Raw genomic sequence first — 72,089 nt, 5'->3', positions numbered from 1 at the left:
AGGATCAAAAACAACAGAAAACCAACGAAGGAGTGACAACACGGGACAGCAGGTAAGTGATTGGTTGGTGAGTATTACCGTTTTTTTTCTCTTTAAATGAGGGCATTGGTTTAAATTAAGAGCTGGGAAACTAAAAACTCAAGCTCCGGGTTTCAGAGCTCGAGCAGCAGCTGGCGTCACTGCAGTGCATCCGCGAGGCTGAGAGTTTCAGGAGGTGGTCACCCAACAGCTTAAGAGAGTGCAGGCAGAGAGGGACTGGGTGACCGCCAGACAGACAAGGAGGACCAGGGAGGTAGTGCAGGAGGCTCCTGAGGGCATCTCACTCTCTAACCAGTATTCAGTTCTGAATACTGGTGAGGTAGAGGGTTCCTCTGGGGAGTGCAGCCAGAGCCAAGACCACAGCACCATGGGTGGCTCAGCTGCACAGGGGCGGGGAGAAAGGTCAGGAGAGCAATAGCGATAGGGGATTCTATAGTTAGGGGAGCAGACAGGTGTTTCTGCGGCCTCAGATGTGATTCCAGGATGGTATGTTGCCTCCCTGGTGCCAGGGTCAAGGATGTCAGTGAGCAGCTGCAGAGCATTCTGGAGGTGGAAGGTGAATAGCCCGAGATCATGGTCCATATCGGTATCAACGATATAGGTAGAAAGAGGGATGAGATCCTGCAAGCAGATTTTAAGGAGTTAGGAAAGAGATTAACAAGCAGGACCTCAATGGAAGTAATCTCCAAATTACTCCTGGTGCCACACTACAGCGAGTATAGAAATAGGAGGATGAATGTTTGGCTGGAGAGATGGTGCAGGAGGGAGGGCTTTAGATTCCTGGGGCATTGGGACCAGTTCTGGGGAAGGTGGGACCTGTACAAGACAGACGGGTTGCACCTTAACGGAGCAGGAACCAATGTCCTCGCGGGGAGGTTCGTTCTACTGTTGGGGGGGGGTTAAACTAATTTGGCAGGGGGATGGGCACCAGGATGTAGCATTGGAAAGGAGAAATAAGGGGCACAAAGGATCGGGAGAGAAAGATAGCACGAGAGTAAGAAATAGTACAGTATTAAGTGAGAGCAGACTAAGAGAGAGTACAAGAAAGTCTAAGACTGGTTTGCAGTGCATGTGTGTAAATGCACGAAGCGTGGTAAACAAGGTTGGTGAGTTGCAGGTGCAAATAAACACATGGGAACATGATGTCGTGGCGATAACGGAGACCTGGCTCAAAAAAGGGCAGGATTGGGTATTAAATATTCCTGGGTACAAGGTGTGCAGGAAGGATATGGAAGGAAAGAAAAGAGGGAGGGGTTGGCAGTATTGATTAAGGAGAATATTGCAGTGCTGGAGAGAGAGGATGTTCTGGAGGGATCAAGGACAGAATCTATTTGGTTAGAGTTAAGAAACAATAGAGGTGCCGTTACACTACTGGGTCTGTTCTATAGGCCATCAACTAGTGGGAAGGATATAGAGGAGCAAATTTGCAGGGAAATTACAGAGAGGTGCAAGAACTATAGAGTAGTGATAATGGGGGACTTCAACTATCCTAATATAGACTGGGATAGTAATAGGGTAAAGGGCAAAGAGGGGGAGGAATTTTTGAAATGTGTTGAGGATAACTTTCTTGACCACTATGTTTTTGGCACAACGAGGAAGGAGGCATTGCTGGACTTGGTTCTAGGGAATGAGGTGGGCCAAGTGGAGCAAGTGTCAGTGGGGGAGCATTTAGGGAGCAGTGCTCATAGTATCATAAGGTTTAGAATAGCTATGGAAAAGGACACAGACCACTCTAAACTAAAAACTCAATTGGAGGAGGGCCAATTTCAGTGGGATGAGAACAGATCTGGCCCGGGTAAATTGGAATCAAAGATTGGCAGGCAAAACTGTACTTGGACAAGTGTGGATTGATTAGGGAAAGCCAGCACTGATTTGTTAAAGTCAAATCGTGTTTAACTAACTTGATAGAGTTTTTTGAAGAAATAACAGAGAGGGTAGATGAGGGCAATGCAGTTGATGGAGTGTATATGGACTTTCAAAAGGAGTTTAATAAAGTGCCGCATGGTAGGCTTATCAAGATTGCGGCCCATGGAATAAAGGGGGCAGTAGCAACATGGACACAGAACTGGTTAAGTAACAGGAAACAGAGAGTAGTGATGAACGGTTATTTTTCGGACTAGAGGGAGGTGTACAGTGGTGTTCCCCTGGAGTCAGTGCTGGGACCGCTGCTTTTCTTGATATATGTTAATGATTTGGACTTGGGTGTACAGGGCACAATTTCAAAATCTGCAGATGCATAAAACTTGGAAAGGTAGTAAACAGTGAGGAGGATAGTGATAGACTTCAAGAGGATGTAGACACTCTGGTGGTATGGGCGGACACGTGGCAGATTAAATTTAATGCAGAAAAATGTGAAGTGATACATTTCAGTAGGAAGAACGAGGAGAGGCAATATAAACTAGAGGGCACAACTCTAAAAGGGGTACAGGAACAGAGAGCTCTGGGAGTATATGTGCATAAATTGTTGAAGGTGGCAGGGCAGGTTGAGAAAGCGGTTAAAAAGCATACAGGATCCTGGGCTTTATAAATAGAGGCATAGAGTACAAAACAATGGCAGTCATGATGAACCTTTATAAAACACTGGAGTATTGTGTCCAGTTCTGGGCACCACAATTTAGGAAAGATGTGAAAGCCTTAGAGAGGGTGCAGAAAAGATTTACTAGAATGATTCGAGGGATGAGGAACTTTGGATAGACTGGAGAAGCTGGGGTTGTTCTCCTTGGAATGGAGAAGGTTGCGAGGAAATTTGATCGAGGTATTCAAAATCAAGAAGGGTCCAGACAGAGTAGATAGAGAGAAACGATTCCCATTGACGGAACCAGAGGGCATAGATTTAAGGTGATTGGCAAAAGAACCAAAGGTGACACGAGGAAAAACATTTTTTACACAGCGAGTGGTTAGGATCTGGAATGTACTGCCCGGGGGGGTGGTGGAGGCAGATTCAATCATGGCCTTCAAAAGGGAACTGGATAAATACTTTAAAGTAAAAAATTTGCAGGGCTATGGGGAAAGGGCGGGGAGTGGGACTAGCTGGACTGCACTTGCATAAAGCCAGCACCGACTCGATGGGCCGAATTGCCTCCTTTCTCTGATTCTATGAAAGTCGAGTGGTTGCACCGGGCACAGGCCCCGGGACCAACATCCTCCCCCCCCAGCGGGAAGGAGCTGAGCGGCCCGCCGACCTCGATCAGCTCTCTCGGCTCCTACCTGGACTCCCAGATCCACAGCTCACTCCCGGCGGGACCCGGCTCAGGCACCGCAGGAGAAGCGCCATCGCGGTGTCACAGCTCAAAACATCCCCGGGAAACAGGCGCACCGCCCATTACAGCACCACGGCATGGAGACCGGAAAAGGAAATGAGATGGGGAGGGGAGGGGGGGGAGGGGGAGGAGGGGGAGGGGGGAATGAGGGGGAGGGGGAGGGGGAATGAGGGGGAGGGGGGGGGGAATGAGGGGGAGGGGGGAATGAGGGGGAGGGGGGGAATGAGGGGGAGGGGGGGAATGAGGGGGAGGGGGGGAATGAGGGGGAGGGGGGGAATGAGGGGGAGGGGGAGGGGGAGGGGGGGAATGAGGGGGAGGGGGGGAATGAGGGGGAGGGGGGGAATGAGGGGGAGGGGGGAGGGGGGGAATGAGGGGGAGGGGGAGGGGGAGGGGGAGGGGGGGGAATGAGGGGGAGGGGGAGGGGGGGGAATGAGGGGGAGGGGGAGGGGGGGGAATGAGGGGGAGGGGGAGGGGGGGGAATGAGGGGGAGGGGGAGGGGGAGGGGGGGAATGAGGGGGAGGGGGAGGGGGAGGGGGGGGGGGGAGGGGGAGGGGGGGAATGAGGGGGAGGGGGGGAATGAGGGGGAGGGGGAGGGGGAGGGGGAGGGGGGGAATGAGGGGGAGGGGGGGAATGAGGGGGAGGGGGGGAATGAGGGGGAGGGGGGGAATGAGGGGGAGGGGGAGGGGGGGGAATGAGGGGGAGGGGGAGGGGGGGGAATGAGGGGGAGGGGGAGGGGGAGGGGGGGGGGGAGGGGGAGGGGGGGAATGAGGGGGAGGGGGGAATGAGGGGGAGGGGGGGAATGAGGGGGAGGGGGGGGAGCGGGGAGGGGGTAATGAGGGGGAGGGGATGAGGGGGGGAATGAGGGGGAGGGGGAGGGGGGGAATGAGGGGGAGGGGGGGAATGAGGGGGAGGGGGGGAATGAGGGGGAGGGGGAGGGGGGAATGAGGGGGAGGGGATGAGGGGGGGAATGAGGGAATGGGGGGGGGAGGGGGGGAATGAGGGGGGAGGGGGGGAATGAGGGGGGAGGGAGGGGGAGGGGATGAGGAGGGGGAGGGGGGAGGGAGGGGATGAGGAGGGGGGAGGGGGGAGGGGGGGAATGAGGGAATGGGGGGGGAGGGGGGGAATGAGGTGGGAGGGGGGGGAATGAGGTGGGAGGGGGGGGGGAATGAGGAGGAGGGGGAGGGGGGGGAATGAGGTGGGAGGGGGAGGGGGAGGGGGGAATGAGGTGGGGGGGGGGAATGAGGTGGGAGGGGGGAATGAGGTGGGAGGGGGAGGGGGGGGAATGAGGGGGGAGGGGGAGGAATGAGGTGGGAGGGGGAGGGGGGGAATGAGGTGGGAGGGGGGAATGAGGTGGGAGGGGGAGGGGGGGGAATGAGGTGGGAGGGGGAGGGGGGGGAATGAGGTGGGAGGGGGAGGGGGGGAATGAGGTGGGAGGGGGAGGGGGGAATGAGGAGGGGGAGGGGGAGGGGGGAATGAGGAGGAGGGGGAGGGGGGGGAATGAGGTGGGAGGGGGGGAATGAGGTGGGAGGGGGAGGGGGGGAATGAGGAGGAGGAGGGGGAGGGGGAGGGGGGAATGAGGAGGAGGGGGAGGGGGGGAATGAGGTGGGAGGGGGGGGGGAATGAGGTGGGAGGGGGAGGGGGAGGGGGGGAATGAGGTGGGAGGGGGAGGGGGGGAATGAGGGGGGAGGGGGTGGGGGGAATGAGGTGGGAGGGGGAGGGGGGGAATGAGGGGGGAGGGGGTGGGGGGAATGAGGTGGGGGGGAGGGGGGGGGAATGAGGTGGGAGGGGGAGGGGGGAGGGGGAATGAGGTGGGAGGGGGAGGAATGAGGTGGGAGGGGGGGGAATGAGGTGGGAGGGGGAGGGGGGGGAATGAGGTGGGGAGGGGGAGGGGGGGAATGAGGTGGGAGGGGGAGGGGGGGGAATGAGGTGGGAGGGGGGGGGGAATGAGGTGGGAGGGGGGGGTATGAGGTGGGAGGGGGAGGGGGGAATGAGGTGGGTGGGGGAGGGGGGGAATGAGGTGGGAGGAGGAGGGGGGGTGATGAGGTGGGAGGAGGAATGAGGTGGGAGGAGGAGGGGGGAATGAGGTGGGAGGAGGGGGGGGGAATGAGAAGGGGGGAGGAGGTGGGGGGGAGGAGGGGGGGGATGAGGTGGGAGGAGGTGGGGGGGGGAATGAGGTGGGAGGAGGGGGGAATGAGGTGGGAGGGGGGTGGGAGGAGGAGGGGGAGGGGGGTGGGTGGAGGAGGGGGGAGGGGGTGGGAGGGGGAATGAGGTGGGAGGTGGTGGGGGGGAGGTGGTGGGGGGGAATGAGAGGGGAGGGGAGGGGGGGAATGAGAGGGGAGGGGTGGGGGGGATGTGAGGGGGGGGGAATGAGGTGGGAGGGGGGGGAATGAGGTGGGAGGGGGTGCGGGAGGAGGTGGGGGGGGGAGGGTGGGAGGAGGAGGTGGGGGGGGAGGGGGTGGTGGGGGGGGGAGGGGGTGGGGGGGAATGGGGTGGGAGGAGGAGGGGGGGAATGAGGTCGGGGGGGAATGAGGTGGGAGGGGAGGAATGAGGTGGGAGGGGAGGGGGGGAATGAGGAGGGGGGGAATGTGGTGGGAGGGGAGGGGGGGAATGAGGTGGGAGGGGAGGGGGGGGAATGAGGTGGGAGGGGAGGGGGGGGGGAATTAGGTGGGAGGGGAGGGGGGAATGAGGTGGGAGGGGAGGGGAGGGGGGGAATGAGGCGGGAGGGGAGGGGGGAATGAGGTGGGAGGGGAGGGGGACGAGGGGGGGGGAATGAGGTGGGAGGGGGGGAAATGAGGTCGGAGGGGAGGGGAGGGGGGAATGAGGTGGGAGGGGAGGGGGGGGAATGAGGTGGGATGGGAGGGGGGGAATGAGGTGGGAGGGGAGGGGGGGGAATGAGGTGGGAGGGGGGGAATGAGGTGGGAGGGGAGGGGGGAATGAGGTGGGAGGGGAGGGGGGGGGAATGAGATGGGCGGGGAGGAGGGGGAAGGAGATGGGAGGGGAGGAGGGGGAATGAGGTGGGAGGGGAGGGTGGGAATGAGGTGGGAGGGAAGGGTGGGAATGAGGTGGGAGGTGGGGATGAGGTGGGAGGGGGGGGATGAGGTGGGGGGGATGAGGTGGGGGGGATGAGGTGGGGGGGGAATGAGGTGGGAGGGGAGGGGGGCGGGAATGAGATGGGAGGGGAGTGGGGGGGAATGAGGTGGGAGGGGAGTGGGGGGGGAATGAGAACATAAGAACATAAGAAATTGGAGCAGGAGTAGGCCAATCGGCCCCTCGAGCCTGCTCCGCCATTCAATAAGATCATGGCTGATCTGATCCCAACCACAAATCTAAAGAACACAAGACGTAGGAGCAGGACCCGGCCACTCAGCCCCTGGGCCCTCTCCGCCACCCACAGGGCATTGACCGATCCGAACTCAGCTTCATGTCCAATTTCCTGCCCGCTCCACATAACCCCTAATTCCCTTTACTTCTAGGAAACTGTCTATTTCTGTTTTAAATTTATTTAATGATGTAGCTTCCACAGCTTCCTGGGGCAGCAAATTCCACAGACCTACTACCCTCTGAGTGAAGAAGTTTCTCCTCATCTCTGTTTTGAAAGAGCAGCCCCTTATTCTAAGATTATGCCCCCTAGTTCTAGTTTCACCCATCCTTGGGAACATCCTTACCGCATCCACCCGATCAAGCCCCTTCACAATCTTATATGTTTCAATAAGATCGCCTCTCATTCTTCTGAACTCCAATGAGTAGAGTCCCAATCTACTCAACCTCTCCTCATATGTCCGCCCCCTCATCCCCGGGATTAACCGAGTGAACCTTCTTTGTACTGCCTCGAGAGCAAGTATGTCTTTTCTTAAGTATGGAGACCAAAACTGTATGCAGTATTCCAGGTGCGGTCTCACCAATACCTTATATAACTGCAGCAATACCTCCCTGTTTTTATATTCTATCCCCCTAGTAATAAAAGCCAACATTCCGTTGGCTTTCTTGATCACCTGCTGCACCTGCATACTAACTTTTTGATTTTCTTGCACTAGGACCCCCAGATCCCTTTGTACTGCAGTACTTTCCAGTTTCTCGCTATTAAGATAATAACTTGCTCTCTGATTTTTCCTGCCAAAGTGCATAACCTCATATTTTCCAATATTATATTGCATCTGCCAAATCTCCGCCCACTCACCCAGCCTGTCTATATCCCCTTGCAGGTTTTTTATGTCCTCCTCACTCTCTACTTTCCCTCCCATCTTTGTATCATCTGCAAATTTTGATATGTTACACTCGGTCCCCTCCTCCAAATCGTTAATATAGATTGTAAAGAGTTGGGGACCCAGCACCGACCCCTGCGGAACACCACTGGTTACTGGTTGCCAGTCCGAGAATTAACCATTTATCCCAACTCTCTGCTTCCTGTTAGATAACCAATCCTCCACCCATGCCAGAATATTACCCCCAATCCAATGATTCTTTATCTTGAGCAATAATCTTTTATGTGGCACCTTGTCGAATGCCTTCTGGAAGTCTAAATACACTATGTCCACTGGTTCCCCTTTATCCACCCTGTACGTTATATCCTCAAAGAACTCAAGCAAATTTGTCAGACATGACTTCCCCTTCATAAAGCCATGCTGACTTTGTCCTATTAAATTATGCTTATCTAAATGTTCCGTTACTGTCTCCTTAATAATAGACTCCAAAATTTTACCCACCACAGATGTTAGGCTAACAGGTCTATAATTTCCAGCCTTCTGCCTACTACCCTTTTTAAATAAGGGTGTTACATTAGCAGTTTTCCAATCTGCCGGGACCTTTGCCGAGTCCAGAGAATTTTAGAAAATTATTACCAAAGCATCCACAATCCCTACTGCCACTTCCCTCAAGACCCTAGGATGGAAGCCATCAGGTCCAGGGGATTTATCCGCCTTGAGTCCCATTATTTTACTGAGTACCATCTCCTGAGTGATTTTAATCGTATTTAGCTCCTCCTCCCCCTAGAGCCCCCTGTTTGTCCAGTGTTGGGATATTCTTAGTGTCCTCTACTGTAAAGACTGAAACAAAATATTTGTTTAGCATTTTTGCCATCTCCATGTTTCCCACCATTAATTTCCCGGTCTCATCCTCTAAGGGACCTACATTTGCCTTAGCCACCCTTTTTCTTTTTATATAACTATAGAATCTCTTGCTATCTGTTTTTATATTTTTTGCTAATTTCTTTTCATAATCAATCTTCCCTTTCTTAATCAATCCTTTAGTTACTTTTTGCTGTCTTTTGAAGAATTCCCAATCTTCTATCCTCCCACTAAGTCTGGCTACCTTATATGTCCTTGTTTTTAGTCGGATACTATCCTTAATTTCTTTACTTAGCCACGGATGGCTGTCATTTCTTTTACACCCTTTTTTCCTCAGTGGAATATATATTTTTTGAAAGTTGTAAAATAACTCCCTAAATGAACACCACTGCTCATGTACCGTCTTACCCTTTAATCTATTTTCCCAGTCCACTTTAATCAATTCCGCTCTCATACCATCATAGTCTCCTTTATTCAAGCTCAGTACGCTTGTTTGAGAATCAACCTTCTCACCCCAGGACGGGGGGGGAATGAGGTGGGAGGGGAGAGGGGGGAATGAGGTGGGAGGGGAGAGGGGGGAATGAGGGGGGAGGGGAGGTGGGAGGGGAGGGGGGGGAATGAGGTGGGAGGGGGGAATGAGGTGGGATGGGAGGGGAGGGGGGGAATGAAGTGGGAGGGGAGGGGAGGGGGTGTTGGGAGGGGAGGGGAGGATGATGGGAGGGGAGGGGGGATGGGATGGGGTGGGAGGGGGGAATGAGGTGTGTCGAGGGGAGGGGGATGGGGTGTGTCGGGGGGGGTGGGGTGTGTCGAGCGGGGGCGGGGATGGGGTGTGTCGAGGGGAATGGGGTGTGTCAAGGGGGGGGCGGATGGGGTGTGTTGGGGGGAAGGGGAGGGGGAGGAGGGGGTGTCGAGTGGAGGGAGGGTGGGTGGATGAGGTGTGTCGAGGGGAGGATGAGGTAAGTCGAGGGGGGATGGGGTTTGTCGAGAGGAAGATGTGAGGTATGTCGAGGGGAGGCCGGGGGGGGGATGGGGTGTGTTGGGGTGGGGTGTGTCGAGGGGCGAGGGGGCGGGGGTTGTTTGAGGGGGGTCGGGGGGACTGTGTCGAGGGGAGGGTGGGGGGTAGTGGGGTGTGTCGGGGGGGAGGATGAGGTGTGTCGGGGGGGGGGGTGAGGTGTGTCAGGGGGGAGTGGGGTGTGTCGGGGGGGGGATGAGGTGTGTCGGGGGGGGTATAGTGTGTCAGGGGGGAGTGGGGTGTGTCGGGGTGGGGGGGATGAGGTTTGTCGGGGTGGGGGGGATGAGGTTTGTCGGGGGGGTGATGAGGTGTGTCGGGGGGGTGGGTGAGGTGTGTCGGGGGGGTGGGTGAGGTGTGTCGGGGGGGGTGATGAGGTGTGTCGGGGGGGAGTGGGGTGTGTCGGGGGGGAGTGGGGTGTGTCGGGTGGGGTGATGAGGTGTGTCGGGGGGGAGTGGGGTGTGTCGGGGGGGAGTGGGGTGTGTCGGGGGGGTGAGGTGTGTCGGGGGGGAGTGGGGTGTGCCGGGGGGGAGTGGGGTGTGCCGGGGGGGAGTGGGGTGTGTCGGGGGGGGTGATGAGGTGTGTCGGGGGGGAGTGGGGTGGGATTGGGGGGAGGTGAATGAGGTGTGAAGTGGGGGATGAGGGGAGGGTCAGTCGAGTTGAGGGAGTTGGGGCGGGCGTGGGTGAGAGGAGGGTTGAAGGGACAGGGTGGGTGAGGGGTAGATGGGAAGGGTAGGTCGGTGAGGTTGTAGAAGTGGATGCGTAAATTAGATTGGGTGGGTGGGAGTGGAAAAGGAGGGAGGATGAGCAAGGGGCGGGAGAAAGGTAGAGAGGGAGGGGGTGGGAGGATAGAGATGAGGCAGGAGAGAGTGTGAAGGAATGGTGAAAGGAGCAAGAGAAAGGAGGTAGAGTCTGGGAGGAAGAGAGGGGAGAAGGGAGAGAGGGTTGAGAGGAAGATTGTGTAGGGTGGAAGGGAGGGGGTGAAAGGGTGTGGAAGAGGGAGTGAGAGAGAACAGGGACAGAGATAGGGTTTGGGATAGGTATGAGGAGAGAAGGGGATGGCGAAGGCGATGGAGGGGATGGGGAGAGAAGGGGAGGGCGAAGGGGAGGGGAGGGGATGGGGAGAGAAGGCGAGGGCGAAGGGGAGGGGAGGGGATGGGGAGGGGAGGGGATGGGGAGAGAAGGGGAGGGCGAGGGCGAAGGGGAGGGGAGGGGATGGGGAGGGGAGGGGATGGGGAGAGAAGGGGAGGGCGAGGGCGAAGGGGAGGGGATGGGGAGCGGATGGGGAGCAAAGGGGAGGGGATAGGGAGAGAAGGGGAGGGCGAAGGGGAGGGGATGGGGAGAGAAGGGGAGGGCGAAGGGGAGGGGATGGGGAGGGCGAAGGGGAGGGGATGGGGAGAGAAGGGGAAGGGGAGGGGATGGGGAGAGAAGGGGAAGGGGAGGGGATGGGGAGAGAAGGGGAGGGCGAAGGGGAAGGGATGGGGAGAGAAGGGGAGGGTGAGGGCGAAGGGGAGGGGATGGGGAGAGAAGGGGAGGGGATGGGGAGAGAAGGGGAGGGCGAGGGCGAAGGAGGGGATGGGGAGAGAAGGGGAGGGCGAGCCTGGTGGTGGGAGGGGGCAGTGGAAGGGCAGGGTAGAAGGGATATAGAGAAAAAGGGGATAGGGGAGGGAGAGAAGGGGAAGTGGATGGGTAAATTAGATTGGGTGGGTGGGAGTGGAAAAGGAGGGAGGGGGGATGAGCAGGGGGCAGGAAGCCAAAGGGAGGGAGGAGGGGAAGTGGGTGAGGGGAGGAGGGAAAAGTAGGTGAGGGGAGGGATAGGGAAAGTGGGAAGGGAGTGAAAGTGGGGGAGCAGGGGGATTGGGGAAGGTGAAAAGAGAGTGAATGGGTAGGGGAGTGCGAAAGGAGGAGGGGTTGATGGAGGGGAAATGGAGAAAGTGAAACAAGGGAGAGAGGTGGAGGGTGCGTGGGATGTGTGAGGGTGAGGGGGCCAGAAGGGAGCAGCACGGGGAGGAGAAGTGGAGGGGAAGACTGAGTGTCCTAAATTCATTAACTTCACCGATTACTACTGTCGTCACTCAGATTGCAGTGAAGTGTCCTGGTTTGAAATTTCTAGACGATTTCCCTTTAACTGTGAACAGCACCCAACAGCGTATTTATAGATTTTGTTGTTCCAAATTTGGGCTTTGTCTGTAGAGACCATTTTGAGCTGTATAGTATCATAGTAGGTACAGCACAGGCCTCTTTGAAAGAGCAATCTAATTAGTCCCCCTCCCTAGCTCTTTCCCCGTAGCCTTTCAAATTTTTCCCCTTCAAGTATTTATCCAATTCCCTTTTGACATTTATTATTGAATCTGCTTCCATTACCCTTTCAGACAGTGCATTCCAGATCATAACTCGCTGTGCAAAAAAATTCTCATCTCGCCTTATTACTTAAATCTGTGTCCTCTGGTTACCGACCCTTCTGATACTGGAAAGTTTCTCTTTATTTACTCTATCAAAACCATTCATGATTTAAACACCTCAATCAAATCTCCCCTTAACCTTCTCTGCTCTAAGGAGAACAACCCCAGCTTCTCCAGTCTCTCCACATAACTGAAGTCCTCATTCCTGGCATCATCCTAGAAAATCTCCTCTGCACCCTCTCTAAGGCCTTGGCATCCTTCCTAAGGTATGGGGCCCAGAGTTGGACACAATACTCCAGCTGAGTCATATCCAGTGTTTTATAAAGGTTTGCATAACTTCCTTGCTTATGCACTCTGGGGTCACGATTTAAACTTTGAAAAATGGGTTGTGGGGTTGTGGGGGGGGGTGGGGGGGATTAAAAATCGCAACCATTTCAGACCTGCCCCCAACCCACCCATTTCCGGTTTTCACCGGGGCGGGTGACCAGCCCACTCCCAGGAGGCGGGTTAATGATTAAAACCTTTAAAGGAGGCTGTGTGCCTCCATTTTTGAAGATTTTTCGATTTCAACCCCTGGGGGCTGGGATTCTCGGGCCTTCTCCTTCACGCCACGTGAAAGGAGGCGAGAAGGCCCGAAACTGCAGGTCAGTGTCTTCCTGGCACAGCTTGTGGGCCCAGAGGAGCAAAAGTGCTTCCCCCAGGCCCAACAAGCCTACCTGCAACGACCCCCCAACCATCGTGCACCCTCCGCCCCCCCCCCCCCCACCCCCAGTGACCCCCACGCCCACCATGCTCACCTATGCCCCTCCCACAATTCATACAAAGACTTAACTGAACACGTCCTTTCCCTGGCTGCTCTCCCATCTGTGACTGAGACCAGCCTGTCAATCAGGCCAGTCAGTCGGATGGCAAACCAACAAAAAAAGACATCAAAATCATAAGGACGCCCAACAAACCCACATTTCCGGGTTTCCTGTCCACAATTTGACCCCCCGCCCTCTTCTCGGCTCAGGCAAAATCATGCCTTATGCCTCTATTAATAAAGCCCAAGATCCCATATGCCTTGTTAACAGCCTTCTCAACTTAGCCTGCCGCCTTCAAAGATTTGTTTATGTGCACTCCAGGTCTCTCTGTTCCTGCACCCCCTTTAAAATTATACCATTTAGTTTATATTGCCTCTCCTCATTCTTCCTACCAAAATGTATCATTTCACACTTCTCTGCATCTGTAGGAATAATTTTAATACCTTGCGGTGAAGTGCTCATCTGTCAGCAGAGGTGAGAGAAACTTCAGGTGCTCCATGTAAGAATATCACACAAGCAATTGGCACAACATTAGTGTATTGGCTTAAGTGCAGTTTTATTTTGCAGTGTGTAATGGTGCCGATGTGATCAATATGTCTGATAACAGCACTGATTAAAAGCACAGCTCACAGATCAGCAGCAATATCACTGATTAGTCTTTCTATAAATGGTCACGAGCCCAGCGGTGTACCCTGAGCCCAGTTCTGGCTTCAGTAAAACTATTTGCCAATGATCGATCTGTTGCTCCACAACTTTGGTCCACAGCCCCTTGTTCTCCAGTTCTTCCATGGAAGCCAGCAGCTGCTGCATGTAATTGCTGCCATCTTTTTTTGCTGTTAAACAGAGATATGCTCCTGGAAAACGGGAAAACACTGGTCAAATATCTCATTTACAAATTCCAAACACTATTCACAAGTCACTAACTTTTCTTTCCTGTGTGCAGTATGTTACACTCACCTGCATTAAATTTACTCTGCCATTGTTTTGCACACTTATTTATTTTGTCCAACTTGTTCTGTATTTTCTAAGCTGTTCCTGCCACTTCCACTGCCCTACCCAGTTTGATATAATCTGAAAATTTGACTACTTTGCATTGAGTTTCTGTAAATTAGAAACAGTAAGGGTCCTGGCACAGAGCCCTGAGGTACCCCGCTCAGTACTTGCACCCCCATTCCAACATAAATCCTCTAAGGTCACATCTTATTCTCATTTGAGCCAGTTTCTTCTCCATTCACAAGATTTACTCTGAATCCCTGCAACTCTGAGTTTGACTAATAGTGGCTGATTTTAACTTGGCCTAAATTGGCATTAATGCGGTGGCAGTGGCCTCAAAATGGGGGCATTGGACTTACTGCCCCGCCCTCTGCAATTTTTAAAGGGGCCTACTGCTGGGCGGCTGAAATGCCCGCCTGTTACAGCGGCAGGTATTTTTAATATGCAAACTAGGTCCTTTGATGTACATAGAACCCCGAATGCCATTTTAGGAGAGTTGAGGGTGGAGCATGTGCTGTGCACGCTCCATCCAGTTTTACTGGAGGTACTGTCGAAGAGGACCAAAAATAATCTGGGCCGCTGCCGCTCGGCCTCTCTCACTACCATCTCCCCCACCTTCCCCGCAGGACTTACCTTGCTGCTGCCCAGGCAGCCTCCAAGCCACCCGATACTGCACCAACCTGAATCCAGCGTGCATTCGCATAATTGAATAACCTCTATCTTTACTCTCCCATTGTGGTTGTGTAATTGCGGATTGCTCGCCGGTTCTATAGAAATGGCTCTGGCCTCTTCTCTCCCCACACAGGGGGGGCAGTGATTGCTCGGGCTCCGCTGCTCGGCCGCCCAAAATGGGAACTTTGTCAAAAGACTTTTGGAAATCAAGGTACAGAACGTAGTCAGGCCTGCCACGGACCACTTGGGATGTCACTTCCGCAAAGAAGTCATGGAGGTTAATCAGGCAGGATCATTGCCTTGTGAATGCTCTTCTTTGACTTTGAAAGGCAGCAGAATAATGCTTGACTAGATTGTCATTTAGGCTAAAACCAGCAAACAAATTTATTAAACAGTAAAGGAATAAATGGACTTCAGCATTGTTGGGTGGGAGGAGGCTCATATGGAGCATAAACAATGGCATAGACCAGTTGGGTCGAATGGCCTGTTTCTGTGCTGTATATTCTGTGTAATTCTTTGTAAAGCATTGACACAACATGGATTTTACAGTAGTTGTTAAAAATCTTTGAGTAACTAGAAAATAACAAATAGCACTGAACTATAATCTATAAAATATTCTTGCATGACAGTTCATTTTTTTTTCTCACCATCCACAGAAGTTGCATGGCCTGATTGTCTGCCTCCAAACACTTCAGATGGACTCTCCAATTTAAACCAGGCAGACACAGAAATATATTGCAAAAAAACAACCAGGACCAATCTAATTTAAATTACTGCCTGTTAAACTTCAAAAGAGGAGCCAGTTCAAGTATGTATTTGAACAAATCCCATAAAATGTATATATTTGAATTGAATGGCTTGGCCCCTCCCTCAGACAGCTAGCTCAGACAAAATGACTACATTGTGCTGTTACTGTTCTCTAGGGCATTTTTATTTGAGTCAAACTGTTTTTAATCCATTATGTACTGTGGCAGAATTAAAGAAGCCAACACCATGCTACATCCTCGACAAAAATACAGCCGTTAGCAGTAACTCCTTCTGAGTGGTGTAGTGAGCAGCACAGCTCATGAGAAAATATGTAAGGAATCTTACAACACCAGGTTATAGTCCAACAGTTTTATTTGAAAATCACAAGCTTTCGGAGGCTTTCTCCTTCGTCACCAGTCCATCACCGGCATCTCCACATCATGAGAAAATATGGGAGTGTATTGACACCAAGCTCCTGACTACAGAATGCGCACATACCATACTCATGGAATAGTCGTTCTACTGGTTTGAGGTGTGGATCCTCTTTACAAGCTAACTGAGTCGCCACTTAATGCTGGATATATCAACACAATCTACCATGCTCAGCCTCCAGGTAATGCCTTATATCAGTTGTCATGTCAGGCCTCAGAGCTTCATCATCAGGTACATGACAAACATCTGCCGTCTGTTTGGTGGAAGGATCTTCCCAGGACAGCACAAAGCATCGTGGGAAAGGCCCGATGTGAGCATTTAAAACAGCGCTGGGGAATCGGAGTGGTTACAGAGCGGAGCAAAAACTTGCATTCATATAGCATTTTAATGTAAACAACCCAAGGTGCTTCACAGGAGCAAATATCAAACAAAATTTGACGCTGAGCCACATAAGATCTTAGGACAGGCGACCAAAAGCTTGGTCAAAGAGATTGGTTTTAGGAACACCTTAAAGGAGGAGAGAGAGAGGTGGAGAGATTTGTGGAGGGAATTCCAGAGCTTAGGGCCTAGGTAGCTGGAGGCACGGCCGCCAATGTGCAGCGATTAAAAATCGGGGATGCACAAGAGGCCAGAATTGGAGGAACACAGAGATCTCGGAAGGCTGTAGGGCTGGAGGAGGTTACAGAGATAGGGAGAGGCGAAGCCATGGAGTGATTTGGAAACATGGATGAGAATTTTAAAATTGAGGCATTCCCGGATCGGGAGCCAGTGTAGGTCAGCGAGCACAGGAGTGATGGGTGAACAGGACTTGTTGCGAGTTACGATTCAGGCAGCAGAGTTGTTGAATGAGCTCAAGTTCATGGAGGGTGGAAGATGGGAGGAGAGCATTGGAATAGTCAAGTATAGAGGTAACAAAGGCATGGATGAGGGTTTCAGCAGCAGATGAGCTGAGGCGGGGCAGAAACGGACACTGTTACGGTGGTGGAAGTAGGCAGTCTTGGTGATGGAGCGGATATGGGGTCGGAAGGACGGGGGGATCGGGGCAGCAGTGCCCGAGGGAAGGCTATGTGTTTAATTGTGTATTCACTCTTTGATGTTTAGTTATATAGTATATTAAGGGGCTACTTAATTTAAAGCAAAGAATTAATACATAAGAGGCAAAGGCAAAACCCAAACTATAGCTTGAAGTAAATGGACGCAACAGGCCAAATATACTAAACTGACCAATATAAGTAACGAATAGAAACCAAATTAAATCCATCTGATAATCATAATTTAGTAAAGATAAATGAGCACTTGGGATAAATGAGTAACTGCTGTACAATAACTAAATAAATAGACTCAATAATGGTGGTACCAGCAGTGTGTCGGGACTGCAGAATGTGGGAATTTGTGGATGTGAGTCTGTCCCAGGTGACCACACTTGTGGGAAATGTCTATGTCTTGAGTCACTCCGGCTCAAAATCGTTGAGCGGGAGTTAGAGACACTCCGACACATAAGGGAAGGGGAGGAATATCTGGATGGTTTACTGCAGAACACAGTCACACCACATAGAGAGATACAGGTACAGGAATAGGAGTGTTAGCCAAATAGTAGTTACCGTGTCTCTAGAAATAATTTGGGTTCAGGCCTGTCGGATCAGATACGACTAATATACACACACACACACACACACACACACACAATATATAAAATATATATATTAAAATCAATGTTAGCCTTATTTGTGAAAGTCCTAAAAATCAACAAAGCAGCAACATTTCGTAACAGTAAGAATGTACCTTGCTATTTTCCGCTACGAGGCAATCTTACCCAGCACAGGACACAGCAATCACAATGATGCACTCTCTGTCCACGAAACTGTGCCAGCTGAGGTCTTTCCATGGAGGATTCCCACAGTGTAGTCACTGTAGCTGGTCCGTCATCTATCACTGGGAACCTGGCAGCCGCGAAGTCTCTTCCTTAATTATGTATCTCTTTTAGCACCAGTGCGTCTGTTCCTAACTCTCTTTCCACCTTTCCATGCTAATTTTACCTTGATGTTTTCACGTTAGGTGCCTATGATGCGCTAAGTCAATAAAGAGCCTTTTTTATATCCTGCTATCCCTACCTCTTCACTTGCAGTGGCTCAGTTGGTAACATTATAGCTTTGAATCAGAAGACTGTGGGTTCAACTCCCTACCTAACAGCACTGTGGGAGAACCTTCACCACACGGACTGCAGCGGTTCAAGAGGCGGCTCACCACCACCTTCTCAAGGGCAATTAGGGATGGGCAATAAATGCCGGACTCGTCAGCAACGCCCACATCCCATCAACATCCTGGGGGGTCACCGTTGACCAGAAACTTAACTGGACCAGCCACATAAATACTGTGGCTACAAGGGCAGGTCAGAAGCTGGGTATTCTGTGGCGTGTGACTCACCTCCTGACTCCCCAAAGCCTTTCCACCATCTACAAGGCACAAGTCAGGAGTGTGATGGAATACTCTCCACTTGTCTGGATGAGTGCAGCTCCAACAACACTCAAGAAGCTCGACACCATCCAGGACAAAATAGCCCGCTTGATTGGCACCCCATCCACCACCCTAAACGTTTACTCCCTTCACCACCGGCACACCGTGGCTGCAGTGTGTACCATCTACAGGATGCACTGCAGCAACTCGCCAAGGCTTCTTCGACAGCACCTCCCAAACCTGCGACCTCTACCACCTAGAAGGACAAGGGCAGCAGGCACATGGGAACAACACCACCTGCACTTTCCTCTCCAAGTCACACACCATCCCGACTTGGAAATATATCGCCGTTCCTTTATCGGAGCTGGGTCAAAATCCTGGAAATCCTTATCTAACAGCACTGTGGGAGAACCTTCACCACACGGACTGCAGCGGTTCAAGAGGTGGCTCATCACCACCTTCTCAAGGACAATTAGGGATGGGCAATAAATGCTGGCCTTGCCAGCGGCACCCACATCCCATGAACTGCATGCGGGCTCGGACTGCTTCATTATTTGAGAGGTTGCGAATGGAACTGAACATTTGCAAATCCCTCCATGACCTCGCCCCACTGTGCTGTACGCACCCTCTCCAGCCATAAGTTCCAGGCTTCACCCTATACCTATGTGCTACTGTGTGTTCCCCTCCCTCCGCTTCTGCACTGTTGGTGGCAGATCTTTTGGCCACCAAGGCCTGTGCGCTAGGAACCTCTTTCTAAACCCCTGCCTTGCCGCATCTCCTCGAAAGCCTCCTCAAAATCTGTCTCTGACTCTGCTATGCCTGACCCTGTTCCAAATTGTGTGACTATGTGCTCCCTCGCCCCCTTTTGTGATAAACCTTGCATGTTTACTACGATGAAGTGGCTACATAAGTGTATTTGTTACATTGGATTACATAGGTGAGACTTTCTGCTCACCTGGCTTGGTGACTCTCAGCAGTTCTGGAAGCACATCTGGAGACAGAAGTCCACTGGACAGAGCACCGACAACTATCACTAAATCGTAGGTATCTGGAACATTTCAAAACAAAAATCCCAAACTGTATTCTACCTGCACTGATAACAGTTGTATATTGCAGTCTGTATATTACAGTCCCTATTGCTTAAATGCCCAGTGCCATTACTCACACCGCGGTAATGACCAACAACCTGATCTTATACTTTTATTATTCCAAAACCTGTAGTACAAAACGAGTACCAAACCGTGTTGCATCGGGAAATACGCTGCAATTCTGCGCTGTTTTCCGAGGCGTGCAGAACGTGGACATTCTTTGCTCATCTTTTAGACTGAGCTGGTTTATGAATGGTGGAGGTTAAATGCCCAAAATATTGTATAGATTATGCAGAGCAATGTAAAAGAATCAACATCTTTTACAGGAGTGCGTGCAAACACGTAACTAAACAGCCTTAATTATATGTTTAAAATCAAGATTTTATACATTATAAAATAGGGAGCTATAAATTGCTGTTTTGCTAGTTATCTATGTTCAATAAATCAGCGATAAGAAAAGGGAGTCCTAACAGGGTGCATTGTAGGAACTGGCTTTTTTGTGCTGAGGATGCGGCCAAAAGGTTTGACATTTACATAATTCTGAAATGCCAGTGATCATGATATTATTGCATGGCTTCCCTTGTGACGTTGATAAAAGTTTAGTTCAAATTTTTTACAACTCGCTAGGCACATAAACTTCTTACAGCTTTTCCCGTGAAATCTGACGAGAGGGAGAGTTACAAGGGGTTAATTTCACTAAGACCAGTTGGTCATTAAAAGCTCAGTAGTCTGCGCTTGTGTGCCAGAATCATTATCAAACCTAATTACAAAAGAATGAAGGGGAGATTGCCCTTTTAAACACGCCTGTTGCTTTTTCTTGCAACGCTTGAGATTTGGGGAATAGATCAAATGAAGCCCGCTTTGACAGCAGACGAATGTAACATTACAACCACCACTGGACTTAATGACAGATAATCACACTTTAACCAGGTGCCAACAGCTGCTGAACTGCCGGAAGGTCAAGGGTAGCAGGCACATGGGGACAACACCACCGGCCAATTCCCCTCCAAGTCACACACCATCCCGACTTGGAAATATATACGGCAAGTATATTCTTCCTTAGATGAAGAGACCAAAACTGTACTCAGTACTCCCTGGGTCAAAATCCTGGAACTCCCTAACAGCACTGTGGGAGAACCTTCACCACACGGACTGCAGCGGTTCAAGAAGGCGGCTCACCACCACCACCTTCTCAAGGGCAATTAGGGATGAGCAATAAATGCTGGCCTTGCCAGCGACGCCCACATCCCATGAATGAAAAAAAAGTCGCTTATTACGATTTGCGGGCCTAAGATCATGGAATCCAGACGAGTGCCATTTGCCTGATATAGGCAGCTGTCCGTCAGAAGCCACTGTGAGGATTGGTTAATGGACAGAAAACAGAGTAGGAATAAACGGGTCATTTTCAGGTTGGCAGGTTGTAACTAGTGAGGTGCCACAAGAATCAGTGCTTGGGTCTTGGCTGTTTACAATGTATATCAAAGGGAAATCGTGATTGACAAATTTATTAGAGTTTTTTTTGACAATGTAACTAGCAGGGTAGATAAGGGGGAAGGAAACCAGTGGATGTAGTATATTTGGATTTTCAAAAGGCATTCGATAAGGCGTCACGTAAAAGGTTGTTACACAACATGAGGGCTCATGGGGTTGGGGGTAATATATTAACATGGATAGAGGATTGGTTAATGGACAGAAAACAGAGAGCAGGAATAAACGGGTCATTTTCAAGTTAGCAGGCTGTAGCTAGTGGAGTGCCGCAAGGATCAGTGCTTGGGCCTCAGCTATTTACAATCCATATTAATGACTTGGATGAAGGGACCGAGTGTAAAGTATTAAAGTTTGCTGACGATACAAAGCTAGGTGGGAATGTAAGCTGTGAGGAGGATGCAAAGAGTCTGTAAAGGGATATAAACAGATTAAGTGAGGGGGCAAGAAGGTGGCAGGTGGATTATAATGTGGGGAAATGTGAGGTTATTCACTTTGATAGGAAGAATAGAAAAACAGAATATTTTTTAAAAATCAGAAACTATTAAATGTTGGTGTCATTTTTGAAAGATTTGGGTGTCCTCTTACAAGAAACACAAAAAGTTAACATGCAGGTACAGCAAGCAATTAGGAAGGCAAATGGCATGTTGGCCTTTATTGCAAGGGGGTTGGAGTACAAGAGTAAGAAAGTCTTACTACAATTGTAGGGCTTTGGTGAGACCTCACCTGGAGTACTGTGTACAGTTTTGGTCTCTTTATCTAAGGAAGGATATACTTGCCTTTAGAGGCAGTGCAACGAAGGTTCACTAGATTGATTCCTGGGATGAGAGGGTTGTCCTATGAGGAGAGATTGAGTAGAATGGGCCTACATTCTCTGGAGTTTAGAAGAATGAGAGGTGATCTCATTGAAACATACAAGATTCTGAGGGGGCTTAACAGGGTAGATGCTGAGAGGTTATTTCCCCAGGCTGGAGAGTCTAGAACTAGAGGGCATACTCTCAGTATAAGGGATCGGCCATTTAAGACTGAGATGAGGAGGAATTTCTTCACTCAGAGAGTTGTGGATCTTTGGAATTCTCTACTCGAGGCCTGTGGATACTGAGTCGTAGAGTGAGATAGATAAATTTTTGGACACTAGGGGAATTAAGGGATATGGGGATCGGGCAGGAAAGTGGAGTTGAGGTCGAAGATCAGCCATGATCTTATTGAATGCGGAGCAGGCTCGAGGGCTGGATAGCCTACTCCTATTTCTTATGTTCTTATCAATTACTTAGATGAGGGGTCCAAGTTTGCTGACGATACAAAGCTAGGTGGGAAAGTAAACGGTGAGGAGGACGCAAAGAGGCTCCAAAGGGATATAGACAGGTTAAGTGAGTGGGCAAGAAGGTAGCAGATGGAGTATAATGTGGGGAAATGTGAAATTATCCACTTTGATAGGAAGAATAAAAAAGCAGAATATTTTTTAAAAGGTGAGAGACTAAGAAATGTTGGTAGTCTGAGGGATTTGGGTGTCCTTGTACACAAATCACAGAAAGTTAATATGTGAGTACAGCAAGCAATTAGGAAAGCAAATGGTGTGTTAGCCTTTATTGCAAGGGGGTTGGAGTATAAGAGTAAGGAGGTCTTGCTGCAATTATATGGGGCTCTGGTGAGAACACACTTGGAGCACTGTGTACAGTTTTGCTCTCCTTACCTAAGGAAGGATTCACTTGCCTTAGAGGAGGTGCAACAAAGGTTCACTAGATTGATTTACTAGATTGATTTCTGCAATGAGAGGGTTGTCCTTTGAGGACAGGTTGAGTAGAATGGACCTATGTTCTCTGGAGTTTAAAAGAATGAGAGGTGATCTCATTGAAAGGTATAAAATTCTTAGAGGGCTTGACAGGGTAGATGCTGAGAGGCTATTTCCCCTGGCTAGGGTCATAATCTCAAGATAAGGGATCAGCCATTTAGGACTGAGATGAGGAGGAATTTCTTCACTCAGAGGGTTGTGAATCTTTGGAATTCTCTATCCCAGAGGGCTGTGGACGCTCAGTCGTTGAGTACATTCAAGACTGAGATCGCTAGATTTTTGGACACTAAGGGAATTAAGGGATATGGGGATAGGGCGGGAAAGTGGATTTGAGGTAGAATATCAGCCATGATATTGAATGTGGAGCAGGCTCGAGGGGCTGCACGGCCTACTCCTGCTCCTATTTCTTATGTTCTTATGTAGAAGCGAGGACGGTGTAAGTGCTGGAGTCTGTATCTGAATTCACATCTTAATATTGAAATGATGTTCTTTGGCCGCTTAAATAATCATATCCCAAAATCTCCAAAAAAGCATTTTAAAAAGTTAACGTGATAATGAACTAATTGATCAGAGCTGAAATAAAGGGGTTGAGTTTCCGCTTTGGGTGCAATCGGGAAATTGCACTGGTTACGTTAGTTCGTTTCCGATAAAATTCATTTGCATAATCACAAACCTAAAATCTTCAATGATCAAGTGCAATTGGGCAGCATAATAGAACGCAATGGTTTCTTTTTTTCCCTTTTCATTAAAAAGTATTCCTTGATGTATTTAAGAGCGGTAACCTGGTGCAGTTTTATTAATACAGCTGAAAATGGTTTTATCACCAAAAATAAGCATTTTTAATAAGTGTCCAGTCCTCCATCTGTGAGTAACCTGATTTAAAATCACTGAACATAACTTAAAAAAAACCTATACTTGAGAATCCCTACGTGGTCAGTTTTCGGTAAAATATTAAGATGCCTACGTGGCAAAGAAGCAGAATGCAAAATGGTTAGAAAGGGTTAATTAGTTAGTAACTGAGATTGATACAAGTGGCCTGGCCCTCCTGCTGGGCCATATGTTTGCTTAGTCAGCAGGCCTGCATTGTCTTATCAATGATAGGTCTTTGATGTGAGTCAAGGACTGGTCTGAATGTCTCCATGTTTATGGCAGATCAATATAGGGAACGAGCTTAGCCAAAGTTGAAAGACATTCCAGGTTGGGAGATAAGGAACAGAAGGAACAGGGAAGAACATTCCAAGTTGGAAAGTGAGGAAGTTATCCCCTTTGATGTCTAACAGCAGCATGATCAGCACATGGACGATTTATGATTGGTCGGAAATAATGTAACCTCGCATGGCAACCTATGCCCGGCTTATGATTGGTGTTGACCCTCGTTAAGTATGTTCCAACCCTATTCATCTGTATAAAAACGTGTGGATTTCTGTATGTTTTTGTTCTTGCTCTGCCAGCATAGAGGGACTCTATCAGGAGTCCAAATCAATGCTGCAGACTAAGAACCCTGCTATTAAAGATGTGTTGGACTTTAAAATGTATTCGACTTCAGTTATTACTGAACCAGACTGAGGGGAAAGAATCCGGATCGTCATTTGGTGTCAGAAGTGGGATCTTAACGGTCGTTCACCGAGAGTTCGCGGAGTAAGAGGCGGATTGTCTCAGACACGGAGGAAGGAAATGGCGCCCCGATGTAAGTAGTCTTAATTTACTATGTCGGTTTTCCTCCAATCCGTCAGTCTGACGACGAATCGTCCAATCGCTAACACTCGTGTGCGTCCTTACAAGATTCAGGTCAGTCTGGCGAATACACAGATATAGCAGGAAGAGGTCAGTGGTCGAATATCACTGAGGGAATAACTTGTAAGCGGTAGGTCAGTGGTTAATATCACTGAGGGTAGTCAGGGTTTAAGTTCCTGATGATTGGATATAAACAGGAACTATTGATAAAACTTAGATGCCGAAAAAAGGCTCAGGAATTAATTTGGAAAAATAACAGAGGTACCACAGCCAAAGAACTAATTGCTTTATGGAGACAGTACTGTAAAAAAAAATGGATAGAATTAAGTGACTAGACAAATGTTTAAAAGACAGAGACCCGAAAAAGAAAGGTTTTGTTGTTTAAGTGTACTGTCCCTTTAAAAAGCCTGTCTTTGATCAGTGTTTTTTTTTGTCGGTGTTGTGGGCTACGCCCCCTTCTTACTGTGTCTTGTGTGTTTTCTTCCTTTGTGTAATGTATCTGTCTTGTCGTGTGTTTAATTCTGATACTGCTGAATTAAAATTGGAGTTATTGAGGTTAAGTGACCTATTAAATTCTGGTTCTTATAAAGTGTGGGCATGTTAAATTCCAGACATGGGATCTTCAAAAAATTGGCATTTTGATTGTTTATTTTGTGATTGGCTGTGGTTTAAAAAGAGGTTAAAAATTAACGGGATAGATTAAAAAAACTATCAGGATCATTGTGATAGGAAAAGTCGGAAAGCTGGAACAGCTCGGAGCGTTGATTATAATCACATCCACTAAAAGTATGTAAAAAAATAGTGTGCAAAAATATAGTATAAAGCAATCCACAAATGTGAGAAGTAAAAAAATCAGTCAAACCTGTGTGAAGTGAAATTTTGAAGGTGGGAACTTAATCTCAAAAGGGAGAAGGATCAAGTTACTCCTACCACAAGAGCAAGTTAATGTTAACCCCTTCCATCCCAAGAAGCCAGACTGTCATGCCAAGACCAGTTCAAACAGATAGAAATGACCCAGTCGGTTGAGAATTGTCTGAGGCTTGCCCAGAACACAGGTGAACATGAGGTAATAATTGGTATCGGTTATATTGGTAAAATTGTCCCAATCACTCGGAAATGCCAAAGGCTACAATTGACTGAGATATAAGTTTTCACGCTACAGTGAAAAATTGATAAGAAAGGAATGTAAAACAAATCATATGAAAAGGAAGCATAGGTTAGACAATTGGAAGTCCATTACTTGAGCTATGTACTGACACAGGGTACTAAACGCCTATCAGTATGATAAGGAAGTTTTGACAAGTTCTGGGGCTATTCAATTTTATTTGAAATTAATAGTAGAATACAAGATCTGACCAAAGAGGGGAGACCTTCCCTGACAAATTATATAACTCGCATTGAGACTGCTAAGAAAACTCAACAATTAGATCAACACCTCCTAACTCAAGTGTTAAAACAAAGAGCGACATGGAATGGAGGTGGACATCGTAAAAAGAGATAGGCAAATATGGAGACGTAAAGATCTGTGATAAGTGATATAGCAACTGCCTTTGCCTCAGTTGTTAACACCATTGATTTGACAACATTAGATCAAAAGGTCAGAGATTTAGGGTCTCGCATTAAAGATATATTAAAAGATAAATGAAAATACAGATAAGGAATTGTCTGAGGATCAAATGCTGACCATATATTTGCAAAGGATAGCTACAGTGCTAGAAACACATGCCCAAACCATTAATAAATTAATAAAAGAGGAATATAACGTATCTTAGCAGGCGGCTGCTAATGATATCTGCTTAATGTGGTTACATCTTGAAAACACAGAGATCAGGACTTGGAGTTAGAAATTCCAGTCTGCAGCCCTGCGTACATCTGCATGTGGAAGAGACAGTGTTTATTTCAGACAGGCTGCGTGCTTCAGAGAGCGTGGAACTAAGCAATTTCTCTCTCCTGTTTTGTTTTCTAAATTTGTTTCGGGTATAGGGATTATTCCTTTGGATAAATAAATAATAAATGAAGATTTGACAAATTAATCACTTGGGCTCTCAAGAAGAGCCGCAATGGATTTTCTGTGTTTCTTTTAAAACAGGTGACCCTGGTTTTTTTTTGGGACCTGGTGAGTGTTGATGGTGCAGGATTACCAAGAGTAGTTACAAAGTTACGGTGCAACCTTTGCTGGAGAAATTTGGTGCAGGAAACGATCCAGTGGTGTTAAAGATTTAAGACTTTAGCTGCAGACATCAGCAGATACCAAATTTCACAGCGTGGTGATATAAATGATTCTCTTCTTTTGAAAACATTTTGATTTGTTTTGTTTTAGCCTATTTGTTGTCTTCCGAGACAGAATGCTCGAGGTGGGGAGATATGGGAATTTCTCTAAGTCATTGAATTGGGCATGATAAAAAAATCAATCTGGCATAAATATACAATCTAGTGGAAGTCAGGAAAGTGTAGTTGAGAATAGTAAATTGATAGCTTTCTCGTGGAGATATTTGTGTCCTTGCCTATAATGAATAATGAGAAAACTACACTCAATAGCCTGGCCACTACCCTGACATCGGGACCATGCAGGGGGAGATAAGCACTCGAGACACCCCTGATCTTTTTGATAAGATAACCTGAAAACCTAAGAGTGGCTACAGTGGACATAAAAGATACAAATGTATGTTGCCATCATCTGAAACGGAGATCAGGATGAAGAACATGATTACAAAGGCCTATGGCCTGGTGAGCTATTGCAACCACTCTTTAAACAAACCAGTTGCTTTTACAGGACTGAATCCTACAGGACATATGATGTGTGCCATGGAAAATGTTCGGAAATACCATGAGGAAGAAGAGACTGGCCAGCAGAAAGTTAATATCCAAGAACACTAAGCTCATTCCTATGAGATGCTGCTAGTATGCGGAGATACATGAAGAAGATACAGTGAAGAATGAGTCTCAGACAGGCTCAGTTACTTGACAACAGCACAACAGGAAAATGGTTAATGTGGTCCAGGCGAGTGAGAAATCCTTTTAAACAAGGCACTGACACATGGTCCATAGAGAAACCAACTAATTAATGAAACAGTCAGGAAACACTGGTATCAATCAAAAGGACTGAAATTAAAGTAAAGAAGGACACAGTAATTTGGATTTCCAAAATTCAGGGTTAGGTTCCCATCAGTTAACAATAAAATTGGGAGAAACAATATTTAGAAGATATCCGCACGATGGATACAAAATTACAAGATTATGAGGGGCCCAGATAGAGTAGACAGGAAGTACCTGTTTCCCCTAGCAGAGGGTTCAAGAACTAGAGGACGTAGATTTAAGCTGATTGGCTGGAACAAAATTAAAGGGATGTGTTACTAGACATGCTGTCACTGTGTGTCCACATAGTGTTGGACACAGCCTAGAAGCACAGTGTGGGTTTAATAATACCGGTACCAATCGGGATATTAACTGTACCATGGAGGCCCTAGAGGCGGATCTAAAACCCACTTAAGTGGTATATGCCGGAGAGGGCGAATACTGTGTTACAACTAATTTGAAAACGTTTAAATATGCCAATCTAACTTGTGATATTTTAAGTCCAGAATTCTACTCCATTTCTGAAGTCCTGGTTCGGATTGGACCCGAGGAACTGGAAGAGATACACCGGCATAACCTCACCACCTTACAAGTTTCTGAGAATGTCAGAAAGGACTTAAAAGAATATCAGGACACATTTGGGTATCTGACACCCCTGTTGCCTAAATACTTGGAAGCATTGCGAATGGAGATACGCCTCTCCCAGAAGGTTTATTATAACCTACAACAGGACAATAACAACATTAAGCATGACATTGACCAAATTAAAGTCACCACCTGGTGAAATGACCTCTGGAATTTGGGACTGAATATACAGATCCATCTTTGGATTAGATTAGTTTCATATGTATTAGTCGTAGTGCAGTTTGTTGTAATGTGCTTCTTGATTTTCATTGCATGTAATCAATGTAAGCAGAGGATGAAGGGTTTGGCAAAGGCAGTAAAACAGAGCCTGGGTGAGAATGTCCCCATTGTCTCTGTGGTTTCAACTAAGAACACATCTGAATGGTACCGGGAGTAGCACCCGCTGGGGTAAGGTGCATGTAAAAGGGAAGACAATTATAGTTCGATAGGATTATCAGATGCTCTGCCTCTCTTCCACCCGGACTGGTGGCCAACACGAAGGGAACCTGGTTAAGATGAGGTACAGCATCTAACGGGATATTGTAGGGAGAATTTGGATTAAGGGATATAATGGGGAGGGCACCAATTCACAGGTGTAAAATGGTCTGAAAGGTACCATTCAGTCCAGTTAGGCTGGAAACAAAATATAAAGCACCATAGGATATTTGACTATGTTAGCCTTTTCAAACTAACATGAATAGGTTTAGCTGACCAAGGACATTCGCAGCCTACTTGAGAGATGTTTAGAAGGAGTCTGTTCCTGAGAACAGATAAGAGTACAAAGGCGTATTGATGAAACATGTCTGTGTTCTATTGGGACTTCTCTAGTTCAAGGGCTAGTCATATTCATTGTTATAATTCTTATAGTTTATTGCTTACTTAAATGTTGCTGCGCTGCAGAACCTGCAGAACCAGTGAGCACCGTAATAATTGGTTATCATAAAATGATAAAAGGGGGGAATGAGAATCCCTACGTGGTCAGTTTTCGGTAAAATATTAAGATGCCTACGTGGCAAAGAAGCAGAATGCAAAATGGTTAGAAAGGGTTAATTAGTTAGTAACTGAGATTGATACAAGTGGCCTGGCCCTCCTGCTGGGCCATATGTTTGCTTAGTCAGCAGGCCTGCATTGTCTTATCAATGATAGGTCTTTGATGTGAGTCAAGGACTGGTCTGAATGTCTCCATGTTTATGGCAGATCAATATAGGGAACGAGCTTAGCCAAAGTTGAAAGACATTCCAGGTTGGGAGATAAGGAACAGAAGGAACAGGGAAGAACATTCCAAGTTGGAAAGTGAGGAAGTTATCCCCTTTGATGTCTAACAGCAGCATGATCAGCACATGGACGATTTATGATTGGTCGGAAATAATGTAACCTCGCATGGCAACCTATGCCCGGCTTATGATTGGTGTTGACCCTCGTTAAGTATGTTCCAACCCTATTCATCTGTATAAAAACGTGTGGATTTCTGTATGTTTTTGTTCTTGCTCTGCCAGCATAGAGGGACTCTATCAGGAGTCCAAATCAATGCTGCAGACTAAGAACCCTGCTATTAAAGATGTGTTGGACTTTAAAATGTATTCGACTTCAGTTATTACTGAACCAGACTGAGGGGAAAGAATCCGGATCGTCATACTAAACCATTAACTAGCTTCATTGGTGTACACTAGTCAGTTTCTTAGTAAATTAAATATTTTTTGATATGAAAAAACTTTTAAAACATGCTGACCAGTGCCTGCGTGCCTAAGGAAATGAGCCCAATTTGAAGAACCTTCCCAAACCAACGCACTTAGTGGAAACTCGCAATTTCCACCTGGGGGCTTGGCCAGTTTTGTGGGCAGGGCCTGATCCAGGCGCAATGAATCTTGAACCAGCGTAAAAGATCGTGGAAAGCATGAGCGGAAGTGGTTTTGGGCACAACTCACGTTTAAAATTCCCCGATCTTTTGCCTGGTTTGGCCGATTCCGCTGATGTTACTGGCATCTACCACAAAATGTTCAAATTATTTATTTAATGAAGATTTCAACTTACTCTTCATTTCCCATCCTTGGCCCCTGGAGATGACTTGAGGACTTAGATGAGCCCTTGTCAGTAGATGCCATATCCTTTGCCATGATAAGGTAATAAGGTATCAAAACAAAATGTTCCGCAAATTTTTCAGCAATGAAATTCACATTGCAGCAAGTAACCAATCCAAAGTGTGGATTCCCTTTAATGTTTGATTCCTAGAAAGTTAATTATTGATTTATTGGCCCAAAGGATTAAAAAATGATTAGAATCGAAATTACACGAGGGCCAGTGTTTCATTCTTCATCTTGCCTAATTGATTCAATGGAATCAATATGAATGCAATTCAAACTGTGGTTTCAGTTATTTAGAATGGGTCGGACTGAAGTTTTTGAGTAAACACTTGATCCAATTTGCAGACTTACGAGAAGAACCGAAATATAGGAACTGTCTGTCAGAATAAAAGAAGTGCAGGATATTCAGAGGAGGATATTGAGAACGGATTTGTTACCTGAAGATACAGGCAGTGGTTTATCTGGAACGATCAGACACTTTTTCAGACTCTGATACAGACTTTTGGAATCAGCCACCTTCAGCATTGCTTCACTGCCATCTATTCCATGGAAGTTCTTAAATCCTAAAATCTGCAACTAAAGAAACCAGATTTAAAAAGCTTTGTTGCACTCTTAACCTTCTCTCATCGTTATTACCTCATTTCTATTTTATAAACCTTTCCATAAATCGATAAGAATGATACAGAATTTTCAGTTCCACTATTTACTTTGCTTTACTCAGAAGGAGGTTCTCTGGCTAAAGCAGGCATGAGGACTGATCAGTAGTGGCAATGGGACTGTCAATCACTGCTCCTAGTTCAGACTTACCAATCCGATCACAAGATGATCACTTCTCTCTAATCCAGTGGAGACACCTAAGCAGAGAGTCAGCAACAGCTCTTGGTTAAGCTGCGAATGGAACGCTGTGCAGCGGGGGTGATTTTTGTCTTCATTACGTCCTGTAAACTGGCGCACGTGGGGCAGAACTTTTGGAACACCAGCTCACTGCCCAATGTGCACATTGACGCTGGAAAAATAATCAAAGCCAGGAAGCAGGCGGGACTTTCGTTATGACATTAAAATTATTGGCTGATGTTATTTTTTCCTGCATGCTATTTTCTGACCACTACAATTGGGGTTGGGGGGGTGTCGTTAGAACGTGACAAGATTACATTGGCAGTTTCCATTATAAAAATTTATAATGATAAAAGTTGATGGGATACGTGCGCAGACCTATGGGGGGGGGGGGAGGGGGTACATTTCCACAGATGTTCTCCTGCTGTAATTTTGGCAGGAGAGCCATGGAAACCCGAAAAAACAGGCATTTTTCCCAGCTTTCTGCAGAAGTTATGCAGACAAGCCGGCGAACTCTTGCAGAAATTCACCCCTAGGATTTTGAATATATTACAGAAAGAAAACCAGAGGCTGGGGATGCAGAATTTCTCCCAATATGTGTCAGGACGCAGAAGCAGAAAATCTGCTCTGTAGTTACGGATCACTTAATGAAGTTGGCTCAGGCACTTCCCTGTATCAATCTCACTGCTGAGCCGGTGGCTCGGGTGTGGGGTCACTTCTTCTGATTATACGGATTCCCGGGTAGGGATATACAGAGAGGGAGAGGTGGATTTTGAGACTCACTGGATTCATAAGTTGGAGTGAAGTGTCACACACTGTCACTTACTATCCAATAGGGTATTTAAATCTAGAAAGTTTGGCATTGTGACCAGTTCTGGGGCAGGAGGGACCTGTACAAGATGGATGGTTGCACCTCAACAGGGCTGGGACCAATGTCCTGGCGGGGAAGTGAACTAGTGCTGTGGGGGGAGGGTTTAAACTAATTTGACAGGGGGAGGGGCACCATGATGAAGCATTAGGGAAGAGAAACAAGGTGCACAGAGGACTGGGAGAAATGAACATCATTACAATAAAGAGTAGTTCAAAAATAGGAGAGGTCAGATAGGGGAATTGCGAAGCAGACTAAGATGGTTTTGGAGTGCATATGTGTAAATGCATGGAGTGTGGTAAATAAGGTTGGTGAGCTGTAGACACAAGTAGTCACATGGGATTATGATATAGTGGCAATAACGGAAACCTGGCTCAAACAAGGGGAGGATTGGATACTTAATATTCCTGGCTACAATGTATTCAGGAAAGATAGGGAAGGAAAAAGTTGGTGGGGGGAGGGTGGCAGTATTGACTGAAGATATGGTTACAGCACTGGAAAGGGATGATGTAGTTGCGGGTTCAAAGACAGAATCTATTTGGTTAGAATTAAAGAACAGAGGAGCTACTAGACTGCTGGGTGTATATGATAGGCCTCGAAATAGTGGGAAGGAGATGGAAGGGCAAATTGTAGAAAGATGCAAGAACTTCAGGTAGTGATAATGGGGCACTTTAATTATCCCCATATAGGCTGGGAAAATAACAGTATCAAGGACAAAGAGGGGGAGGAATTCCTGAAATGTGTACAAGAGAACTTTTTTGATCAATATGTTTCCAGCCCAACAAGGAAGGAAGCAGTGCTGGATCTAGTTCTGGGAAATGAAATGGGGCAAGTGGAGCATGTTTCAGCGGGGGACCATTTAGGAAATAGTGATCGCAATATCATTAAGTTTAGAGTCGTTATGGAAAAGGATAAGGAACAATCAAATGTGAAAATACTCAACTGGAGGAGGGCTAATTTCAGTAGTTGAAAAGGGATTTGCCCAGGTGGATTGGAATCAAAGATTGGCAGGTAAAACAGTAAATGAGCAATGGCAGGCCTTCAAAGAAGAGACAGTTCGGGGGCAGACTAGACACATTCCCACGAGGGGGAGAGGAAGGTCATCCAAAACTAGAGCTCCCTGGATGACTAAAGATATAGAGATTAAAATGAAACAGAGAAAAGAGGCTTATGATAAATGTCAGGTTCATAATTCTGTAGAGAACCAAGCAGAATAAAGAAAGTACAGAGGAGATCTAAAAAAGGAAATAAGAGGGGCAAGGAGAGAGTATGAGAATAGATTAGCGGGTAACATAAAAGGGAACTCAAAAGTCTTTTACAAACATATAAAATATAAAAGGGTAGTCAAAGGAAGGATGGGGCCAATTAGGGACCAAAAGGAGATCATCTTGTGGAGGCAGAGGGCATGGCTGAGGTATAAATGAGTACTTCGTACCTGTCTTCACTAAAGAAGAGGATGCTACCAATGTCACGTTGGCATTGTGGAGGTAGTAAAGAAATTGGATAGGATAAAAATAGATAGAGAGGAGGAACTTAAAAGGTTGGCAGCGCTCAAAGTAGAAAAGTCACCCTGTCTGGATGGGATGCATCCTAGGTTGCTGAGGGAAGTAAGGGTGGAAATTGCAGAGGCTCTGGCCACAATCTTCCAATCCTCCTTAGATATGGGCGTGGTGCCAGAGGACTGGGGGATTGCAAATGTTATACCCCTGTTCAACAAAGGGGAGAGGGATAAGCCCAGCATCTACAGGCCAATCAGCCTGATGTCGATGGTGGGAAAACTTTTAGAGATACCAATCTGGGACAAAATTAATTGGCATTTGGAAAATATGGGTTAGCACGGATTTGTTAAAGGAAAATAGTGTTTGACTAACTTGATTGAATTCTTGATGAAGTAACAGAGTGGGTTGATGAGGGTAGTGCAGTTGATGTGTATATGAACTTTCAAAAGGCATTTGATAAAGTACCACATAATAGACGTGAGCATAATTAAAGCCCATGGGATTAAAGGGGTAGTGGCAGCGTGAATAAGAAATTGGCTAAGGGATAGAAAGCAGAGGGTAGTGGTGAATGGCTGTTTTTCAGACTGGAGGGAAGTATACAGTGGTGTCCCCCAGAGGTCAGTATTAGGACCACTCCTCTTTTTGATATATATTAATGAGCTGGACTTGGATATACAGGACATAATTTCAAAGTTTGCAGATGACACGAAACTGAGAAATGTAGGAAACTGTGAGGAGGATAGTAACAGACTTCAGGAGGACATAGACAGATTGGTGAAATGGCCAGACGCATGGCAGATGAAATTTAACGGAGAAAAGTATGAAGTGATTCATCTTGGTAGGAAGAATGAGGAGAGGCAATATAAACTAAATGGTACAATTTTAAAGGGGCTTCAGGAGCAGAGAGACTTGGGAGTGTACAAAAAATCTTTGAAGTTGGCAGGACATCGAGAAGGCTGTTAAAATGGCATATGGCATCCGTGGCTTTATATATATAGGCACAGAGTACAAAAGCAAGGAAGTTATACTAAACCTTTATAACACACCGGTTAGGTCCCAGCTGGAATACTGTTGCCAATTCTGGGCACCACACTTTAGGAAGGATGTCAAGGCCTTGGAGATAGTGCAGAGGAGATTTACTAGAATAGTACCAGGGATGAAAGACTTCAGTTACATGGAGAGACTAGAGAAACTGGGGTTGCTCTCCTTAGAGCAGAGAAGGTTAAAGGGAAATTTGATAGAGGTGTTCAGAATCATGAACGATTTTGATAGAGTAAATAAGGAGAAACTGATTCCAGTGGCAGCAGGGTCGGTAACCAGAGGACACTCATTTAAGGTAATTGGCAAAAGTACTAGAGGCGACATGAGGAAAAAGTTTTTATACAGCGAGTTGTTATGATCTACAATGCACTGCCTGAAAGGATAGTGGAAGCAGATTCATTAGTAACTTTCAAAAAGGAATTGGATAAATACCTGAAGTAGAAAAATTTGCAGGGCTATGGGGAAAGAGCAGGAGTGTGGGACTAATTGGATAGCTCTTTCAAAGCCAACACAGGCTCTTTGATGGGCCGAACATCATCCTTCAGTGCTATATCATTCTATGATTCTATGATTCAACCTGATGCTTGGAGGTATAATCAGAGTTCTGCCTTCTCATTACAAGAGTAAATGGCCTCCAATTACTATTGCTTATAACTGTACTGTATATAATTCAACTGGATTTGCATCATTTTATTCTGGGCTGATTTGCCGTCTTCTTCTGCCTGGACACCAGGTAGGTGGAGCATACTGATAGTTTGCTCAGCCTACAATGACCTGCCTCTATTTCCAGGTTCAAATCATTATCATACTTCCTATGTGCCCCCTGGGCAAGCTCACCCCTGGCAGGGCCTAAAAAAAATACTCAATTGGAGGAAGACCAATTTCAGTGGGATGAGAATGGATCTGGCCCGGGTAAATCGGAATGAAAGATTGGCAGGCAAAACTGTAATTGAATAATGGCAGGCTTTTAAAGCGGAGATGGTTCGGGTACAGTCTAGGTACATTCCCACAAGGGACAAAGGTAGGGCAACTAAAGCAAGAGCTCCCTGGATGACAAAAGAGATAGTGAGTAAGATGAATTGGGCAGGGCAGCCTTGAGGAAGAGTTTATTGAGTGTATTAGGGATGGATTTCTTGAGCAGTATGTAACTGATCCTACAAGGGGGCGAGCAACCTTGGATCTGGTCCTGTGTAATGAGCCAGGATTAGTTAATAATATCCTAGTTAAGGATCCCCTTGGAATGAGTGACCATAACATGGTTACATTCCATATCCAATTAGAGGGTGAGAAGGTTGGTTCTCAAACAAGCGTACTGAGCTTGAATAAAGGAGACTATGATGGTATGAGAGCGGAATTGATTAAAGTGGACTGGGAAAATAGATTAAAGGGTAAGACGGTACATGAGCAGTGGTGTTCATTCAAGGAGTTATTTTACAACTTTCAAAAAAAAATATTCCACTGAGGAAAAAAGGGTGTAAAAGAAATGACAGCCATCCATGGCTAAGTAAAGAAATTAAGGGTAGTATCCGACTAAAAACAAGGACAAATAAGGTAGCCAAACTTAGTGGGAGGATAGAAGATTGGGAAGTCTTCAAAAGACAGCAAAAAGTAACTAAAGGATTGATTATGAAAGGGAAGATAGATTATGAAAATAAATTAGCAAAAAATATAAAAACAGATACCAAGGGTTTCTACAGTTATATAAAAAGAAAAAGGGTGGCTAAGGCAAACGTAGGTCCCTTAGAGGATGAGACTGGGAAATTAATGGTGGGAAACATGGAGATGGCAAAAATGCTGAACAAATATTTAGTTTCAGTCTTTACGATAGAGGACACTAAGAATATCCCAACACTGGACAAACAGGGGGCTCGAGGGGAGGGAGGAGCTAAATACGATTAAAATCACTAAGGAATTGGTACTCAGTAAATTAATGGGACTCAAGGCGGATAAATCCCCTGGACCTGCTGGCTTACATCCTAGGGTCTTGAGGGAAGTGGCAGTAGGGATTGTGGATGCTTTGGTAATAATTTTCTAAAATTCTCTGGACTCGGCAAAGGTCCCGGCAGATTGGAAAACTGCTAATGTAACACCCTTATTTAAAAAGGGTAGTAGGCAGAAGGCTGGAAATTATAGACCAGTTAGCCTAACATCTGTGGTGGGTAAAATTTTGGAGTCTATTATTAAGGAGACAGTAGCGGAACATTTGGATCAACATAATTTAATAGGACAAAGTCAGCATGGCTTTACGAAGCGGAAGTCATGTCTGACAAATTTGCTTGAGTTCTTTGAGGACATAACGTACAGGGTGGATAAAGGGGAACCAGTGGACGTAGTGTATTTAGACTTCCAGAAGGCATTCGACAAGGTGCCACATAAAAGATTATTGCTCAAGATAAAGAATCACTGGATTGGGGGTAATATTCTGGCATGGGTGGAGGATTGGTTATCTAACAGGAAGCAGAGAGTTGGGATAAATGGTTCATTCTCGGACTGGCAACCAGTAGCCAGTGGTGTTCCGCAGGGGTCGGTGCTGGGTCCCCAACTCTTTACAATCTATATTAACGATTTGGAGGAGGGGACCGAGTGTAACGTATCAAAGTTTGCAGATGATACAAAGATGGGAGGGAAAGTGGAGAGTGAGGAGGACATAAAAAACCTACAGGGGGATTTAGACAGGCTGGGTGAGTGGGCGGAGATTTGGCAGATGCAATACAATATTGGAAAATGTGAGGTTATGCACTTTGGCAGGAAAAATCAGAGAGCAAGTTATTATCTTAATGGTGAGAAACTGGAAAGTACTGCAGTACAAAGGGATCTGTGGGGTCCTAGTGCAAGAAAATCAAAAAGTTAGTATGCAGGTGCAGCAGGTGATCAAGAAGGCCAACGGAATGTTGGCTTTTATTGCTAGGGGAATAGAATATAAAAACAAGGAGGTATTGCTGCAGTTATATAAGGTATTGGTGAGACCGCACCTGGAATACTGCATACAGTTTTGGTGTCCATATTTAAGAAAAGACATACTTGTTCTCGAGGCAGTACAAAGAAGGTTCACTCGGTTAATCCCGGGGATGAGGGGGCGGACATATGAGGAGAGGTTGAGTAGATTGGGACTCTACTCATTGGAGTTCAGAAGAATGAGAGGCGATCTTATTGAAACATATAAGATTGTGAAGGGGCTTGATCGGGTGGATGCAGTAAGGATGTTCCCAAAGATGGGTGAAACTAGAACTAGGGTGCATAATCTTAGAATAAGGGGCTGCTCTTTCAAAACTGAGATGAGGAGAAACTTCTTCACTCAGAGGGTGGTAGGTCTGTGGAATTTGCTGCCCCAGGAAGCTGTGGAAGCTACATCATTAAATAAATTTAAAACAGAAATAGACAGTTTCCTAGAAGTAAAGGGAATTAGGGGTTACGGGGAGCGGGCAGAAAATTGGACATGAATTTAGATTTGAGGTTAGGATCAGATCAGCCATGATCTTATTGAATGGCGGAGCAGGCTCGAGGGGCCGATTGGCCTATTCCTGCTCCTATTTCTTATGTTCTTATAAGCAGAAAAATGGGGCGTATGACAGATGTCAGGTTGATAACACATGAGAACCAGGCTGAATATTGAAAGTTCAGAGGGGAAGCGAAAAAGGAAATAAGACGGACAAAGTGAAAGTATGAGAATAGACTGGTGGTTAACATAAAAGGGAATCCAAAGTCTTCTACAGGTATGTAAACAATAAACGGTAGTAAGAGCATGGGTGGGACCTATTAGGGACCGTAAAGGAGATCTACGCTTGGGGGCAGAGGGCATGACTGAGGCACTAAATTAATACTTTGCATCTGTCTTTACCAAGGAAGAAGATGCTGCCAAAGTCACAGTAAAAAAGGTAGCTGAGATACTGGATGGGCTAAAAATTGATAAAGGAGGTAAAGGAAAGGCTGGCTGTACTTAAAATAGATAAGTCACCCGGTCCAGATGGGAAGCATCCTAGGTTGCTGAGGGAAGTAAGGGGGGAAATTGTGGAGGTACTGGCCATAATCTTCCAAACGTCCTTAGATACAGGGGTGGTACCAGAGGACTGGAGAATTGCAAATGTTACACCCTTGTTCAAAAAAGGGTGTAAGGATAAACCCAGCAACTACAGGCCAGTCAGTTTAACCTCGGTAGTGGGGAAACTTTAAGAAACGATAATCTGGGACACAATTAACTGTCACTTGGACAAGTGTGGATTAATTAAGGAAAGCCAGCACAGATTTGTTAAAGGCAAATCATGTTTAACTAAATTGATCGAGTTTTTTGATGAGGTAACAGAGAGGGTCGACGAGGGCAATGCGGTTGATGTGGTGTATATGGACTTCCAAAAGGCATTTGATAAAGTGCCGCATAATAGGCTTGTCATCAAAGTTGAAGCTCATGGAATAAAAGGATAAAAGGGGCAGAGGCAACATGGATACAGAATTGGTTAAGTAACAGGAAACAGAGAGTAGTGGTGAATGGTTGTTTCTCCGACTGGAGGGAGGTGTACAGTGGTGTTCCCCAGGGGTCGACACAAGGACCATTGCTTTTCTTGATATATATTAATGACTTGGGTGTACAGGGCACAATTTCCAAATTTGCAGATGACACAAAATTTGGAAGTGTAGTGAACAGTGAGGAGGATAATGATAGACTTCAAGAGGATATAAACAGGCTGGTGGGATGGGCGGACACGAGGCAGATGAAATTTAACGCAGGAAAGTGTGAAGTGATACATTTTGGTAGGAAGAATGAGGAGAGGCAATATAAACTAAAGGGTACAATTCTAAAAGGGGCACAGGAGCATGAGGTAGATGTGCACAGGTTGAGAGGAGACTTGATAGAGGTGCTCAAAATCATGAAGGGTCTAGACAGAGCAGATAGAGAGAGACTGTTCCCTTTGGTGGAAGGTCAAGAACCAGAGGACATAGATTTAAGGTGATTGGCAAAAGAACCAAAGGTGACATGAGAAAAAACTTTTTTACATAACAAGTGGTTATGATCTGGAATGCACTGCCGGAGGGGTGGTTGGGCTTTCAAAAAGGAATTGGATAAGTACTTGAAGGAAAAAAATTTGCAGGGCTACGGGGAAAAGGCAGGGGATTGGGACTAGCTGGATTGCTCTTGCAGAGAGCCGGCACGACTTGATGTGCTGAATGGCCTCCTTCCATGCTGTAACCATTCTATGATTCTATGTGTAGAAATGGAGGCAGAAACACAGCCACTGCTGCAGGCCTCAGGGTCACAGGCTTCAGGATCTTCTGGCTGCTGCCCAAAAACAGCAGCTGGAGTTGCCTCCTGGCCCGTAGATTTCCGGGGAGGTTGTTGTTCCGACTCCAAACCTCCGCGGCCTTGCTGCTCGCCCTTTCAGATCATCTGATCTGAGGTGTCAGCAGAGGAAACAGCATGCCAGGCTGAGAGTCCATGTCATATTCCTGCTGAATCAGCAAGGGATTGGTATTCTACTGGCCTGACTTCAGATGGGAGTTAATGGGAGGGAGGGAGGGAGTGAGGTAGGGCCTTTTCAGCATCCCTTGAGTCTGCTACAAGCAGCTGATGAAGAATGTGTAGCAGTGCATCTCCAACATCACTGTAGTTATGTGTGAGGATGTCACATTTTGAGGTTTTTGGCTATTTGACAGGGGGAATTTATATTAAGATGTTGCTATTCAGTTAAATTTAATTCACAAGGGATTAATCCACAGAACAGTCACATGGTGGGAATATGAATTAGACCCAGTCAAAGCATCACTCCAGAATGGGGTTTGCCAAACTGCAGCAGTTTGAGACGATGAGGTTTATTAACACAACCCAAAGTGTGCATTGTTGGAATGGCTTCATTCTTGTGAACTTGCTGGTTTAATTGGCAGCTCAACTGGCCAATCCTGGGCATGGAGAGTCGAGGGAGGGTCAGAGGTCAAGCCTTTGGTTGAGACACAGTTGATAAAAACCCGGAATGGAAATCAGATGCAGAGGGTGAGAGCTGGTGTTACCAACCCTCCCGGAATTAAAGATCAATCTCCCGTGAATTGCTGCGAGCAACCCGGGAGAAAAATCATAGGGGCATGAAAAAGTCGGAGATGGAAAAAAAGGCTGTTTGTCTGACAGTCAAGATTCATTCAATAAGTAACAAAGAGTCTATTCGCTCTCCAATTGGTGTGGGAAGGCAGTGTGCTATGAGGAAAGACGTGTTGGGTGACCAATGGTGGGAGCATGGGGTGGAGCAGTTGGAGGCAGGATAGTGTGTGATGAACCCTCCTGGGGAACGTCCAACCAGAGTTGGCAACCCTCGTGAGAGCTCCATGTTTAAATTTAGTGCCGACTAGTTTCAGAGAATCACCGATAACCGTGTGTTTGATACCTGTTCAGCAACCATTCCTGTTCCACAAGCGACATCAAGGACCAGCGCATTGTCTCTCTCTTTAGGATACACAAGAGCTAGAGCCTCAGCAGCGAATCTGGGAGCCCGATATTTTACTGTTGCAATTTCCTGGGGGAAAGAAATGTCACGTTTGTTAATTTCATTCCCTTCGTAGCGATGTCTAATAGTAAAGAGCACAGCTGTTCTCACTGTGTACTCTGGAACAGTATCAGGTATATTGCAATCAAGTGGAGCCAGATGTAGAATTTTTCTCTCAGGAGGCTGCAGCTAGGGACCTTTGGGGACGGTACCCGGCAATCAGGAAGGGGCAAGATTGGCCATCGGTGCTGGGTGGGGGAGGTCGAGCCAGGGGGGAGAAAGAGAGGCCGCCTCGAGGGATCTAGGGGAGCACTCCTGCTTCACCTGACCCAGAAGGAATGCTGGAAAAGGCACTTACCTTGTGGCAGCCCCCGTCCCCTTTTCACCGCCGGGTTTCCCAACCCCTGGGAAACCCGTGCAGCAGCAGTAAATTTTAAATTGGGCTCCCAATTGAAGCCCAATTTAAATGTTAATGAAGTGCCCTGCCTCATCACGGCGGGACACTCGGATGCCAAGATATCTGGTGTGTTGGGGGTGCGTTCCCCAATTTAAGTGCCCCCCCTGACTCTCTCCCACCCCTCGTGGGGGTGGTGGGGGGGGGGGGGAGGGGGAAAAAATTGAGGCCAGTCAGGAAAGATTCTGCAACTGGAACAATGAGGAACATTTGTCCCGTTGACAATATCAGAGGAATGGCAGCTGGTCCATTCCATTTAAGAAGTAATTATTGCAAGAAGACTGCATCAGAAGCAGCCAGTGTGACCTGAGCAGATTCATGGCTGGGGCATGGCAGGACTTGAATTTACCAAAGAACATTGTGACATGTTGTTCCCTCTCTTCCTGCAATCTGTGTTACACTCGTTCTCAATGTCCTTCCCATTTGTGTTACTTTTCTTTCTGACTGCATCACTTAATCTACTTGAAACTCATGGACCCTGAAATTTAGCCGCGCGTCACCCGTTTTTCGGGAGACAAACGGCCTAAGCCTCCAATATGGCAGTAGGAAGAACACGCTCATTATGAGCCAGAAGAGTGCTGCTCGCCATATTGGTAAAGGCCAGTCAGTGTGCAGTGACCACGCCTGAAACAGGCGTAAGGCCTTTTGCATATGTAAATAAAGGGCCTAACCCCTGTTTGAGGTCTCCTCTGTAAGATTGGTTTTCCCTGAGAAAGCTGGCGTGGGCCACACTCAGGAAAAGCAGGCCGACACGTGGCCTAACAGGCGATCATTAAAGGGGGCTCCCCCTGACCACACAGTCAAAGAACGTGGGCCGCTGCCAGGCACCGTACCCTCCCCCCTAAATCGCCACCGCACCCCCTCCCGATCTCCACCAATCCCCTTCACCTGATCGTCCACCCGACCAACTCGATCTCCCCCACTTCCTGACTCAGTTGCTCCCGTTCCTTATTTGAGGACCACTGCTGGGGCCGCAGTGGCCCGATCTTCCCTTTCGTTTCACTGGCGAGCTGCCCGTTAGTGTCCGCAGCTTTCTGGCTCGATGGTGATGAGGCCCATGGCCCAATATCGGGCGCTATGCGAGCCTCACCATTCAGGAAAAGGATTTGCTCCTTCCTCCCCCTGCACGCCAAAAATGGGCATGCCTGAATTTCTGGGACATGTTTTCTTAGCTGAAACTCTCTCTCCTTCACTTTCTCTTCTGCCACTAGCCTGAGATCAACTTCTCTTAATTTGGGTATTTTTTAAGTCTCACATTTCAATTCTCGTCTGATATCCTTTCAAGAACAGCGGTGCTAGTCACTCGTGTAAGTTGTCTAAGCGACATGTATTTCAAAGTGTGCCTGTACTGCCCAGAGTCTAACTATATGATAGTGTAACCCAGGGATGTAGCAATGAGACCCACTTACGTCTGAACTGGATGTCGTGCCTCTCGCATGTGCCCTCGTGCACATCTGTAGTCTTTTCAAAGGCTGATTGAGAAACGTGATGAAACGAGGCCAGATGCTAAACAATGGGCTGCTTTAATTCACAGACAGCAAAGAGATAGAGACACAGAGAGAGCGACAGAGACACAGTGGGCGATGCTGGGAGAGGGAGAGAGATACAGAGCTAGGGAGAGAGATACAGAGCGAGGGAGAGAGAGAGAGCGCGATACTGACAGAGGGCAGGGTACGGGGAGCAAGGGCGGGCGGGGTACATGCAGCGAGGGATACACACAGCGAGAAAGAGATACAGAGAGAGGGAGAGAGATAGAGAGAGCGATACAGAGAGCGATGCAGGGAGAGAGAGATACAAAGAGAGCGAGCGATAAATAGAGAGATACATGGAGAGAAAGAGACATACAGGGTGTGAGAGAGACAGGGAGTGGGACAGAGAGCGAGAGAGAGATGCGGCGAGAGAGCGAGATGCGGGGAGGGTGGGGCTCGTGCCGAGGGGGAGGGCGGGCCCCGCGCCGAGGGGGGGGTGAGAGAGGTACAGACACAGAGAGGGAGAGCGCGAGAGATACATATCGAAAGACCGAGTGATACATATCGAGAGAGCGATACAGAAAGACCGATATGAGAGAGAGCGATACAGAGAGAGAGAGTGATACACAAAGAGAGCGAGAGCGAGTGCTACAGGGAGAAAGCGATACTGAAAGTGAGAGCTCTTTCAATGATACAGCACAGAAGCAGGCCATTCAGCCCATCGTGCCTTTACCAGCCCTTTGAAAGAGCTACCCAATTAGGCAGTGCATTCCAGATCATAACCACTTGCGTTAAAAAATTCTCCTCACCTCCCCCCTGGTTCCTTTGCCAATTACCTTAAATCTGCGTCCTTTGGTTAACGACCCTTCTGCCACTGGAAAGTTTCCCCTTATTTACTCTATCAAAACCGTTCATGAATTTGAACACCTCTATCAAATCTCCCCTTAACCGTCTCTGCTTTAAAGGGAACACCCCAGTTTCTCTAATCGCTCCATGTAACTGAAGTCTTTCATCCCTGGCACCATTCTAGTAAATCTTCTCTGCACCCTCTCTAAGGCCTTGACATCTTTCCTAAAGTGTGGTGCCCAGAATTGCCCACAATACTCTAACTGGGGTCTCACCAGTATTTTATACCTTCCTTGCTTTTATACTCTAGGCCTCTATTTATAAAGCCAAGGATCCTGTATCCCTTTTTAACTGCCTTTTCAAATTGTCCTGCAGGTGCACATACACCCTCAGGTCTCACTGTTCCTGCACCTCCCCCTTTAAAATTGTACCATTAGGTTTATATTGCCACTTCTCATTCTTCCTGCCAAAATATATCACTTCGCACTTCTCTGTGTTAAATTTCATCTGCCATGCGACTACCCATTTCATGTCTATGTCTTCCTGATTTCTTTTACCATCATCCTCACCGTTTACTACATTTCCAAGTTTCGTGTCATCTGTAAACTTTGAAATCATGCCCTGTATACCCAAGTCCAGCTCATTAATATATATCAAAAAGATCCTAATATCGACCCCTGGGGGACACCACTGTATACCTCCCTCCAGTCTGAAAAACAACCGTTCACCACTACTCTCTGCATTCTATCCCTTAGCCAATTTTGTATCCACACTGCCACTGTCCCTTTAATCCCATGGGCTTCAATTCTGCTAACATTTCTATTATGTGGTACTTTATGAAATGCCTTTTGAAAATCCATATACACATCAACTGCACTACCTTCATCAATCCTTTCCGTAACTTCATCAAAGAACTCAATCAAGTAAGTCAAACATGATTTTTCTTTAACAAATCCTTCCTGACTTTCATCAGTTAACCCGTATTTTTCCAAGTGCCAATTCATTTTGTCTCGGACTATCGTCTCTAAAAGTTTCCCCACCACTGACGTTAGGCTGACAGGCCTGTATTTGCCTGGTTTATCCCTCTCCCCTTTTTTGAACAGGGGTTTAACATTTGCAATCCTCCAGTCCTCCAACACCATCCCATTTCTAAGGAGGATTGGAAGATTGTGGCCAGAGCCTCTGCAAATTCCACCCTTGCTTCCCTCAGCAACCTAGGATGCATCCCATCCGGACCGGGTGACTTTTCTACTTTGAGCGCTGCCAATCTTTTAAGTATCTCCTCTCTATCTATTTTGATCCTATCCAATTTCTCTACTACTTCCTCCTTTACATTGGCAGCATCCTCTTCTTTAGTGAAGACAGATGCAAGGTACTCATCTGGTGCCACAGCTATGCTCTCTGCCTCCACTAGAAGATCTCCGTTTTGGTCCCTTCTCGGCCCCACCCTTCCTTTGACTACCCTTTTACAAGATTTATTCATTTTGTGTGCAGTTTATCAATTTCTCGTTTAAAATATAGCCATTAAGTAACATTGTGACCAACCTCTTTGACTTTAAAGTGGCCGGATACAGTGAATGGTGTTCATCTGCATGGCATTGAAATCTATTTTTTGGTAATATGTGATTGGCTGTGGTTATTGTAGGTATAGGTGTACCAGCTAGAATAGCCATAGTAAACTTTTAAAATATATATATTTTTTTATTCGTTCGTGGGATGTTGGCTCGCTGGCGAGGCCGACATTTATTGCCCATCCCTAATCGCCCTTGAGAAGGTGGTGGTGAGCCGCCTTCTTGAACCGCTGCAGTCCGTGTGGTGAAGGTTCTCCCACAGTGCTGTTAAAAAGGGACTTCCAGGATTTTGACCCAGCGACGATGAAGGAACAGCGATATATTTCCAAGTCGGGATGGTGTGTGACTTGGAGGGGAACGTGCAGGTGGTGTTGTTCTTACGTACCTGCTGCTCTTGTCCTTCTAGGTGGTAGAGGTCGCGGGTTTGGGAGGTGCTGTTGAAGAAGTCTTGGCGAGTTGCTGCAATGCATCCTGTGGATGGTACACACTGCAGCCACTGTGCGCCGGTGGTGAAGGGAGTGAATGTTTAGGGTGGTGGATGGGGTGCCAATCAAGCGGGCTGCTTTGTCCTGGATGGTGTCGAGCTTCTTGAGTGTTGCTGGAACTGCATTCATCCAGGCATATCAAAATAGTAGTACTCATTTTGCAATGGCTGTGACTTTGAACGTTACAGAGAACTAATGAGCACTCATGAGTGAAATGTCCGAAGTGTAATAAACAACCTAAGACATCAAAGTCATGCACAACAAATGGTAGCAGCTAACCTCGCCACTAAACAGCTTACGTGTCAACAGCTCACACACAGAACGTGATAACATATGGTACTCACATTTGTCCCACATAATTAAACCTAGAAAAAAATACAACACCTTGGAGCTCCTGGGGAACTTCAGCCTAGTCTTGCTAAGGCTAGCGTAAGCAGTCAAGATGATATGCTTGCGACTTCCTGAATGAGTCCTTGGTATATGGGTTATAATGTTATAATTGGTACCTATATCTCATATGTGTAATAAATTGGATAGCCAGGTAGTGAAGGATAGAATACTGGAGCCTGGTCTTCAGTTGCTTCCAAGCTTCATTCACAAGACCACACCCTAGATCAGCTCTCTTATAAATGGATACATGAGAGTTCCCAATTGATACACATCACCTGAATACAATTAACATTAATTGATATAAATCACGTGGATACAATTAACAATATGTACTGCATGTAAGGGGTTGTGTTTTATTATCTCATTGACTTGATTTAATAAGGAGTATTACCCAGACATTTCAGTGTTTCCTTGTCCTTGAACTTGTAGTGGAGGCAAAGGATATATGACAATATCCTATATAAACCGAACTGTTGTTTGTGAGATTGTGCAAATCAAGGATAGTAGAGCCGATTTTACCCCTGCCCGCCCAGCGGGAATGGGAGGTCGAGTGGTTAAAATGGTGGTCAGGCATTTCCCGTTGTACTCACGCACAGTGCTGGACCCGCCAGTAAAACCTGGGGGCAGACAAGATCGAGACCAGAAGCAGCTCAGGTAAGCTCCAATTTTTTTATGGTTTCCACCAACCATGATCGCCTCCGAGTGTCGTCATCCCCTTCACCATTTACCTTATGCCGAGGATCGTTCGTTCGGGTCCCCGGCAGCGGTCATCTGCCACCCAAAGTCCCACTCCCTCCCGTCAGCTACCTCGTCATTCCTGCCAGGTTTGGGCGAGAGTTCTTTCTCCTACATGCTAATGAGGCCCAGGAGTTCAATTGGGCTGGGCCTCACGCCGGAGCTGTCATAGGCGATTCCCACTCGACTGACCCCTGCACCCCACACTGATGCCCCGAGTTAAAATCAGGCCCAATGTTCTTAAATCTGGTTGGTAAGAGGAGTTAGGGGCTTGTTTGGTTAGTAGTCTGAGATTGGTTGAATGGAGGCTGCAATCATACATGCTTACTTTTCTATGATCATACATTTCTAGGTTCATTGACAGAAAATGTTTAATTTAGATAGATATTATATTATAATAAATAAATATTTGGGGAGTACTTTGAACACTGGAATGCCAATGTGTACAATGTTGATGAAAAGATTTTGCAGGGGAGTTAATAAATGTTAAAAAATCATTAATGAGTGACTATTATAAATTGACCAGCAAAAATAGCAATGTGTCACCTTCTCATATTTCTCTGCCCAGATGTTATAAAACTGAACTTGCTGCTCAGGTGGGGAGGTTTGGTACATTGTGCGAATATTCTTGGCGGCAGCATCTTCATCTCTACCGGACTCTGCCATTCTGTGGGAGGAAAGATCACCATTTTGTAACAGCTGATCAAAGTGGAAAAGAATTGACGAGAGTAACAGTAACTTATATTTATATCACACTCCTCACATTAGAATCTCTCAGGATATGTCTCTAACATTCAGTTAGTTACAGGCGTGCCTGGGCATTTTTCTGTGCATCCCAGCATTGCGCTATTTACATACAATAAATTATGGGTTAGGTGCTGCCTATCAATAAAAACTTGAATAGTCATTCACTTCCTGTCCACAAGCCTTACTTCCGTTGCCATGATTTTGTTTAACACTTTTACGTCAACATTTAAAATTGACGCTGCTTATGTAAGCACTTTATAATGGCATTTCTCAGTTGCCTGTCACAGATTTTGATGAACCAATCATCAAGTCACTCAAAATCTTTACAAAAAATTCAAGCACCATTTTTTATTTAACAATTTAACATAGGAACAGTAGGCCATTCAGCCCCTCAAGCCTGTTTCGTCATTCAGTTAGATCATAGTTGATCTGTACCTCAACTCCATTTACTCACCTTTGTTCCCTATCCCTTGATACCCTTACCCAACAAAAATCTATCAATCTCAGTTTTGAAAATTTCAGTTGACCCCTATGATCCACAGCCTTTTGGAGGAGAAAATTCTAGATTTCCACCTTTGTGTGAAAAAGTGTTTCCTGATTTCACTCCTAAATGGCCTGGCTCTATTTTTAAGATGTTACGGTTGTACCCCTTTGTTCCGGGGGCGCGTAGGTGCTGAGAAAGACTTTGATAGTTGAGTGAAGGCTGTATCAGTGGTAGAGGATGTGATGGGCTTGACTTACTTTGGCCACCCTTGTGAAATCATTGAACCACTTCTTGCATTCAGTGGCAGTTCTAGTGGCGGTGAAGGTTGCACTAATTACCTCCACCATGTCTCTCCAATCAGCCTGAACCACCCTCTTAATGGGGCTTCCTGCGAAAATCTTTCACGTCACACTTAATAACATTGAATTCCATCTGCCATTTCCTAGCCCATTCCCCCATCTTTGCAATATCCCTTCACTCTTCTAAAGAATTAACCATACCTCCTGTTTTGGTATCATCTGCAAATTTCAACATCACTCCCTCTAGGCCTATATCTAAACCATTGACATAAACAAGGAAAAGAAGTGGCCCCACAACTGATCCTTGTGAGGCATCACAACCCAGATCCAACCACTCTGAAAAACTGCTCTCAATCCCTACTCTCTGTTTTCTCCCTTCAAAACAACTTTTGATCCAGTTTGCTATGCACAATTTAATTTTCTTTTAAAATATCCTGTGTAGTGTTTTGTCAAATACAAATACTGAACAGGGATTGAAATGAGACAGATACAGGCTAGCTCACAGGCAGGTAAGGGGCTGTGTTTTATTTACAGTCTTGGATTTTTCAAATGGATTCTGGTCTATCCCCTTGACCAGTCACTGCGAGTATAAATTTGCTTTCACCCTGTGGGAGCAACAGTATACCTGGACCTGTTTACTGCAGGGATTTCACTCCTCCACCTCCATCTTTCATCAGATGTTGAAGGACATCTTGGACCAAATTTTCTGACAAATCAGCAATAGTCCAGTATATGGATGATATTTTGTTACATACTGAGACAATGGAACAACATTATGATTTGTTAAAAGAACTGTTAGAAGCTATCGCAGTGAGTGGATTAAAATTAAACCCAAAAAAAGCATGTCGCCTATGATGAGGTAGACTAAAATAGATTTGCAAAACAAGGATCCCTGGATCCAGCAGCTGTAGGCTGTTGAACAGGGTACAGGCCTGGGGCCTCAGGGATGTCCTAAAATGGGGAGGACATCACCCTAGACGCCGATAAATAAGACATTGAATAATCACCCCACAGAACTCAGAAAAGAGATTCTCCGACGGACGCGTACATCCAGTGGACATCAGAGGGGAGAGAGCTTGTTCCAACGACTGCTTGAATAAGAATTAATTTAAATAAATACTAAATGCTTTAACAACAATTGGAATTTGATCTGCAAAGTTTGTAGATAAAAAGGCCAGGCACAAGTACTTTTTTTAAAAAGGAAAAATGACATGAATGAACTGAAATGCTATCTCCCTACACAAAAGGTTTTTAAAAAATTTACGTTGACGTATGCTGTGAGAGTCTGATGATATCTGTCTCCGTCGTTTTGTTTCAGCAAAAAAGTTAACCAAACGTTAAAAAGTCTTCCAAGGAAACTGACATCTGTTTTTAATTCACCAAGCAACAACCTTTCCATTTATTTAAAATAATTGGCATAATTTAATTGGATATTTCTCCCACGGTGACAGAATAAAATCATGAAATCATAAATTGACAAATTAACCCCTTGGGCTCTCAAGAAGAGCCACAATGGATTTTCTGTGTTTCTTTTTAAACGGATCCATGGGTTTCGGGATGGCATGAGTGTTAATGGTGCAGGATTTCCAGGAGTAGTTCTTTGACATAAAAGTGGCTTCACAAAGTTACGGAGCAACCTTTGCTGGAGAAATGTTGGTGCAGGAAACACCCAGTGGTGTTAAGAATTTAAGATCTTATCTGCAGTCATCGGCAGATATCAAATGTCACAGCGTGATAGTGTTTTGGACTAAGACTTAAGACTTGGATTTTGAAAATTCAAAATTACATAGAGAAGGAAAAGCAATAATCAGCCTTGATCAAAACTCTTCTATACTTAACGAAGAATATACCAAGTTGCTTTTCCTCTTTTGAAAAAGTTTTGATTGTTTTGCTTTAACCTATTTATTTTCTGAGACAGAGTGCTTATAGGGGGGAGAGATATATCCAATAATAATTACAAGCACCACCATCTCTATTGTAAAACCACAAAGCCTGAACACCCACAGTTTGTTATTGAAATTGGAAGTGATAAGATTAATTGATGTGAGATGCTGTTCAAGCACTCGAGAAGGGAAAATTTACCTGTAGTTTAATGGGATAATCAAATTATATTTTAAAATAAAAGGAGTCCAGTCTAAATCGTTCCTTCCGTTGCCATGTATCAATGAAGAAAGTATTTTGGGGGGAAATAAAATTGTACATTAACAAGTGCGGTCAGTCCAACAATCCTGCTCTCTGGAATTGAGATAATGAAAAACGGCCCAAGAAGATATTGGACCAAACTGTAAATATTGTATTGGACAGTAAAGTTCCTCCAGGGCCCATGCACGGGATGAAATGGTAATATAATGGGATGTGTAAAATTGGACGAGAGGGAGTGATTGAGAATATAAGATAGAAGCAGAGAAATTACACCACCCAATGGGAATGTCTCTAAAGTCATCTTTTGGTAAATCAGCTGGGCATGATTTACCAAAAGATATCAATCTGGTATAAATATACAATCTAGTGAAAGTCAGGGAAGTGTAGTTGAGAATAGTAAATTGATAGCTTTCTCGTGGAGATATTTGTGTCCTCACCCACCCTGAATAATGTGAAAACTGCATTTGATAGTCTGGCCACTACCCGAGACATCGGGACAATGTAGGGGGAGAGAAGCAAAGACCTCCAGGCACCTCCCGATCTTTTGATAAGATAACATGTAAGCCCAAGAATGGCTACAGTGGACATGAAAGATACAAATGTATCTTGCCATCAATTGGAAATGGAGATCAGGATGAAGAACATGATTACAAAGGCATGTGACCTGGTGAGCTATTGGAACCACTCTTTATCCGAGCAGTTGCTCTTACAGTTGCCCAGGTATGTCCTGTCCACAAAAAACAGGACAAATCCAATCCGGCCAATTACCGCCCAATCAGTCTACTCTCAATCATCGGCAAAGTGATGGAAGGTGTCATCGACAGTGCTATCAAACGGCACTTACCAATAACCTGCTCATCGATGCTCAGTTTGGATTCCGCCAGGACCACTCGGCTCCAGAGCTCATTACAGCCTTGGTCCAAACATGGAGAAAAGAGCTGAATTCCAGAGCTGAGGTGAGAGTGACTGCCCTTGACATCAAGGCAGCATTTGACCGAATGTGGCACCAAGGAGCCCGAGTAAAATTGAAGTCAATGGGAATCAGGGGGAAAACTCTCCAGTGGCTGGAGTCATACCTAGCACAAAGGAAGATGGTAGTGGTTGTTGGAGGCCAATCATCTCAGCCCCAGGACATTGCTGCAGGAGTTCCTCAGGCAGTGTCCTAGGCCCAACCATCTTCAGCTGCTTCATCAATGACCTTCCCTCCATCATAAGGTCAGAAATGGGGATGTTCGCTGATGATTGCACAGTGTTCAGTTCCATTCGCAACCCCTCAGATAATGAAGCAGTCCATGCCCGCGTGCAGCAAGACCTGGACAACATCCAGGCTTGGGCTGATAAGTGGCAAGTAACAATCGTGCCAGACAAGTGTCAGGCAATGACCATCTCCAACAAGAGAGTCTAACCACCTCCCCTTGACATTCAACGGCATTACCATCGCTGAATCCCCCACCATCAACATCCTGGGGGTCACCATTGACCAGAAACTTAACTGGACCAGCCACATTAATACTGTGGCTACAAGAGCAGGTCAGAGGCTGGGTATTCTGCAGCGAGTGACTCACCTCCTGACTCCCCAAAGCCTTTCCACCATCGACAAGGCACAAGTCAGGAGTGTGATGGAATACTCTCCACTTGCCTGGATAAGTGCAGCTCCAACAACACTCAAGAAGCTCGACACCATCCGGGACAAAGCAGCCCGCTTGATTGGCACCCCATCCACCACCCTAAACATTCACTCCCTTCACCACCAGCGCACCGTAGCTGCAGTGTGTACCATCTACAGGATGCACTGCAGCAACTCGCCAAGGCTTCTTCGACAGCACCTCCCAAATCTGCGACCTCTACTACCTAGAAGGACAAGGGCAGCAGGCACATGGGAACACCATCACCTGCATGTTCCCCTCCAAATCACACACCATCCCAACTTGGAAATATATCGCCGTTCCTTCATCGTCGCTGGGTCAAAATCCTGGAACTCCCTTCTCAAGGGCAATTAGGGATGGGCAATAAATGCTGGCCTTGGCAGCGACGCCCACATCCCATGAACAAATTTTTTTAAAAAGCATTGAATCTTACCGGACATATGACAGGTGCCATGGAAAACACATTCAGAATACCATGAGGGAAAAGAAACTGGCCAGCAGAAAGTACGATATGAGGCATCTAGTATGCGGAAAAGCGTGATGAAGATGCACTGAAGAACGGGTCTTAGACATGCTGAGTTACTTGACAACAGCACGACATGAAATGGTTAACGTGGCTCAGGAGAGTGAGAGAACCTTTTAAACAAGGCACTGACATATGCTCCATAGAGAAACCGACTAATTAATGAATCAATCAGGAAACACTGGTACCAATCAGAGGGACTGAAATTAAAATAGAGGGACAAAATAATTTGGATTTCCAAAATTCATTTTTAGATTCCCGTCAGTTAACAACGAAATTGGGCTAGGGAAATAATACGTAGCAAAAATATCCATAAGATGGATATTAGTGAAAGGAGAGCTGGAGAATCTTTTAAGTCCATGATTTCTTGATAATATAATACACTGTAGGTTTCCGTATTAACCAAATGAAACTTAGAAGCTATATATGTCTATGTGAACATGAACATAAGAAATAGGAGGAGTAGTAAGCCATACGGCCCTCAAGCCTGTACCATCATTCAACAAGATCATGGCTGATCTTCGACCTCAACTCCACTTTCCCGCCCGAACTCCATATCCCCTGATTCCCTTAGAGTCCAAAAATCCATCTATCTGTATCATGAATGTACTCAACGACTGAGCATCCACAGCCCTCTGGGGTAGAGAATTCCAAATATTCACAACCCTCTGAGAAGAATGTCCTCGCGGGGGTGTTTGCTAGTGCTGTTGGGGAAGGTTTAAACTAGAGTGGCAGGGGGATGGGAACCTGAGCAGGGAGTCAGTAGGAAATAAAATTGAGAGCAGCAAGAGTGGGGAAGACCCAGGGGAAATCTACAATACAAATAGTACAAACATTTGTTCAAGAACAAGTGAGAGGGAAAAGTGTGGAGCAGCGGAAAGAAAGTGTACTTTAGGCACGACAGATAAAATAAAAACTAGAAGGCGTAAGGCGATTAACCCAGCATCAAAGCTGTGGCAGGGGGTTGGGAACCTGAGCAGGGAGACAGAGGAAAGCGTGTCAGGAAGGGACAGAAGGTATGGAGTAAAAGGTAAAGTGTTAAAAAAGGAAAAAGCAGGAACTAAGTGTCACAAAACATATTTGAAAGTTCTTTATCTGAATGGACGTAGCATTCGTAACAAAATGGACAAGTTAACGGCACAAATAACTACGTATGGGTATGATCTTGTGGCCATTACAGAAACATGGCTGCAGAGTGACAACGACTGGGAATTAAATATGCCAGGGTATTTAACAATCAGGAAGGACAGGCAGGAAGGAAGGGGAGGTGGGGTGGCTATGTTAATAAAAGAAGGAATCACTGTAATACAAAGAAACGATATTGGGACAAAGGATCAGGATAATGAAACAGTTTGGGTAGAGATAAGGAATAATAAGGGGAAAAAAACACTCGTGGGCGTAGTATATAGGCCTCCTAATAGTTGCAACTCTGCTGGAAGAAGTATTAATCAGGAAATAGTCGGGGCATGTAAGAAGGGAACAGCTATAATTATGGGGGATTTTAACTATCATATTAACTGGACAAATCAAATTGGGCAGGGCAGCCTTGAGGAAGAGTTTATTGAGTGTATTAGGGATGGATTTCTTGAGCAGTATGTAACTGATCCTACAAGAGGGCAAGCAACCTTGGACCTGGTCCTGTGTAATGAGCCAGGATTAATTAATAATATCCTAGTTAAGGATCCCCTTGGAATGAGTGACCATAACATGGTTACATTCCATATCCAATTAGAGGGTGAGAAGGTTGGTTCTCAAACAAGCGTACTGAGCTTGAATAAAGGAGACTATGATGCTATGAGAGCGGAATTGATTAAAGTGGACTGGGAAAATAGATTAAAGGGTAAGACGGTACATGAGCAGTGGTGTTCATTTAAGGAGTTATTTTACAACTTTCAAAAAATATATATTCCACTGAGGAAAAAAGGGTGTAAAAGAAATGACAGCCATCCGTGGCTAAGTAAAGAAATTAAGGATAGTATCCAACTAAAAACAAGGACATATAAGGTAGCCAAACTTAGTGGGAGGATAGAAGATTGGGAAGTCTTCAAAAGACAGCAAAAAGTAACTAAAGGATTGATTAAGAAAGGGAAGATTGATTATGAAAATAAATTAGCAAAAAATATAAAAACAGTTACCAAGAGTTTCTACAGTTATATAAAAAGAAAAAGGGTGGCTAAGGCAAACGTAGGTCCCTTAGAGGATGAGACCGGGAAATTAATGGTGGGAAACATGGAGATGGCAAAAATGCTGAACAAATATTTAGTTTCAGTCTTTACGGTAGAGGACACTAAGAATATCCCAACACTGGACAAACAGGGGGCTCTAGGGGGGGGGAGGAGCTAAATACGATTAAAATCACTAAGGAATTGGTACTCAGTAAATTAATGGGGCTCAAGGCGGATAAATCCCCTGGACCTGATGGCTTACATCCCAGGGTCTTGAGGGAAGTGGCAGTCGGGATTGTGGATGCTTTGGTAATAATTTTCCAAAATTCTCTGGACTCGGCAAAGGTCCCGGCAGATTGGAAAACTTCTAATGTAACACCCTTATTTAAAAAGGGTAGTAGGCAGAAGGCTGGAAATTATAGACCAGTTAGCCTAACATCTGTGGTGGGTAAAATTTTGGAGTCTATTATTAAGGAGACAGTAGCAGAACATTTGGATAAACAGAATTTAATAGGACAAAGTCAGCATGGCTTTATAAAGGGGAAGTCATGTCTGACAAATTTGCTTGAGTTCTTTGAGGACATAACGTACAGGGTGGATAAAGGGGAACCAGTGGACGTAGTGTATTTAGACTTCCAGAAGGCATTCGACAAGGTGCCACATAAAAGATTATTGCTCAAGATAAAGAATCACTGGATTGGGGGTAATATTCTGGCATGGGTGGAGGATTGGTTATCTAACAGGAAGCAGAAAGTTGGGATAAATGGTTCATTCTCGGACTGGCAACCAGTAGCCAGTGGTGTTCCGCAGGGGTCGGTGCTGGGTCCCCAACTCTTTACAATCTATATTAACGATTTGGAGGAGGGGACCAAGTGTAACATATCAAAGTTTGCAGATGATACAAAGATGGGAGGGAAAGTGGAGAGTGAGGAGGACATAAAAAACCTACAGGGGGATATAGACAGGCTGGGTGAGTGGGCGGAGATTTGGCAGATGCAATACAATATTGGAAAATGTGAGGTTATGCACTTTGGCAGGAAAAATCAGAGAGCAAGTTATTATCTTAATGGCGTGAAACTGGAAAGTACTGCAGTACAAAGGGATCTGGGGGTCCGAGTGCAAGAAAATCAAAAAGTTAGTATGCAGGTGATCAAGAAGGCCAACGGAATGTTGGCTTTTATTGCTAGGGGAATAGAATATAAAAACAGGGAGGTATTGCTGCAGTTATCGAAGGTATTGGTGAGACCGCACCTGGAATACTGCATACAGTTTTGGTGTCCATACTTAAGAAAAGACATACTTGCTCTCGAGGCAGTACAAAGAAGGTTCACTCGGTTAATCCCAGGGATGAGGGGGCGGACATTTGAGGAGAGGTTGAGTAGATTGGGACGCTACTCATTGGAGTTCAGAAGAATGAGAGGCGATCTTATTGAAACATATAAGATTGTGAAGGGGCTTGATTGGGTGGATGCGGTAAGGATGTTCCCAAGGATGGGTGAAACTAGAACTAGGGTGCATAATCTTAGAATAAGGGGCTGCTCTTTCAAAACTGAGATGAGGAGAAACTTCTTCACTCAGAGGGTAGTAGGTCTGTGGAATTTGCTGCCCCAGGAACAGAAATAGACAGTTTCCTAGAAGTAAAGGGAATTAGGGGTTACGGGGAGCGGGCAGGAAATTGGACATGAATTTAGATTTGAGGTTAGGATCAGATCAGTCATGATCTTATTGAATGGCAGAGCAGGCTCGAGGGGCCGATTGGCCTACTCCTGCTCCTATTTCTTACGTTCTTATGTAAGAAATTCCTCCTCATCTCAGTCCTAAATGTCTGTCCGACCCCTTATCCTGAGACTATGTCCTCTAGTTCTAGACTCTCCAGACAGGGGAAACATCCTCTCAGCATCTACCCTGTCAAGCCCTCTTGTGTGCTTATGTAAACCTAATGTTGATAAAATGTAAACTCAAGAAGACCTTAAGCAAGACCAAGAAGAGAGTTGAGGGATAGATTGAAAATTGAACCAAAGTGGTTTCACTCAGGTTCAGAGGAGGGAGATGTAAGAATGTGGTTTGAAACAAGCAAAGACAATACCGGCTCGCATAGTGTCATGCAGCTTAGCAAAGGGGCGGATGTAAAAGGGGGAAGTGAAGTTATCTTCTCTGAGAGAAAGATAACTTACAGAAACCGACGAGTTCATTGAAGGAATGCTGAGGCATTAGAATAGTGAAAAAACAGTAAAAGTCAAGAGACAGCTCGTACCGAATATTAACAGTGAAAGGCTACATAAACAATAAGAAATCGCAGGTGCCAAGCAAGCTCAAGATGGAACAAATTGTTTATGCAGCAGAGATAAGGGATAAGGTAGCCACGTTAACATAGTATGGCTATCCTTGTTGGTTTTTGACAGAGTCAGCATTGTGGGATGGTTTACAACCAGGAGATAAGGACAGAGATGCGTATGTGCAGAACAACACAGCCAAATAATATAAAGATAGGGTATAAACCCTCCCAAAACTTAGAGCTCTCGAGAAGGCCCGGTCGGAAGTCCATTGCCACAGGCAGCCTACGGATGGTCAGGTCTGATCATCTTGAATCTGGAGGAATCAGATTGCTTGTCTTTTAATGTAATCTGAAGACAGTTGTATTAATGTTGTGAGTCAATCTATTAAAACTTGCTATTTTATAACCACTGGAACTTGTATCGCGCGGCGGTTATTGTTGAAGGATTAACAACCCTTTTGTAGCAACAGCAATGGGAAAATCCGCTAACATTATCTCATTGACTTGATTTGATAAAGTGTATTACCCAAATGTTTTCAGTGTTTCTTAAGCTGTGAACTTTTATTAGAGGTAAAGGACATATGGCAATATCCAATAATACCTCAATAAGGGCAATAGGGATATACGACAATATCTTATATAAACCCAACACAGTTCAGCATTAGAGAACTGTGTTGCCTGCTATCTCCCTGCTTCAGCCATTTCAAAAATTAGCACAACAGTTCTTGCAGCCAGAATGCACCTCCCCTTTAAGAGGCACTGGCTGCCTTTAAGTATCATCGTGGCCTCCCGATATCTGGCCCCCACTTCATGCACGCAGCCAATGAACAGCCTGGGTAGCGCTGGCTGCATGAAGCAACAATGGAACTGAACAGCAGCACAGATCTTACGTGCAACCTGCATTGCTCTCAATTGGCGCGGGTTATCCGCGCACTGCAACCCCAGTGCATTTTCCCGTTATTCAATTTCTAGGCCATGGAATTCCAGGCCCTTAACAATCTCAATTAAAGACAGTCTATGTTTCGTTCAGAGTTCTGAAGACATTCCCACTGTAATACTTCTTCAGATTGCACTGTTCTATTGCAAAAGCATTAGAATTCATAGAAATGATACAGCACAAAAGGAGGTTCATTCGGCCCATCGTGCCTGTGCCGGCTCTTTGAAAGAGCTATCCAATTAGTCGCACACCCCAGCTCTTCCCCCCCCTAGCCCTGCAAATTTTTCCTCTTCAAGTATTTATCCAATTCCCTTTTGAAAGTTACTATTGAAACTGCTTCCACCACCCTTTCAGGTAGAACATTCCGGATCATAACAACTCACTGTGTTAGAAAATTACTCATCTCGCCTCTGGCTCTTAAATCTGTGTCCTCTGGTTATTGACCCTCCTGCCAGTGGAAACAGTTCTCCCTATCAAATCTCTTCATAATTTTGAACACCTGTTAAATCTCCCCTTCACCTTTTCTGCTCTAAGGAGAAGGATCCCAGCTTCTCTAGTCTCTACACAACTGAAGTCCCTCATCCCTGGTATCATTCCAGCAAATTTCTTCTGCACCCTTTCCAAGGCGTTGACATCCTTCCTAAAGTGTGGTGCCCAGAATTGGACACAGTGCTCCAGCTGAGGCCTAACCAGTGATTTATAAAGGTTTAGCATAACTTCCTTGCTTTTGTATTCAATGCCTCTATTTATAAAGCCCAGGATACCATATTTTTTTTAAAGCAGACATCATAACTTGTTCTGCCACCTTCAAAGATTTGTATATGTGAACCCCCAGGTCTCTGTTCCTGCACTGCTTTACAATTGTAGGGGGCTAAATTGGGCTGCGTAGCACCTGTTGTGTAGGTGCTGCGCGAACTCCTAGGCCCCGAAAATGGCATTTGAGATGCGCGTGCACATTTGCGGCTTGACGTGTGCAGGGGGTAAAGGCATTTGTCCACACGCACCTAACAACCGCCAGCAGCATGTAAAGTAGGGAGATCATGACGTTAATCATGATGATTTGAAGCAGCCGACACCATTTTCAAACTCCCCGCTCCAGCCACCACACTGTCCTAACCTCACACAGCTGAACAGGAGTCAAAGGGCATGAAGGAGCCTCCACCAGTGCTATCTAAAGGGAGCATGCAGGAGTTACAGGTTAGTTGGTGGATCAGTTATTCTGGCTGCTGGTACAATTGTGGGTGTTTGTGGAAGTTTCCTATACTTGGAGAAAGTTGCAATATTATATAGGGAGTGGTCTGCTTGGTCGTGCAGTACTGTTAGTGGCATTTAAAATAGTGTGCTGAACAAGGTTGCTGCCAGACATGGGTGGCCTGCTCGGGCTTCCTCTGAGAATTGAAGATGACTGGGAGCATGGAGAGGCCATGCAGAGCAGGACAAGCTGCCAGAAGAGGGAGGAGGAGGAGGCGGCGCAGGCACTCAGCAGGAGGCCATATTCAATCGGGGCCTTCAGGGACCAAGGGCGCTAAATTGGACCGTGTTGTGGGAGACGTTTGGAACGGTCTTCTGCAAACGGCAGTTGATGCTAGCTCAACTTCTTCCTGTTCTGCATCCATGTTAATGATGCTGTGTGCCTGGCATTGACTTCAACCCCTACTGCCTCCCACTACCTTTTGGGTGTATGTCTGGAGGGCCTCTTGCTCCCCCTCCCCCCGCAGATATAGGATATTCTTCCTTCTGTCCACTTCTTGCACCAAGGCCTCTGAAGCAACAGCAAAGAACCTTGGTGCACAGAGTTTCAGATCGGCAGATTGGTGAGGTCTGGCATGCAGATTGGAGGATGTGGGATTTAGTGGTGTGCAACCTTTATTCAATGTTCTAACATTACTCGTCAGTATGTAAAAATAGGGATGGGACCTGCATCTGTGCTTTAAGTGTGTGATGTCTGATCTCCGTTCAGACGGCAGGCAGTTATATTCAGCAAATAACAGGTACCAGCTACCTTTAAGTGATTTCTGACAGCCTGCCTTTAAGAGATTGGAGCTTCCCCCTGCTGCTGGTAAATGCAAATTGCATGGAATCCTCGTCCAACGCAGATTACAGTTAAGTCCTCAGGCCTGACAAAAATCTCGGGGTAATAGCGCATCATGCTACTCCCGTCCAAAAAGAGACCCCATCCAATATTCCCACCTATTTCTCTTACCTCATCTTCAGCGACAACCAGTGCACTCGATGGCTGCGGTTCACTAAAGAGATCGTGACTGAGATTCGTCAACTGCTGCAGCCACAACTGCAGCCTCAGAGCAGGGTAAGGACAGCATTGCCTATGGCTGTCATGGTAATTGTGGCGCTTAATTTTTACTGCTCTGGCTCATTTCAGGCTGCTGTTGGCAATATAACGGCAATTGATACTAGCTCAATTGCTAAATTTAAATCTGAGATAGATAGCTTTTTGGCAACCAAAGGTATTAAGGGATATGGGCCAAAGGCAGGTATATGGAGTTAGATCACAGATCAGCCATGATCTTATCAAATGGCAGGGCAGGCACAAGGGGTCGAATTGCCTGCTCCTGTTCCTATGTTCCTTCCTTCCTATAAACAACATTCCATAGTTTACAGTGCACTACTGTATAAGGGAAGTCACGGAGACTCCGTATGCACTCAAACAGATTCATCACGTTCCCTCTTGACAGAGACAAGCAGCAATAGTGAGCACAAGGGTTTGCTCGCATTGCAGGTTTCCCCAGGGTGCAGGGTGACATTGACTGCATGCATATTGCCTTGCGTGCTCCACACCTGAACTCGGCCATATTCATGAACAGAAAGGGATTCCACTCCTTCAATGTGCAGCTGGTGTGCGACCACATGCAGTGCATCATGCAGGTCAATGCCCGTGATCCTGGCAGCTGTCATGATTCCTTCATTCTGCGGCAGTCCAACGTCCCAACTATATTTCAATCAGCACAGCAAGTCAAAGGCTGGCTACTGGGTGACAAGGGTTATCCCCCCCATGAAGTGACTCATGACTCTGGTCAGGAACACACACACACGTGTCGAGCAGCATACAATGAGAGCTATGCAGCCACACGAAACATCATTGAGCAAACCATAGGCGTCCTCAAGCAACACTTCCGCTGCCAGGACCGCTGTGGAGGAGCCTTGCAGTACTCAGCTGAATGGGTATCAAGATTTGTCATGGTTGTGCTGCATGCACAACCTCGCCATTATGAGGGAACAGCCCTTGCCACCGCCTATCCGGCAAGACCGTGAGCCAGAGGAAGAGTGGAAGAGATGGAGGAGGAGGAGGAAGTGCAGCAGAAAGTGGAGGAAGAGGTAGAGAGGCAACAAGGTAGACAGGCCCTGTCTGCCAGGGCTCTGCGTGATCAGCTGATTAATGAGCGATACCAGTAACCTCAATGATTCCTCCCCATTCACCAACAATCCCACACTCCTTACCTTTTCGCTCCCACATGACCATCAAATCGTCCTCCTTATGAGGCAGCTTCCTCTCTCAGCTCATCACATAAATGAAAACCAACACCAAATGCAAATTCAAATCCAAATTCATAAATCAACACGTGTAATAATTCAAGCAAAATGGAACTATTCACCCTTGTGCGTTCCCTTAGTGCCTGTTGTTCAAGTGCTTTTACCTATCCCTAGTGCTCTTATGAGATGCATCCCCAGTGACTGAAGCGTGGGTGGTCGGAGGCTGCTGACCTTCAATTGAGGAGCGTGCAGATAGCCTTACAGGATGACCTTGAGCAGCTCTGGGACGGAAGGACCCAGCTTCAGACTGCACCATCTCGGCATGGGCTGCAGGAATCTGGGCTGGCTGGCTGTCAGGCAACGGCAAAGGTACTGGAAGAATGGCAGGGGTGGAAGCAGGAATGCTGGCGTCTAGAGAGGACAGCAGGTTCGTGTTCCATGGCGCCACTGCCACTTACCGGGGATGGTGCCTCAGCAGTGATCTACTGGAGAACAGATTGCTGGACTGCAGTGACGCTCTGCAAGCCCTGTTCCACAGTGGAATCCCGAGCGTCAGACGACGCGGCAGCCCGAGCGCCAGACGACGCGGCAGCCCGAGCGCCAGACGACGCGGCAGCCCGAGCGCCAGACGACGCGGCAGCCCGAGCGCCAGACGACGCGGCAGCCCGAGCTCCAGACGACGCGGCAGCCCGAGCTCCAGACGCAGCAGTTGAGGCCGTCCTCATGGGTGCGGAACTTGGCTATCAATTTCTGCTCAACGATTTTGCGTTGTCCTGTGTCTCGAAGGCCGCATTGGAGAACGTTTACCCAAAGATCGGTGGCTGAATGTCCTTGACTGCTGAAGTGTTCCCTGACTGGGAGGGAACCCTCTTGTCTGGCGATTGTTGCGCGGTGTCCGTTCATCCGTTGTTGCAGTGTCTGCATGGTCTCGCCAATGTACCATGCTCCGGGGCATCCTTTCCTGCAACGTATGAGGTAGACAACGTTGGCCGAGTCACAGGAGTATGAACCATGTACCTGGTGGGTGGTGTCCTCTCGTGTGATGGTGGTATCTGTGTTGATGATCTGGCATGTCTTGCAGAGGTTGCCGTGGCAGGGTTGTATGGTGTTGTGGACGCTGTTCTTCTGAAAGCTGGGTAATTTGCTGCGAACGATGGTCTGTTTGAGGTTGGGTGGCTGTTTGAAGGCGAGTAGTGGAGGCGTGGGGATGGCCTTAGTGAGGTGTTCGTCGTCATCGATGACATGTTGAAGGCTGCGGAGAACATGGCGTAGTTTCTCCGCTCCGGGGAAGTACTGGACGACGAAGGGTACTCTGTTGGTTGTGTCCCATGTTTGTCTTCTGAGGAGGTCCATGCGATTTTTCGCTGTGGCCCGTCGGAACTGTCGATTGACGTGTCGAGCGTCATATCCCGTTCTTACGAGGGCGTCTTTCAGCGTCTGTAGGTGTCCATCGCGTTCCTCTTCGTTTGAGCAGATCCTGTGTATTCGCAGGGCCTGTCCATAGGGGATGGCCTCTTTGACGTGGTTAGGGTGAAAAGTGGAGCATCGTGAGGTTGTCCGTGGGCTTGCGGTAGTGAGGTGCTCATCTTTGATGGGGATTCGTGTGTCCAAGAAAGAAACCGATTCTGAGGAGTAGTCCATGGTGAGTTTGATGGTGGGATGGAACTTGTTGATGTTATCGTGTAGTCTCTTTAGTGATTCTACGCCGTGGGTCCATAGGAAGAAAATGTCGTCGATGTATCTGGTGTATAGCGTTGGTTGGAGGTCCTGTGCAGTGAAGAAGTCGTGCTCGAACTTGTGCATGAAAATGTTAGCGTATTGGGGTGCGAATTTGGTCCCCATGACTGTTCCGTGTGTTTGGGTAAAGAACTGGTTATCGAAGGTGAAGACATTGTGATCCAGGATGAAGCGGATGAGTTGTAGGGTGGCATCTGGAGATTGGCTGTTGTTGGTGTTGAGTACTGATGCTGTTGCAGCGATGCTGTCATCGTGGGGGATACTGGTGTGGAGTGCCAAGACGTCCATCGTGGTGAGAAGTGTTCCTGGTTCAACTGGTCCGTGGGTGCTGAGTTTTTGTAGGAAGTCTGTAGTGTCATGACAGAAGCTGGGGGTTCCCTGTACGATGGGTTTCAGGAGGTTCTCACACAGGGTTCCGTTGCCTGATACGATAGGACGTCCGGGTGTGTTGGCTTTGTGTATCTTTGGGAAGCAGTAGAAGTCTCCCACGCGGGGAGTACGTGGGATGAGAGCGCGTAGGAGGCTTTGAAGGTCTGGATCGAAGGTGTTGATCAGTTTGTTGAGCTGGTGGGTGTGTTCTTTGGTTGGATCTGCGGGTAACTGTCTGTAGTGTTCCTGGTTGTCCAGTTGTCGGTATGCTTCTTTGCAATAGACCGTTCTGTTCTGTATGACGATGGCTCCTCCTTCGTCCGCTGGTTTGATGACGATGTTGCGGTAGGTCTTGAGAGCGTCGATGGCTTTGCGTTGTGCTCGGGTGACATTCCGGACTGTCTTGTGAGTGCGGCTGATGAATCTGGCGTTGACACATCTCCTGACAGCTTGAGCAGCGACCCTCCGGAGGAGTCCAGTTTGATTCTTTCTTCTTTGGTTGCTGTACCGCGGATCCCTCTGTCTGCTGTTCCGGATCGTTGATTGTCTCATTGGGTTCGCTGCTGAAATCTTAGGATTTGTGGAAGAATTCCCAATTCTCAATCCATGCCAGTATATTCCCCCCAATCCCATGTGCTTTAATTTTGCACACTAACCTCTTGTGTGGGACCTTATCAAAAGCCTTCTGAAAATCCAAATACACCACATCCACTGGTTCTCCTCTATCTATTCTACTAGTTACAACCTCAAAAAAATCCTGTAGATTTGTTAAACATGATTTCCCTTTCATAAACCCATGCTGACTTTGTCCAATCCCATTAATACCCTCCAAGTGTTCTGTTATCACATCTTTTATAATAGACTCTAGCATTTTCCCCACTACTGATGTTAGGCTAACTGGTCTGCAATTTCCTGTTTTTTCTCTCCCTCCTTTTTTAAATAGTGGGGTTACATTTGCCACCCTCCAATCTGTAGGAACTGTACCAGAGTCTATAGAATTTTGGAAGATGATCACCAATGCATCCACTATTTCCAGGGCCACTTCCTTTAGTACTCTGGGATGTAGATTATCAGGCCCTGGGGATTTGTCAGCCTTTAGCCCCATTATTTTCCCTAGCACTATTTTCTTACTAATACTGGTTTCCTTCAGTTCCTCCCTCTCACTAGAACCTTGGTTCCTTAACATTTCTGGGAGGTTATTTGTGTCCTCCTTTGTGAAGACAGACCAAAGTATGTGTTCAATTGTTCTGCCATTTCTTTGTTCCCCGTTATGATTTCCTCCATTTCTGACTGTAAGGGACCTACATTTGTCTTCACTAATCTTTTTCTCTTGATATATTTATAGAAGCTTTTACAGTCAGTTTTTATGTTCCCTGCTAGTTTACTCTCACTCTATTTTTCCCCTCTTAATCAGTCTCTTTGTCCTCCTTTGCTGAATTCTGAACTGCTCCCAATCCTCAGGCTTGCCGCTTTTTTCTGGCAATTTTGTGTCTCCTCTTTGGATCTAATATTATCCCTAATACACCTAACCTACAAATACTGTACAGGGATCGAAATGAGACAGATACACCCAAACTCACAGGCAATGAGGAAACATTTTAGGTTGTGAATTTTGAATGTTCCATGATTGCAGTACTTTTCCAGAAATAAAAAATACATTAAACAGAAATCAAAGCCCCTTACTACGATTGCTGTGATTACTCCTGTTTATTTATACGGTCCTGTTATTGGATAATAATGAATAGAGAATCCAGAGTGCCATGTATCAGAAGTGCTGATTTCCATGCCCAGTTTTACGATCTGCACTCCTGTCAACTGAGACTCCACGTCAGTGGCAGATTCTCACAATATTTACCTTGATAAAACTTGTCCCTGGGTGGGGGTGATTGGCAGCCAGGAGTCCTTCTCCACTGCACGTCCAGCGGTGGAATGGGGCTCAAGGGATTTCAGGGCCCATATGTGTTGAAGCCGTATAGTTGATAAAAACTTGAAAACCCTAAAGTTCATAACAAACGCCACAGGTGTCTGATTGGAGATAAGTAACTCTGAATCTACCAGAATGTTTTAAAAGGAGTTACAGAAGATAGAACATTTCAAGCCAGGAAAAGAACTTCCTATAGCACTGTGTGATTTCAGCAAAGTACTAAAAATTAATAAACTTGGATTTATATAGCGCCTTTAACATAGTAAAATGTCCCAATGCGCTTCACAGGAGTGTTATCAAACAAAATTTGACATTGAGCCACATAAAGAGACATTAGGACAGGTGAGGAAGGTTTTAAGGAATGTCTTAAAGGAGGAGAGAGAGGTGGAGAGGTTTAGGGAGAGAATTCCAGAACTTAGGACCTAGGCAGCTGAAGGCACGGCCGCCAGTGGTGGAGCGATTAAAATCAGGGATGTGCAAGAGGCCAGAAATGGAGAAGCGCAGAGATCTCAGAGGGTTGTAGGGCTGGAGGAGGTTATGGAGATAGGGAGGGGCAGGGCCATGGAGAGATTTGAAAACACGGATGAGAATTTTAAAATTGGGGCATTGCCGGACCGGGAGCCAATGTAGGTCCTGATCCTATACTGTTTTTCAGCAAAGTGCTTAAACAGAGAAATCTTGATCCTATACTATTTGAGCTCAAGTTTAATTTTTTGTGTGACTGTATTAGCTAAAAAGTAATTTTAAAATGGAAAATTAAAACGTTAAGCTCTGGTAATTTAGCCACTGTTCAGCTCCACAAACCTATTATTCAAAATTCATTATTCCCAGTAAAACCAGAACTAGCAGGTCATCTAGTCAGCAATTGGGTAAGCTTCATAAGAATATGGACCAATTCTGAGATTGTCACCAGGAATTTCCACAGGGGTCTACACAATCGGCCATCATGACTTTGGCGAAAACCCTGGATAAACACATAAAAGTTCTGCCGAAGTTACAACATCTGATCAGGAGAATCCCCAAGGAATTTCCCAGTGCGTATCATGTTCCATTAAGCAGCCTAAAAATGTTAGAAGTGCGACTCTAATAAGCTCTATGGAAAGAGAGGCACTGAAAATACTTGGCCTTCAGTTTGATGGAGATATAGAGGATGTTCTTAGCAAGGTGGAGTAATTTATGTTGGAGAGATTAGTGAAACCTACAAATGCAACATGTTATCGAGATCCTGATAAGTTGTATGTAAAGAGTATTCGCGCTGTAGCTACAGCATGTTACTATGAAGCTGTGGAAGAAAGTCTTATCAGGGACAGAACAGTTATTGGGATACAGGACAATGGCACTCAGACACTTTTACAAGAACTAAAACTGACACTGAAAGCTTGTACTAATATGTGGCAAGCTAATGGCCCAGATTATGGTAGGACTTCTGCCCATCACAAATTTGAAATCTGGCATCATTGCAATCAATTGACAGGCTTTCAATGTGTTAAAATATGTTTAAATTTGTCAGCCTTGATTTAGTAGTAGCACTCTCGCCTGATTCAGAAGGTCGTGGGTTCAAATCCCACTCCAGAGTCCTGAGCACATAATCATAGAATCATAAAATCATAGAAAATTTATGGCACAGAAGCCGGTCATTCGGCCCATTGTGTCTGCACCAGCCGAAAATGAGCCACCCAGCCTAATCACACTTTCCAGCACTTGGTCAGTAGCCCTGTAGGTCACGGCACTTCAAGTGCACATCTAGGTACTTTTTAAATGAGTTTAGGGTTTCTGCCTCTACTACTCTTTCAGGCAGTGAGTTCCAAACCCCCACCACTCTCTGGGTGAAAACATTTTTCCTCAGCTCGCTTCTAATTCTTCTACCAATCACTTTAAATCTATGTCCCCTGGTTATTGACCTCTCTGCTAAGGGAAAAAGGTCCTTCCTATCCACTCTATCTAGGCCCCTCATAATTTTGTACACCTCAATTAAATCTCCCCTCAGCCTCCTCTGTTCGAAAGAGAACAACCCCAGCCTATCCAATCATTCCTCATAGCTAAAATTCTCCAGTCCTGGCAACATCCTTGTAAATCTCCTCTGTACCCTCTCTAGTGCAATTACATCCTTCTTGTATTGTGGTGACCAGAACTCTACATAGTACTCAAGCTGTGGCCTAAACAGTGTTTTATATAGTTCCAGCATAACTTCCCTGCTCTTATATTCTATGCCTCAGTTAATAAAGGAAAGTATTCCATATGCCTTCTTAACCACCTTATCTACCTGTCCTGCTACCTTCAGAGATCTGTGGACATGCACTCCAAGGTCCCTCACTTCCTCTACACCTTTCAGTATCCTCCCATTTATTGAGTACTCCCTTGCCTTGTTTGCCCTCCCCAAATGCATTACCTCACACTTCTCTGGATTGAATTCCATTTGTCACTTTTCTGCCCACCTGACCAGTCCATTGATATCTTCCTGCAGTCTACAGCTTTCCTCCTCACTATCAACCACACAACTAATTTTTGTATCTTCTGCAATCTTCTTAATTATGCTTCTTACATTTAAGTCTAAATCATTAATATATATCACAAAAAGCAAGGAACAGAGTACGGAGCCCTGCGGATCCCCACTGGAAACAGCCTTGCAGTCGCAAAAACACCTGTCAACCATTACCCTCTGCTTCCTGCCACTAAGCCAATTTTGGATCCAACTTGCCACTCTCCCTTAGATGCCATGGGCTTGTGCTTTTTTGACCAGTCTGCCATGTGGGACCTTATCAAAAGCTTTGCTAAAATCCAAGTAGACTACATCAAATGTACTACCCTCATTGACCCTCCTTGTTACCCCCTCAAAAAATTCAATCAAGTTAGTCAGACACGACCTTCCCTTAACAAATCCATGCTGACTGTCCTTGATTACTCCGTGCCTTTCTAAGTGATGGCTTATCCTGTCCCTCAGAATTGATTCCAATAATTTGCCCATCCAAGTTTAGACTGACTGGCCTGTAATTACTCGGTCTATCTCTCACTCCCTTTTTAAACAATGGTACAACATTAGCAGTCCTCCAATCCTCCGGCACCACGCCTTCCCTGCAAGTATCCCCCCCTCGGCTGACACAACAGTGCAGTATTAGGGGAGTGCTGCACTGCCAGAAGTGCCGTTTTTGGATGAGATGTTAAACTGAGGCCCTTCTCAGGTGGACGTAAAATGTCCCACGGCACCATTGAAGAAGAATAGGAGAGTTCTGCTAGTATCCTGGTCTAAATTTATCCCTCAAACAACAGCACTAAGAAAAATTATTTTCTGTCCACTTATCTCATTGCTGTTTGTGAGGCCTTGCTGTGTGCAAATTGGCTGCCGCAATTCCTACATTACAACAGTGATTACACTTCAAAAGTCCTTTCTTGGCTGTAAAGCCCTTTGAGACATCCTGAGGTCATGAAAAGTACTATATCAATGCTCGTCTTTCTTTCTTTTATCTCAATGTTCTCATTGCATTAATCTTTTGCCGCAAATTGCTGGAACGTTGAAACGATAATGGCGCAGCAATGTCAATGTCACATCTGGGACCTCGTGAATGTCGTCCTCACTGACCAAGCACTTGGCACTATAAAAAGCTGAAAATAGACACCATAACTCAGTTAATGTGTGGCATTGAGAGGTGAGTGCACTGTAACTTCTGAAATGACCTAAAATCAACTTTAAAAAGTCACTAACATTTAAAAAATCATTTTACAATGTAGTAAAAAGTAATTAACAGTGTTTTGCATCTACACTTTTACACAAAAAATGTCTCAAGAGGAGAACATTAAGAAGAGGTCGCAGAGCCTTGGTAATGAAGACCTGTGGGCCCCCCCAGATAAAGTGGAGAGGAGGGGTGAGTGACCGTTGGGGGCTGCAAGGGTGAGGGCTCATCGCAAGATCAGACTCTCACCGCAAACCCGACAGTACCAAACACGGCAGACCAGTGTCGGAAAAAAGACAATGACCTGACCAAGTCAGGCAAGCTAAGCATTCTCAGAACCTTAATTCATAATTCTTCAGTTTGTCTGCATTTTTTTTAAAGAGTGGGTGAAGGTTATTCGGTTTACTAATAGTTTGTTCAAGGCTGAACCCAAAAGCAAGTAAGTCGTAAAAGTCAGTTGCCTTGGGAAGACAGCCTTTCCAAGCGAAGTGGCGTTGGCACTTCTGAGAGTTCTGATACGGGAGTGGGAAAAACGCATGACCATGATCAACTTCCCCGCACGCACCCCCTCTCCGCGAGCCCACCCTCCTCTCCAACCCTCGGTCCCTCCAGCTCTGCGTCAGACACATATGCTGCCCCTCTCACAGTGTGTCTGTGAGAGGGGGCTCGCAGTCTGAGTTCGACGTGTTGGGGATGAGGGACCACTGGGAGATGGGGGGAGATGTGTGAGGACAACTGGGAGGAGAACAACAGGGTCCGAGAATGAGACAGAAGATTGAGGAGCATTGCGGTATAAACGACATCTTGCGTCCACTGACTGCAAGGTTCATGCATGTGGAGGGGTGAGGCGTAGGAGGGAATAGGGTGCCCCTCACATGTAGAGTCCACCTCCTCCTGCTCAGTCTCACTCACAGTTGACGCTCAAGCACGCTTGTAAGGGTACAATGTACAACTCTTGTAAATAGTTTCACATGTTTCTACGAAGAATATAAGAAATAGGAGAAGGTGTAGGCATACGGCTCCTCGAGCCTGCTCCCCCATTCAATAAGATCATGGCTGATCTTCTACCTCAACTCCACTTTCCCGTCCTATCCCGATATCCCTTGATTCCCTTAGCGTCCAAAAATCTATCGATCTTAGTCTTGAATATACTCAACGACTGAGCATGCACAGCCCTCTGGGGGTAAAGAATTCCAAAGATTCACAACCCTCTGAGCGAAGACATTTTTCCTCATCTTGGTCCTAAATGGCTGACCCCTTATCTTGAGACTATGGCCCCTAGTTCTAGACTCTCCAGCCAGGAGAAACATCATCTCTGTCAAGCTGAATTCAAGAAGTGAGGTGAGAGTGACTGCCCTTGACATCAAGGCAGCATTTGACCGAGTGTGGCACACGGAGCCCTAGTAAAATCGAAGTCAATGGGAATCAGGGGAAAAACACTCCAGTGGCTGGAGTCATACCTACCACAAAGGAAGATGGTAGTGGTTGTTGGAGGCCAATCGTCTCAGCCCCAGGACATTGTTGCAGGAGTTCCTCAGGGCAGTGTCCGAGGCCCAACCATCTTCAGCTGCTTCATCAATGACCTTCCCTCCATCATAAGGTCAGAAATGGGGATGTTCGCTGATGATTGCACAGTGTTCAGTTCCATTCGCAACCGCTCAAATAATGAAGCAGTCCGAGCCCGCATGCAGCAAGACCTGGACAACATCCAGGCTTGGGCTCATAGGTGGCAAGTAACATTCGCGCCAGACAAGTGCCAGGCAATGACCATCTCCAACAAGAGAGGGTCTAACCACTTCCCCTTGATATTCAACGGCATTACCATCGCCGAATCCCCCATCAACATTCTGGGGGTAACCATTGACCAGAAACTTAACTGGACCAGCCATATAAATATTGTGGCTACAAGAGCAGGTCAGAGGCTGGGTATTCTGCAGCGAGTGACTCACCTCCTGACTCCACAAAGCCTTTCCACCATCTACAAGGCACAAGTCAGGAGTGTGATGGAATATTCTCCACTTGCCTGGATGAGTGCAATTCCAACAACACTCAAGAAGCTCAACACCATCCAGGACAAAGCAGCCCGCTTGATTGGCATCCCATCCACCACCATAAACATTCACTCCCTTCACCATCGGAGCACTGTGGCTGCATTGTGTACCATCCACAGGATGCACTGCAGCAACTCGCCAAGGTTTCTTCGACAGCACCTCCCAAACCCGCGACCTCTACCACCTAGAAGGACAAGAGCAGCAGGCACATGGGAACAACACCACCTGCACGTTCCCCTCCAAGTCACACACCATCCTGACTTGGAAATATATCGCCGTTCCTTCATCGTCGCTGGGTCAAAATCCTGGAACTCCCTTCCTAACAGCACAGTGGGAGAACCTTCACCACACGGACTGCAGCGGTTCAAGGCCGCGACTCACCACCAGCTTCTCAAGGGCAATTAGGGATGGGCAATAAATGCTGGCCTCGCCAGCGATGCCCACATCCCACGAACGAATAAAAAAAAAAGCCTAAATGTGAATGCTGTACTGCCAGTGAAAGGAGATAGATACACAATACCTCCAAATGCACTGTAATGAGACAGATAAACCCTACCTACAAACAATACTCCCATTCCATGTATGAGGATTAATAATTTCAGATCGCTGGTGCCCCCCCACCAAGGTCATAGCTATGCTGGTGACTGGAAGCCAAAGTTTGGTGAAGCAAACAAACCGATCAATCAGAGCTCTCAAAAGTTAAACCCAGGACATATCATAAACTGTTTTGACAGCCACCCCCTATAAGTGACCTTGTCATTAGGGACGATGATGATGAGATACCAGGTCCATCTACATCTGACACCAGTCACCAAAACTTGCCCCCCCAACCTTTCACTTTCATTCCCCAGCCCAGAGTCACTGCGGATCATCAAGATAGTATAGATGAGGAAATGTCAATGGGTGAAGCACAGAACATTATGAAGCCAGAAGCAGTTTGTGTTCTGCAGAAATTTGAAACAGTCTACTTACATTTTTAGTTGCTCACTCCCTTCCGAAGGTGTAATTAAAATTCCTCTCTCATAAGTTTGAAATTGGAGAACACGAAACCTCACCCAACAGCTGTCAATCTATTTATTTCTCAACAATCCTCTCCCCTCCCTGGTCCCTGAAGATGGTGAATCCTCTGAGATAGGGATCCACAGGCACCAGTAACCTTCCAGTAGCTCAACCACGGGCCCATTCTTCAAGCGTGAGCCTTGACGCTGTCTGTCACAGGCTATG

General features: G+C 46.3%; 2 protein-coding genes across 2 annotated transcripts in view; both read right to left on the bottom strand.

Annotated features, from left to right (window-relative positions):
* The window catches only part of LOC137344355 (large ribosomal subunit protein uL16m-like), a 14,136-nt gene extending 10,742 nt beyond the window's left edge, over positions 1-3,394 (bottom strand). Inside the window, exon 1 of the mRNA XM_068007239.1 lies at positions 3,247-3,394. Within this exon, the coding sequence (XP_067863340.1) occupies positions 3,247-3,313 (67 nt within the window). The 5' untranslated portion in view covers positions 3,314-3,394. The remainder of the gene's footprint in view (positions 1-3,246) is intronic.
* Positions 3,395-13,135: 9,741 nt separating this feature from the next.
* Positions 13,136-47,052, bottom strand: LOC137344666 (methyltransferase-like protein 27). The gene is made up of 5 exons (XM_068007788.1): positions 46,956-47,052; positions 40,361-40,489; positions 30,191-30,329; positions 18,830-18,922; positions 13,136-13,430 (listed from the first exon to the last, which is right to left on the bottom strand). The coding sequence occupies exons 1-5, from the start codon at positions 47,022-47,024 to the stop codon at positions 13,222-13,224; spliced, it is 639 nt and encodes a 212-aa protein (XP_067863889.1). The 5' UTR covers positions 47,025-47,052; the 3' UTR covers positions 13,136-13,221.
* Positions 47,053-72,089: the final 25,037 nt, after the last annotated feature.

This window comes from Heptranchias perlo, chromosome 27 (genome assembly GCF_035084215.1).
Source record: "Heptranchias perlo isolate sHepPer1 chromosome 27, sHepPer1.hap1, whole genome shotgun sequence".
NCBI classification, from domain to species: Eukaryota; Metazoa; Chordata; class Chondrichthyes; order Hexanchiformes; family Hexanchidae; genus Heptranchias; species Heptranchias perlo.
The sequence above is the reverse complement of the archived record's forward strand: the minus strand, read 5'-3'. Positions and strand labels throughout refer to the sequence as shown.

Bases quoted from the DNA above. Each gene is read 5' to 3' on its own strand.
- LOC137344666 (XM_068007788.1), bottom strand. From the start codon at position 47,024: ATGTACCAAACCTCCCCACCTGAGCAGCAAGTTCAGTTTTATAACATC. The intron at 18,923-30,190 runs GTAACAAATCCG...GAAATGTTCCAG, and splicing joins ACCACTGCCTGTATCTTCAG to ATACCTACGATTTAGTGATA. The intron at 13,431-18,829 runs GTGAGCAGAAAG...CCCGTTTTCCAG, and splicing joins GCTGAGAGTCACCAAGCCAG to GAGCATATCTCTGTTTAACA.